Genomic DNA, 72,089 nt, shown 5'->3' with positions numbered 1-72,089 from the left:
CGGGTCATTAGAGAATACAAATGAGTCAAGTACTGAAATAAGAATTTCATACCCAATAAGAAATGAACCAAGGGTAAAATGGTCATTTCAATCTAAAATGGGTGCCACCATGCACACCATTGGAAAGATAACAAAAAATGAACGAAGTTAGACTCAAGAATCGCCTGATTCGGAGTCTGAACGAAAAAGATATGAAAAAAAGAACAAAGTGGCATTCTCTGTTTAAGGGATACCACGACCCTATCTCACTAAAACTATAATACATCTCACTATGGTTAAAGGTTTTGTGTGTTTTGACACCATTAGAAAGCTAACTTCAAGCTCTTGAATTTAGACTCAAGAATGACCTGATTTGGATTAAAAATGAGTGAGATATGACCCTCTGAAGTTGGTGCAAGAAAGCTGTCCAAGAAAAACTGAAAAGGGGAAGGCTTTAGGGAGGATCAGCAGGCTGACGGCAAGGATCAGCCTGCCAAAACTGCATCATCAGTCGGCCGATGGCAAGGATCAGCCGACCGAAACACCCTGTCCAAGCCACGAACTCACTAGAATTGACCATAAAAGGTTATCAGCCGGCTGATATCAGTTGTCATGCTTCTTAAACACCTATGCATATAAGCATAGAGACATGTTATAATATTAAACGTGTTACCAAGAAACACATAAACATGTTACAATGCCAAAACATGTTATCAAAGGCATGAGAAAATATCAAAGTAGATCAACAAAAGCATGATATACACCCAAAGCCCGTTGTCCTAAGCTATTCAAAACTAGGAGCTCTGATTCCACTTGTGACGGCCCAAGTTTTGTAAACCCGGTGCGTCAGTGATGACCAAAAGATGACCCGATAACGGATTCGAAATGCGAAAGCTATAGGTAGAGTTTTGATGAGTGGTTGGTACCATTGGAAATCTAACTTTAAGCTCTTGAATTTAAACTCAAGAACGACCTGATTTGGATTAAGAATGAAAGAGTTATAACCCTCTGAAGTTAGTGTAACAAGACTGTCCAAGAAAACTGAGAAGAAAAGGTTCCAGGGAGGATCGGTCGACCGACGGCAAGGACCAGCCAGCCAAACCTCAACCTTCGGTCGGCCGAACCCCAATCATCAGCCAGCCGAAACGATGAATTTCCGTAAAAGGCTACTGGAATGACTCATCGAGCATGTGTCAACCGACTGATGGCCCTCATCAGCCAACCGACAATGCAGACAACAGTAAAAAACTGCTACTGTAATGTGTGAAAGATGAACTCAGCCCAATCTTAATGCAATGCATGAATTCCATTTGATCCTAAACAAGTTTAAACACATTTCCTAGCCTCATTCAAGCACAATAAACATGCTAAACCAAAGAGAAACTTGAAACTCACTCCCACACATGAATTTTGCATAAAAATTCATAATTCATTCCAAAAATTGTTCAAAAGTTTCAACTTAAGAGTTTTATAAAATGTTAGCATGCCCGCAAACGTAAAATGATGTTTTAGACGCACTACAATGGCCTTCGGCCTCATTTCAATCTATTTACAAAATTTGACCTTTCAAACTTCCATTTTCATAAAATAGGTTTTTAAGGTAAAACTTGAGTTTTTAAAAGCATACACATGAACTTGAAGTTTAATGACCCTTGGCCTCATGTTATACATACAAAAAGAGTATAAAAAAGTGTACTTAAATATACATTACATAAAGGAAGCCATCCTAGCTTCTAAAATACCATACATCCATGGTAGACAAAACATAATATCCAAAAGGAAAACATACTAAACAAGTGCTTGCCATTATACAAAAATGCTCCAAATTGCTCATAAGCTACTACGGATGATAAGCATCCGAGAACATTGTCTCCTTACCTATAAAATAACCCACACTAATAGGGTGAGTAATCAAATTACTTGTAGGAAGAAGCATATGCGTATACCCTAAAGTTTCAATATCTTTGCAAGATCAATTAAGCATTGATTGTCAACTTGGAAATGAATGCGAAATCAAATAGTGGAATACTTGGACATCAAATCTCGGATAAAGCCAATACCTAAATGGTTATTCCGGGCACTAACCCGTTGGGGATACAACCCAAGTGCACACTATAAATGGGGAGAACTAATACCTGCCGCACTAGAGCCAAACTCTAGCCATGCCACTTGCAATAATGTCCCAAGATAATTCAATATAATATCAAGTTCAAAACATATCCACAATATTAAGGCATATATACCACCTTCCATGCATAAGTATTTTGAAACCACACAAACCATGTCTTAGGGTTCCAAGTCTAGAATGGTATAATAAATGGCATGTATTCATTATGATATAATGTACAAAACAATATCACCAATTTATCAATTTAAATCATGCCTCAACAGTAAGCTTTATATACTAATCCTTAACAACTTAGCAATAAGCTCCTAAAATAATTACAATTAGTTATCAACAAGAGTATAGAATTATCACCACCATGAATATATTAATTCAAGACAATAGCAATTGTATACAACATTGATAATTCTATAAGAGTTCTATATCACCACCACATGTGAAAATTTCTAGAATTTAGCATACTACTAAATCATATATTCATTCTACACAAGGTATATACATATTATACATGCTTAAATCAATAAACCCTAAGTCAATAATGAGGGTTTCTTATAATATGCAAGACTATCACATTAAAAGCATGTACACAATATATATTAAACCCTAAATGACTTAAAACACTTGAAGTATAAACATACTACCACCCCTACCTCAATAGAGAATTGAATCTCTATAATCCAAAGCAACCAAGCTCAAAATGGATAACTAGTCTAGGGTTTTGAAGAGGAGAGTGAGAGGAAACTTTTATCTCCCAAGGTTAATGGTCTAAGGTGAGTGAAAGGAATCTAAAATGAAACAATAAGCCCAAAGCTAAGCTTTTCATCAATGGTGGCTAGGTTAGGGTTTGGAGAACAAGTGAAATGAAAAAGATAAAGTTAAAATGGTGAGTGGAGGATCTAGTATTACTCCACTCACTATGTGCTCTTACACTACCTCTCACACACACAATGCAAGACTTAATTGTGAGTTTACACTGATCACAACTCCCAGGCTCCTTCCTAGGCTTAATCCTAAGCCTACACTTGTCAACCAACAAAGCCAACAACTGCACCAATCCTAGGCCAACAAGTGGGTGAATCTTCACCCTCCAAATGTCACAAGATTAAGCTTCCAAGTGACTCCTCCGAAATGCCAACAAGTGGCTCCATGAGAGTATGACACTTGTCACACTTTCCAAAAATTGCAAAAAAGTTATTTTCCAAAATATCTTCCAAATTAAATTGCAAAATGGTCCCCAAGATGAAAATAATTACTTTATAGAATTACACTAAAATCTCAAAAATCATGAATATTTCCAATAAAGTATGCATCCATGCCCTTTACGAAAAAGTAAACAACTAGAACGTATTTTCTACAAAAGTAAAAATACAATTATATTGGAATTTAAATATCATGGATGCATACAAAGCCGTAATCAAATCTGAGCACAAAAAGTGAGATTATGCAAAGAAAAATGATAAACGGGAAAAAGACGAAAAAAAGAAATTACTGAAAAAGAAAGGAAGGAAAATGACCGGGTCATTACAAGATGTGTCTTAGACACCTCCTCCTAAGCTTATGATCACCCTATTATTTTAACACTTTTCAAGTTTAGGGAAAGAAGGGGCGGGCGGCAACCCATCGCAAATTAAGACTGAACTAGAACTTTTATTTTGTTGTCTTTTGTATAGAAACATGATCATGTACCTTTTATAATTAAATAATAATAATAATAATAATAAATAATTAAATGTAACTTGTATAATGTTGTAATGGTAGAATTTATGTAAATAAATATATTTCATGGACTGTAACTTAATCTAATTAAAGTGATTCCTTGTTTGGAGGAGATGGAGAAATGGGACATTTTGTATGTATGTGTTGATTTTGGGGATGTTGTATATTATTGTATTGTGCGTTGGGACATAATAGATTAGTTTTGAGACTAAGTGAGACCATTGTATTTTATATGTATTTCAGCAGGTCATAGTAGGACTTTTTCTGTAGATGTTATGCCGAAATTTTTATTTTTATTTTTATTTATTTTATTTAGTATTATTATTAATTTTTTTGGTCGTGACAACCCGCAACTGGTATTGTTGTGCATGAGGATTTTTTTTTGGGACCTTTGCATTTCGTGCATTATTTTATGATGTACAATTGAGTGGTTGTGTATTTAAATGAATTTGGTTGTATTGTGTTTAGTGTGTGTGTGTGTATATATATAATGTTAAAAGTGATATTTTGTTTAAGACATGGGATCCTCTTGTGACTTGGTCATTATAATGACCAAAGGGTTATTACATGACCACTCCAGAACCGTTTCTCATGCCATTTCTCCTTTCCTTCGTATTTTCTTTTTCTTTTCTTTTTTCTTCTACCAAACAAGCTTAGATCTAGGCTTATTCCTTGGGATTTTGGTCTTGCCACTGAAGGCAATGTCGATGAGCGTAACAAGGGCTTCGTATTGATTGGACCCAAGCCCTATTTGGGCCACTTTCTGATTTTCGAATTTGGGGGTTTCTTTGGGATTTTCTGCACATTTGAGGTAAGGATGTTCTACTTGGTTATGTGACTAGGTGTTTATATGTTATGATATTAACGGACATGTTTACTTGCTAAATGTTCACATGCTTACATGTTTGGTTGCTAAAATGTGTGTTATATGGCCATGACGATAAAATGTATAAATAGTTGAAAACATGTTAATTGTGATAAGATGACAAGTATGAGGAGTATGGTAACGGCAAGTGGTAGGCACGGTTTATGTAGTTTTATTTATAAATGATAATGTGACAAGTAATGAGCATGGTATGCGCAAGCATGTTTCGCATGGTATTGTGACGGTTATTTAAGCATGGTTTATGCAAGTATTTTTTTTTTTTTAGGAAAGACTGGTTGCTTAGATTTTAACTGAAGGGACACAATTGTATCATGGTATAGGGTACGGTTATTATATATATATGTGTGTTCATGTGTGTATATACGGTTGGGTACGAGATGGTTGCTAGTACGGTAGAGTACTTGTTGCGGTATAGATGATTGTGTGGGTTTTGACCTGAGTAGGCGAGGAGCTTGGTTGCTCTAGAGTTGTTTGGGTGCCAGTTCTTATAGAACGAATGGCGTAGGTCTTTAGCTCGTGGATCGAGCTATTCGGTACATGGTTGCTTTAATTTTTTTTATTATTTTTAGGGTGTAGTGCTTGGGGCACGACTTTCAAACGATTGCGTATGGCACAATGCGATGTCCAGGGTGAAACATATGAGTTTCATGTGTTAGCGTGTGGGTTCCTATGATCATGGAGGTTAGGTGTACGATGTGAGGTTTTCGTGAGGCATGTAAGACTTTTAGGGGGTGGTGTTTGTGACTTAGGTCACTGTTTGGTACCGAGGTTCTCTTCAAACCAGCTTGTGGTGGGTATCATAGAGGTTACTTGAGTCACGAGTGTAGTCTACAGGTTGTAGACGTATATTTCGGGTATTCTGGTATGGTCTAAGGAAGCATGTTGGTTATGATTGTTGAGCGGATTTGTTAGACTCTGTAAGTCTAGGATAACATAGGTATTGACTGGAGTCATGCCAGTGCTGGGTAACCAACTGTTAGATGTGATTCATTACGTGATCTTGCAATAGTATGTTTTAGAGACTGGTTAGGTGAGGAGTGATTCCCATTTCGGATAACTACAGAAGTATGGCGGGCAATTAGCTCTCGGTGAGTTGATTGCATGGCTCGGTGGATGAATGGGGCTATAGGTTGTCACGGTTGTCGAGAGAGTCTCGAGGTGGTGTATTGTGATGAGTTTTAGCTGTGTAGTGTGTTGTGTGTCAGTTTATTACCACTCGCAATAACACGAATCTTTGTAGGATAGTACTGTATAGAGGGTGTCGATCCTACAGGGAGATGAGTTTTCTTTGCTTTGTTTTAACTAAAATTTTGGTTTACAGGTAACTGGTTGAATTAATTGATTGGTTGGTTGTCACGAACCTAAAATAAAATTAAATTAAAGTGATCAGAGAGAGAGAGATCTTAAGGCTTTGACTTCACCACAACTTTCATACTATGGTTAACTATTTCAACGCTGGGGATTTAACAAATTATATTTCAAATGAATTGAACTCAATAACATTCGTTCAATTTGAGTTTTAAAGAAAAATGTTTTATAAATTGCAGTTAACTATAACCTATCTGCGGTTAGCAAAGATTATCAACCTACCTACTATAACTACATTAACTAATTTTGTAAATAATCCATCTTTCCTAATCAGAGACTATGAAACCATTCATTTATAAAAAAACATTGGAACACCATTACATGATCTCCATTCTTATGTCCGACAGGGCTCCGCCAGATACCGTCCGATGAGAATGGGTTGAGTATAATTAATGAATAGTTATATCTAAAACAAGGTAATAATAATTCAAAAACTATTAAAACTTTAAAGAACCAATTGAGTTGTCTCAATTGCTCATAATCATGTAATCAAGAAATATAATATATATTAAAAATATCCCAGATTTAAAACAATCAAACCATAGTAATTAGATGGGTTACATCAGCACCCTAAGAGAGGAATTAGCTACGTATAACGATGCAGAATATCATCTGTGTTGTTGTCGTCTTCATCGTCACGGACGACACTTCTCTTCTCAGGATCTTCTCCTTCTAAGGTTATGGAAACCCTAAAAGCGCTACCATAATAATAACCTTTTGAATAATACGAGAATAAGGAACCTCTTCTATCAAGGCATGTGCCTTCTTTTATAGAAGAAAATAAAGGTCTAGTGGGCTTTTATGTCTTCTGGTCCATCTGGAGTGAAATACGACTTAGAAAAGAATAATCCCGTAACTTTAAATCTGATCTGTCCAAGAAGGCTCAAGCTTAAGAAGTGGAGCTCGAGCTTTGGGGCTCAGGCTCGAGCTTTAGGAGTAAAGCTCGAGCTTTCTTGAATTATTACTCGAGCTTTAAAATTTGGTGCTCTTTAATTCTGTACTTAGTCAAATTTCTTCAACTATTTTCTGAAGCGTCTTTTCCTTCAACACTTAGAATATTTTGGGGTTCTCTTCTTCTAACATTGCTCGATTTTAACTTCATAAGGCTCGAGCTTATGGTCTTAAGCTCGAGCTTATGGTCTTGAGCTTCAGCTTTTGGTACTCAAGGCTCAAGCTTTGAATGAAGGTGCTCGATCCTTGAGGTTTGGCACGAGACCCTGGAAGCTTGTTTCTTCTTTAAAATTAACTCTTTAAATTCCGACACCTCATGCTCGAGCTTGAGGGCCAAGGCTTGAGTACCCTAAAGTAAGGTGTGAGCACCATTAAATAGGGCTAAAGCTCTGAAGGTACAAGGCTCGAGCTTTAATGCCTTGTTAATTTTCTTCTTTTTCTTGCAAGGCTCGAGCCTCAAGACTTAGGCTCGAGCTTTGGGACTTGCATTCTTCCAAACTTTACCATTTAAGCTCTTGGCTTGCTTTGAATGACCAGTAATGACTCTGTAAGCTTTGATATAGGTCTTTTCATCATAAGGTCCTGATTTTAACCATTTCTCTGGGAAAGTACCTATTAACACACAATAAACATAAATCAGTCTAACAATGGATAGAAGTATCACTTTAGGCCTTAACATACGTATATTTAGGGGCTCGAATATGTAATATTTAACGCTTATCACACCCCCAAACTTACATATTGCTAGTCCCTTAGCAATACAGAACTAAAGAGCCGCTTTCGTGGGAATCACGGTTACATTTAGCTAATGCAACAAGCCTATAAACCCCTAGGTTACCCCTAGCAGACGAGTTATAGTCTCATAAGGGTTTCCCACAAACATCTCAAATAGTGCCTTAATTGCACAATAAGTACTTTAGATATTAAAATTTCTTGGACTTTAATTTTCACAAATTGGCCCATCAAATATGGGTTCATGTTTAATTAAATTGTTTAATTGGCTTAAACATGGTCCATTTAAATTATTTAATTAGCCCAGCCCAGATGATTAAATGGAAAGATAATTATTCCTAATAAAATATAGTTGGAATAATTACTTTTAAGGATAATTATCACAATATAACCGGCCCAGCCCAGTTATAATTTTATCCTTATTAGGAAATGACACGTGTCATCATCCTATGGATCCAAGAAGCCTATAAATAGAGGCCCGGAGGAAGGAGAAAAGGAACACAAATTCAGAATTCAGAAATTCAAAATTCTAGAGAGAAATACAGAAACTCTGCCCAAACATCTAAACCCAAAGACGAAGAGCACGCACCAACCACATCAAATCGTGCCGTTCTTTATCAAATTTCACAGTGATCAACAACAACCACATTCAAAGGCATGCCGTTCTTCATCCAAATTCCAAGGTGATTCAAGACCAAGCTCGTGCAGCCCTTGGATCTAACCAACCAAATAGGAGATCAAATCAGAGGACCTTATTTTATTCTTTATAAAGAATATTACAGAGGATTATACCCCATTTATCCAAATTAATAAAATATTATATTATTTGCTCCATATTTTGTTTCTATTGCAGATTTACAAAATTTGTGTGTACAAATTTGTGGCACGCCCGGTGGGACATCCTTTGCCTCTCATCTCTTTCTCCTACCATCAAGTTTCTTCTCTATAAGATTATATGGCTCCCTCTAAGACTCAAACAGACAAAAAAGCCCAAAAGAACATTGCTACTACAAAGGTCGATGCCAAAGCCACTATGAAAAGTCGCACAAAGGCCAAATCAAGTGATAGAAGTACCTTGGCGGGCCTTGTGACACGTAGCAAATCCCAGGCAATCGAGTCATCCAAACATCAACAAGACTTGGTGAAAACCAATCCTGCAAAGCCGGCGAATGTGAAAACTCAACATGTCAAGAACCCTGACGTTGTTCCAGAGGAGATTCCACCGCCAGATATACCTTATTCCATATATGATGCTCACTCTAGTGTCGGTTCACCCCCAGAGTCACCACGTCAGACTTCAGAACAATCAATCAATTCAAGGAACATTGACTCTCAAGGCCTATCATACTCAGATGTGGTCGCTGCTATGATGACTTGAGCTGCCACGATAGAGGAATAACTAGCAGCTATATCTCATGCCATTGAGAACCTCACAAAGACTGTTGAAGAGAAGGACTTGTAAATTACTACACTGATGAATAAATTGGAAGTTCAGACCTTCGGTGAATCACCAGTACAATCTGGGCATCCTACAACTTCCACAGCATTGCCAACTGGGAATCGTGCAACTTTCACACCACCACCGTTTGGGAATCCTAGATCTTTCACAGCAATGCCGACAGAGAATCCTAATTCTACCATACAAGGTACTCACATGAAGGACCCCAAACAGACGCCGGTGACAGAACAGGAGGCTAGTCAAAACCAGACGCCGGTGACAGAACAGGCAGCTAGTCAAACCAATCATGCTTCTTCAGTCTCTTCATTATCTGTCGAACAATTGCAAGATATGATAACGAATACAATCTGAGCCCAATACGGAGGCTTCTCATAGAGTACTCTCATGTACTTAAAGCCCTATATAAAGAGAATCGACAGTATAAGGATGCATGTAGGACACCAACCTCTGAAGATTCAGTAATTTGACAGAAAAGGAAACCCCAAGCAACACATTGCCTATTTTGTCGAGACTTGCAACAATGCGAGAACTGATGGGGACTTACTAGTTAAACAGTTTGTCCGCTCCCTTAAAGGAAACACGTTGGAATGGTACACCGACCTAAAGTCAGAATCGATTGATAATTATAACCAAATGGAATGAGAATTCTTGAACAGGTTCTATAGCACTCGTCATACTATTGGTATGATAGAATTGACAAACACGAAACAATGGAAGGATGAGCCTGTAATTGACTACATTAATCGATGGCGAGCACTCAGTCTTGACTATAAGGATGATTGTCAGAAATCTCTGCCGTAGAGATGTGTATACAGGGAATGCATTGGGGCTTTCTCTACATTCTTCAAGGCATAAAACCTCGTACATTTGAAGAATTGGCTAAACGTGCCCATAACATGGAAATCAATATGAAATCCCATGATGGCAAAGGTCCCCTGGCCATAGAACCACGCAAGGATAAGAAAGACTGAAAGAAGAGCAACAAGTCATCAAAGAACACTGCTACAGAATCCATGACTATCTCAACTACCCCAATCAAGATATCTATTAAAGATAACAAGAAAGATGATAAAAAGTCTCGCTAGTTTTAAGAGGGGGGAAAACAACGTCTTACACTAAAGGAATTAGAGAAGAAGGAATACCCATTTCCCGATTCCGATGTTCCTAACATATTGGAATGCTTACTCAAAAGTGAAATTATAGAACTCCCTGAAAGCAAATGCCCTCAAGAGATGGGACGTGTCAATGACCCAAAATACTGCAAATAACATCGTATTATCAGTCATCTAATTGAGAAGTGTTTTATCTTCAAGGAGGTGGTGATGAATCTGGCAAAACAAAGAAAAATCTTGTTGGACACAGACGAAGTTGTAACTTCAAATCATAATACTACTACTTTGACAACCTCTGTCATGGGGAGCGCTCATTCTCAACCTTCAACTTTTGAGGTATATTGTACAACCATCCAGTTTGGCTCATTGGAACCAATCCCCATCTATCTTGGCCAAGGAAGTGTACCAGATGTTTCAACATTTGGAAGGGTCTTTCCTTAGGATGATGAAGAAGGATGGACTCTGGTGACAAGAAAGAAACCACGGAAGCAACGAGCTGACATTTTTCAGACTAGTTATTCTAACAGGGGGCAAAGGAAGAAGAAACCTCAATATCATTATAAGCAGAAAATGGGTCAAGAAGACACTCTCATCTAAACACGCCTCTACGAGCAAAGGGCTCCAAAAGCCCATTACTTTGCAAGAGTTCTTTTTAGAAGGATATCTAGATGACGAAGTTGTGATAACTTATATGGTTTCAACTGAGAAAACAAGCCCTGATGATGAGAATAGCAGGGATCAAGATGAAACCCAGACTATAGAGAACCATGTAAAGGTTGTAACCATCATTGAAAAGTCCGATGATGATGAAGTAGTAGGAGGTACGCTTGATTCGTGTTATACACCAATTGTTTTCACTGACGAGGATCTTCAGTTGGGTTCGAAGCCGCATAATTTTCCTCTCTTCATTTTCGATTACATAAAAGAATAAAAAGTTACTCGAATGCTTGTTGATGGTGGATCAGCGGTGAATCTCATGCCAAAATTTACAATGAAAAATCTCAGCATCACAATCGACGAGTTATCGCGTAGCCGTTCAAGGTTTTAACCAAGGAGGACAGAAAGCTATTGGCATGATTCAGGCAAAACTAACTATTGGCGAGCTCCAAGCTGAAACCTCATTCTACGTTCTTGATGCAAAGATGTCCTACAATTTGTTGTTGGGAAGTCCTTAGATACATAGTAATGGTGTCATTCCATTCACTCTTCATCAGTGCTTCAAATTCTATAAGAATGGCGTACAAACGGTTGTGGCGGACCATAAACCATTTACAAAAGCAGAATCTCATTTTGCCGATGCCAAGTTCTATATCAATCCTGATACACCTTCGAAAATGCCCATCCTAAGCCATCCATCTACACAAGAGATTCAATCTATAAAAACAAAAGAAGCATTAAGTGATCCATTAGATGTTTGAGTGACAGACATTGTAAAGGTAGCTAAAACGTGAGGGGTCTCGATAAAAGCACATCGGATGAAACCTATTTTAAAGTATGTTCCAAAATCTCAACGACAAGAAGGGCAGTCACCTGTCATCGAGATAATTGAAACCAAGGAATTTAAATTGAAGATGTCAAAAACCAAGGAAAAAGAAGATATGCAAAAGCTTAAAGGAGAGTTAACTCTTCCTCTCACTAAGATTCAAAAGTCTTCGCCATCCAAGTCTCCGTTAAAAGGGTTCGTGTGGCTTTCTTAATCTCTGGTCGCACATGGATCACTTCTCAAATAAAGGACTGATGAATAATTCAATCCTAAGGCATACCAACTCTTGGCTAAATCGGGGTATGATTTTACTAATCCTATAAGCCTTGGAAAACATAATTCTGAGGTCACCAGTGAGAAAATACATGGCCTTAATGAGACACAGAAGAAGTTGAAAAATCAAGGGCATAAAATCATTCCACCCAAGTCTGGTATCGGTTTCGTAGCTTCTAAGCCACTTCGAATTCAAATCACAAAAAAAGATAAGAAGTCAAACACCTTATACATTGGGTTTGAAGAAGTTGAGGATGAACAAGATCATCAGACAATGCATCAAAGATCGGTCTTTGACCGTATAGGAGCTACATGTGATCGAATATCTGTATTCAACATCTTGTCGAGCCAAGAATCGAATGTCTCAAGTTCTCATGTCAACAGTTTTCCTCGTGCCTCTATTTTTTACAGAATGAACTTTTGTGACCAAGGAACAAAATCTCCACAACCTCAATCTCAAAAGTCAATATTTTCTCGAATTGGTACTGTCAATGATGTGCCGCTAAGAAGCAGCAAGAGTGGAAAGTCAAAGAAAGCTAACATCGATGTGATGAATAATAGTGAAGTTCAGAGCCTAGTGCCCTCGCGAATGAAATGTAAGATAGATATAGATGTCACCAATGATGTTACACTAAAAGCTCGAAGGCAAACCATTGTATTTACTAATCAATCAGAAGAAGTGGATAAAGCAGAAGACACTGGCAAGTCATCTTGTGTTACTTCGTACTACATCACTGCTGAAAAAGAACCTGACTCTGAATAACTAGATGACATCGAGAAAGCTCCACCAACACTAGAAAACAGGGGGCAGGCTACCGTTGATCAACTCAAAGAAATCAACTTAGGGACTGATGATCAACCCAGACCAGTTTTCGTTAGTGCATTCCTAAGCCCCTCAGAAGAAAATGATTACTTTTAATTATTATCTGAGTACAAAGATGTCTTTGCTTGGACATACAAAGAGATGCCCGATCTTGATCCTAAAATTGCAGTGCATAATCTCGCAATCAAACATGGGACACGTTCAATTAAGCAGTCTCAACGTTTCTTCTATCTAAGGCTAGTTCCGAGGATAAAGGAAGAACTCAACAAATTGATTGAAATAGGGTTCATTCGTGAGGTCAAATATCTAACATGGATTTCGAGCATGGTTCCAGTGAAGAAGAAAAATGGACAGATTCGAATTTGTGTGGACTTTCGTGATTTGAATGAGGCATGCCCAAAAGATGATTTTCCTCTTCCCATCCCCGAGCTCACTGTAGATGCAACCACGGGACATGAAGCTCTCTCATTTATGGATTGTTACTTCAGGTACAATCAGATAAGAATAACTCCAAAAGATGGAGGAGCTAACTGTTTTTTGCACTCCTAAAGGTATATATAACTACAAAGTTATGCCCTTCGGACTCAAAAATGTAGGAGCAACATACCAGCGTGCCATGCAAAGGATCTTCGACGACATACTCCACAAGATTGTTGAATGTTCTGTTGATGACTTTGTGGTAAAGATGAAAGAGCGAAGAAATCATTTACAGGATCTACGTACATTTTTTAATCACCTCCGAAAATATCAGCTCAAGATGAATCCCCTTAAATGTGCATTCGGTGTGACTTCAGGAAAATTCTTAGGATACGTCATACGTCATCGTGGTATTGAGATTGATCCTAATATAGTTAAGGGCATTCAAAAGATGCCGCCACTAAAGAATTTATGTGAGCTTCGAAGTTTACAAGGTCAACTTTCATTCATTCGTTGGTTCATCTCAAATTTAGCTGGTCGTTGTCAGCCTTTTAACCGACTCCTGAAGAAAGATGTTCCATTTAATTGAGACCAATTATGCCAAAATGCTTTCGATAGTATCAAAAAGTACCTTCTCAATTCTCCGGTATTGGGAGCACCTATACCTGGAAAACCACTCATACTTTACATTACTGTGTAGAAGAATTATTGGGTGCTTTACTTGCTCAGAATAATTAAGATAAAGAGAAGGCATTGTATTACTTAAGTCGCAGACTCACCCCGACGGAGTAAAATTATCCTCTAATTGAAAAAACATGCCTCGCACTTGTCTTCGCCTCTAAGAAATTGAGGCATTATTTCTTGGCTCATACGATACATCTTGTTGCAAGAGCTGATCCTCTTAAATATGTCATGTCTAAACCGGTCCTTTCCGGATGCTTGGTGAGGTGGTCAATTTTGTTTAATGAATTTGATTTTTTTTATGTACCATGAAAAGCAGTGAAAGGATAAGTCCTAGTAGATTTCTTAGCTGACCATCCTATTCCAGTCGATTGGGAAATTTCTGAAGATTTTTCTGATGAAGAAGTTTTTCTTATGGATATCCTCCCTCCATGGATGATGTTTTTTGATGGGGCAGCATGATCAGATGGGGCTGTAGCAGGCGTAGTTTTTGTTTCTCCAAATAGACATGTTATGCCATATTTTTTTGCACTCGCTAAAAACTGCTCAAATAATGTAGCTTAATATCAAGCCCTGATTATCGGCCTTCAAATGGCGAATGAGATGAAGATCGCGGATCTCAAAATATGTGGAGACTCTAAGTTGGTAATTAACCAACTTCTTAAAGAATATGAGGTTAAAAAGATGATCTAGTACCGTACCATCGTTATGCCTCTCATTTGTTGGAACGGTTTGATAGCGTCATGCTAGAGTACATTCCAAGGAAAGAAAATCGGATAGTTAATGCTTTGCAAATTTAGCTACAACATTAGTGTTAACTAATAAGGACCTAGTTGATGTTCTTATATGTCGATGATGGGTCTTGCCACAAGTCCTGGAAGATAAATTCGAAGAAAGTAATTTGGTTTCTTATTAGACACAAGAGGAAGAAGACTGGAGACTCTCTATCATTGATTATCTGGAACATGGAAAGCTTCCCGAAGACCCACACCACAAGACTGAAATAGGAAGACGAGCACCTCGTTTCATCTATTACAATGATACTTTGTATAGGCGTTCATATGAGGGTCTTTTCCTTCGCTGCCTTGGAAATGATGAAGCAACCCACGAAATGAAGAAGGCACACTCTGGGATTTGTGGAGCCCATCTGGTCCAAAATTTCACTTTCGCATCAAAAGAATGGGTTATTATTGGCCCACCATGGTCAAAGATTACTTAAAGTATGCAAAAAGGTGTCAAGCCTGTCAATTCTATGCTAACTTCATACACCAACCACCGGAGCCATTACACCCTACTATGACGTCATAGCCATTCGATGCATGGGGATTAGATGTAGTTGGTCCTCTGGAAAAGTCTTCAAAAGGTCACTTGTATATCTTGGCTGCTACTAATTATTTTTCCAAATAGGCGGAAGCTACACCCTATAAACATGTGAAAAAGGAAACAGTTATTGATTTTATCAAGTCTAACCTTATTTATGGTTATAGTGTCCCTCGATACATCATCACTAATAATGGGATGAATTTCAAAAATAGTTGGGTAACTGACCTTTGTGAGAAATTTGGCTTCAAACAACGTAAATCCTCCATGTACAATGCCCCTGCAAATGGTCTCACGAAAGCATTCAATAAAACTCTTTGTGAGTTATTGAAAAAAGTAGTCAACCAAATAAAGAGAGATTGGCATGAGTGAATGGAAGAAGCATTGTGCGCATACCGTACTACGCATCGTACTCCTACTCAAGCAACTCCGTATTCTCTTGTCTATGGCGTAGAAACGGTTCTTCCATTGGAACAATAGATCCCTTCATTAAGGATTACCATATAAGAAGGTCTTACAAGTGAAGAAAATGACATCTTATGTCTTCAAGAACTAGAAGCATTGGATGGGAAGAGATTAGAAGCTCAACAACTGCTAGAGTGTTATCAAGCTCGACTTTCTAAAGCGTTTAATAAGAAAGTTTGACCTTAGCTGTTCGTAGACCAATTGTCATGAATCATCGCAAGGGAAATAAATTTGTATCAAAATGGGATGGATCATATTTTGTTCACGAAGTTTATACTAACGGCACATATCTCATTATTGATGAAGATGGAGTAAGAATGGGACCCATTAATGGCAAGTTCTTGAAGCACTATTACCCATGAAGGTTATGCTTCTGATCGTATGAGCTTAAACTGCACTATGCTCCTAGCCCACATGAGTTAAAACTGTAATTGCCCAAAAATAAATAAATATAAATAAATAAAAATAAAAAAAAAAATATATATATATATATATAAAACTACGTGATGACTTGAACCCTCTTTTGAGGGTACGTAGGCAGCTTAGAATTTTATTATAAGTTCAGTATGACGAAAAAAAAACATAAACAAACAAACTCAAACTCCTGGACCGTAAGATTATAAACTGTAAATGGAAAACTAAATAAATTAAATTCATTACTTTGTCAAAATAAAATTTTATTGCAAGGTATGTGAACAAATATATCAAGGAAACAAAGGGAGATCCTCAATCTCATTTTGAGCACTTTGTAACAATTTCTCCAGTAAATTCAGGGCTCCTATATCTTCGCCAGTAATGATGGGGGTCTCTTTGAATTTTGTTCCTCCTTTAATATTGCAATGCTAGTTTTCCTTTGGAGTATCCGGTAATTAGCCTCTGCAATGGCGGCTTTATGTTGTTCAATACGAGCATGCAAAAGTTCGATTTTTTTCGTGTCTATATCATCTAAAATGAGAACTTCATTAAGGTAAGAATCAGCATCAGTTAAACGTTGAGTGCGTACTTCTTTAGGTAAGGCATGATCATGCTTGATTTAAACTTTGTTGTATTCTTCACCATTCTGAATGTATGCGTTAATTCTGTAGTGGAACTCCGGAAAATCTACACATTGTTTACAGATTTTGAGAAAGATCTCACCAAGTTTTGGTCTAAGAGATGGAATCTTCAAAAGTGGGATACTCTTTACTCTTGATGATATTCCCAAATGCTTTGGCTGCCGTTTGCTTAATCTCGGAAATAGCACTCCTCAAGTCTGGACATGCCCAAGGTGATGTCTCTTAGTCGATAATGTAATTTCTTCAACATCCGTACTCTTTTGTTGGCTTTGGACTTCTTTTTCAACCGGCAAGGCTTGGGGTTGTGACTGCTTTTCGAGAGACTCCACTTCTTGTATGAAACGGTTGTTCTCATATTGAGTAATTGCGCTGTTTTTTCTAACTGCTAAATCAAATGCATATGGTCCATAAGTAAATTCTCCACGGCATGTAGGATTTGTAACCATAACGACATCTTCTCCAAGAAAGCCTTCATTGCCTTTTGTCTGATTAAAAAAAAAAAAAAAAAAAAAAAAAAACCTTTACTTGGATAGATTTCGAACTACTATTAACTCCCTCAAACAAGCTATCTAGATTACGAGGAATAACAACCTGATCATATGGGAAGTTATTTTCTCCTACATGTTTCCAGTTATGGTCTTCATCGTCGGTTTCTTTATCTGAATGGACTAACAATTGAGAACGGTGTCGAGATTCTGCTGGTGATAGAAATTGCTCCGTTGGGGTGCCTGCAATGATGTTGTTGGTGTTGTGATTTGCAATAGCTTCTTATCTGCAAAGAGGATTTGACTTGGGTCCATTAATGATGACTTTTCTAACTTTGTTTGGCAGTTCTTTTGGAGAAATTGTACGTTTGGTCGACAGTGAGGTCGGTCTTTTATTTTTGAATGGATCAATATATACGCTGGACCACCATTTGGCATATGCTTTGGTAACTGTAAACTTCTGGTGGCTGGAGGTTAAGGGAAGCAACACATCACAACCAGAAGAATAATGGATGGATGAGTTCCAATGCTTTAAAAACTCTTCTAAGGTGCAACTATGAAAGTCATTCATTAATTTTCCGGGAATATCTTAGTGGTACCCAAATTATCGGTTAAATCTGTGTGAACTATACGGCTCCATGATAAGACGCTCATTTTGACGCAATGTAAAATAACATGATCAAAGACTAATTAGGGTGTCAGAGTCGGCCTCTATCATATTGCCATTATCCACAATGAGTCGCTGTTTCGAAGATCGTTTAGCCATACGAGTTAAATTTATTCCTTTACATGATCTGAATAAATTTAAGCTTCAAAATCATCAAAGTATCTTGCTCCTCCTTCGCCTGCATATAATGTCATTCTAGGCCAATAGTTGATATTAGGAATGAGAAATTAGTTCTGAAATATTCACTCAACCAACCGAATACATAGTGTATAGGAAATATCGCAGAGCAGCTTCCAGGATTTGGCGAGGAAATAATCTTGTTCAAGCCTCAATAAATACTAGCCAAAACCAAGATGGAAAGACAAATGTTGCAGCCATCTGCTAACATGCTTGCAACCTTGAAAGTCCCAGGACGAATCATGTTGCCAGGGTGTGCAGGCAAGGCAAATTTGAAAAGCCAACATGCTAAAAAAGCAACTAAATAAGTGGTGTCTCTCGATACTTCATCTACACCAAGGTTGATAAATATTTCCTTCTCTTTGGTGGACATCGGCTGGATAGGAGGGATCACACCAGACGGGTTTTGAGTCCTCATAGGACGTTGAACTTTACTTTTTGTTGATCTGTTTGAAGGTTTGACATGTCTTGATGCACCTTTAAACCAGAAATTAATCCAGTCAGATATCTTCACATTCTGATCTCCTTTATAATTCTTAGAAAGTCTGTGGAAGGCCAAAAATAGGTGTTGACAACTCAAGGGGAGAGAATATTTGTTGTTGCTAGCTCTCGAGAGTTCATCTACGCAAGGAATAACTTCATTACAAATTGTTCCTTGATGAGGGAGACCGCCTAGCATATATAAATCTCGAAGGGAAATTGACAGCTCACCAATGAAGCAATGAAGAGTATTAGTGGCTGGGCACCAACATTCAAAGAATACTTTGAATACATCTTCATGGTGATCATAGGAAAATAGGGAGGCGAATAGAGCACCATATAGTTGTTGTTTTGATAGAAAGTCCTGGAAACGCGCCAAGACATCTTCTAACCACTCCAATATAATTCGGTGTATTACAATTCAGCTGAAAGTTTACAGGGAATACTCCATGATATTTCCTTTGCCTGAACACTGAGACCCAAGAGTGAAAACCAGTTTTCCTAGACAACTCTCTCATGAAGTGAAGAATTTAGTATAAAGGCTTCAAAGATAATAGATTCTTCATTAATCTGATCAAGACCAAAGTAGGTGAGTTTGCATGTGGCCATGCATGTCCAATGAGATGAACAATGTTTGTTGCCAGGATCAGGCACTTGAATGGCATTGCGACCGAAAAGTGAGTCATATATACTTAATGTCGTTCCTTGGACTCGTTGACTATTTTCGCTCTCTAAGATAGTCATCTTTTGCTTTATAAAACACTTGACTACCACCATGATAGAACAATAAACAAATTTTGAAGCTCGATCGGTGTTGTCTAGAAGTAGATTTCAATTTTTGCTACAGCTGGCTACCCAATCAAGCCCTTCAAAAAAAAAAAAAAAAAAAAAAAAAAAAAAAAAAAAACATCATGAAAAAAAAAAAGTGAAAAAAATATCAGTTTGAAGAAAATAAAGTTGTTAATCTTTTATTTTTTGTTTCAAATGCATGGTAAGCACATGATGAGAAAAGGTGCCATTCTGTAAACTTATATGTATAGATATATATATATATATATATGTGTGTGTGTGTGTGTGTGTGTGTGTGTGTGTGTGTGAAGAAAGTCAACTTGGAAAAGTAAAAAAAAAAAAAAAAAAAAAAAAAAAAAAAAAAAAAAAAAAAAAAAGATGAAAAAATTGTAAACTGAGTTGTCATGTGATCTCTTTGTTTATATATACAAAAAATAAATAAATAAATAAATGAAGAAAGCTATCATGGGAATCGAGTGATTGAGGAAAAAAACAAAGTGATGGAAAGTATTTTGTGTGTGTATATGTATGTATGTATATATATATATATATTAAAGACGTACCTTTAGCTGAAAAACAAGAAAGAGACTTTTTAGTAATCAGATGTTGGGCAAGGCTGACTATCAGAATATTTGGTTGTGCACCAAGCTGATATACGTGACTCAGTACCTCAAGTATAATTCGATCTGAAGCTGAATTTCGAGCTTTAAAGTGATACTAATGAAAACACAGCATGGGATCATATTTATAGAAGAAAAAATAATCCTTTCTATAATAGGATCTTTGGACTTGTTATTCAAATAGGAAAATAAAATTCCAATCCAAAATGAGATAAAAAAAAATAAAAAATAAAAAAGAAAGCGAAAGAGTAAACCTTACAATCCTCTTTTACAATCCAAAGTTGGATAGAAAAGTGAAAGAGGAAACCTTACAATCCAAAATTGGATAGAAAAGTGAAAAGGAAATCTTCCACTTCAGAGTTGTTTACAAATTCAAAGACCAGGTTGGATACTTCAAGTCCCATTTGAAATTGGAGACAAGTCCGATCAAACTGGGAATCGAAGTGGGGGCAATTTGTTGAGACATTAAAATTTCTTGGACTTTTGTTTTCACAAATTAGCCCATCAAATATGAGTTCATGTTTGATTAAATTATTTAATTGGCCCAAACGTGGTCTATTTAAATTATTTAAGTAGCCCAGCCCAGATGATTAAATGGAAAGATAATTATTCCTAATAAAATATATTTGGAATAAGTATTTTTAAGGATAATTATCACAATATAACTGGCCCAGCCCAGTTATAATTTTATCCTTATCAGGAGATGATACGTGTCATCATCCTATGGATCCAAAAAGCCTGAAAATAGAGGCCTGGAGGAAGGAGAAAGGGGACACAAATTCAGAATTCAGAAATCTAGAATTTTAGAGAGAAATACAGAAACTCTGCCCTAACATCCAAACCTAAAGATGAAAAACATGCACCAAGCACATCAAATCTTGCCGTTCTTCATCAAATTTCATGATGATCAACAACAAGCACATCCAAAGATATGTCGTTCTTCATTCAAATTCCACGGTGATTCAAGATCAAGCTCGTGTAGCCCTTAGATCCAACCAACCAAATAGGAGATTGAATCAAAGGACCTTATTCTATTCTTTATAAAGAATATTACAGAGGATTGTACCACATTTATCCAAATTAATAAAATATTATATTATTTACTTCATATTTTGTTTCTATTGCAGACTTACAAAATTTGTGTGTACAAGCTCATTTAAGATTATTTTCAAATCATGATATCCCTGCAGTTCATCAATCAATTAAATATAGCAAGTACAGCAAATTATATTAATCAGAAAAACTTTCAACTTTCAATTTCAATTTAGCAGCCATGGTCTCCATATGTCAGTTAAATAATTTATTCAACAATCTTAATCTCCAAAACTCTTTAGCAGTGAAATTATAGTCAAACATGTGGTTTACTATTCATACTTGCATTTATTTCTTGCTATCCCTCAACTCACAGACAAAATTTTCAAATTCCAACTCCCAAGGCATTATTATTATTTTTTATTGGTATGCATTTTTCAAAAAGGATATTATGCAACGTTCAGGTCTATTAAGCTTTCTAAATCACCCATGTAATGAACTTTCGGCCAATTACTCCCAAACCAGACGGTTTTAGGGCATTATGTGATTAAGCACCCCTCCAAACCTAATTGTTCAAGTAATCTAGGCAACCTAAACCCCTTATGTAACAGCTTTCAGCCAATGACTCCTAAATCAGATGGTCTTAGGGCATTAGGTGTCAGAACACACCCCTAAGACTTAATTGCTTAAGCAATTGAGGTACAAACCTGAACTTAACCCTTTTCTACTTCTTTTCTTCACTTTTTTTTTTTTTTTTCTTTTCATTCACATTGGTGAAATTTTTTTTTTTTTCATTTATTGCTTGCATACATACTTTTTCTTTCCTTTTTTTATTTATTATTATTTTTTTTATGCCTTGGTTATCAAAATCATCAAATTCACCTGCTCATCTCAGTTTAACTCAAAACAAAGCAAGACTTCTAGTTTATACCCCACAGAAATCATGCAAGTGTGAATATGTGTAAAGTGGAGTATTTCAGAGATTAATTTCATTAAATAATAATCATCTTAACAAAGTGGACCACAGGCCACCAACTGATTTCAAAAAATTTCAAGAATTCCTTTTCAACATTATATTGGCATACAAACCATTTTTAACAAACATCAAACTACAAAAAGAATACCTGACAATCAACAGACTCAAAATCATGCTTGTAATATCAAATTTTCAGAACCTTGTGTTATTCCATTAAAAATTTTGAATTTCCCTTACCCCCAAATTTAGTGTGCGCATTGTCCTCAATGTGTGAAAATAGAAGAGAGTTAGAAAGATATTACCATAAAACCATACTGGCAAAGATATACCAAAATGAAGCACGATAAGGTAAAATAAAGAAAGCACCCTCAAACTTAGTCTGTAGTACCTGGCAAAATCAACAAACTCAAACACACATCAGAGTATCAAGTATATGGAGTAATAAAAGAAAAATATCATATGGAGCTCACATAGCAACACAAGTATAAGATAGGCAAAAAAACATGTATATAAATGATCAGAATCAATACAATGCTTTTTAAAGAACAGACTTATGGCATAAATACAGAATATAGAATGAAATACATCAAAAATACTGCCCTAATGAACAAAAGTGCCTCTCTATCAAAAGAAAATAAAGAAAAGCACTCGACAGCTAATTTATATGAGGTGAAGGAGTATTTATAGAAGTAGAAAGGGCAAATGGAGGGCGGCATAATAGCTCCTCAAGAATGCTCTGATGTGCAATCAGCATTTGTCTCAACATTGTCTATTCGTCTTGCAGCTCTGCCATCTGGGCCTGTAATACTCTAATCTCAGCCTGAGAAGAACTTTTAGGCTGTGCTGCAGGAACTGGCCTCCTTCTAGGTGGTGTCTTCCATTAGAGAGATCTATCTCATCCTCTGTGGCCTCATCATCATCCTCATCCTCCTCCTCCTCCTCTACTGCTACATCTGTATGGTCGGCTAAAAGAATAGTAAGTGGAGGTGGATAAGGTGGTCCATCTAGCACATATGGAACCTCTCTAGCCTCGAAATCCAATCGTCATCGATCCTCTCGGATCTCATCATCAACCCCCCACTCTCTGCATCTGGGCTTGGGCATATGCCCCCATACATTATTCCACTGAATGAAATGAGACTGTGTGAAGAGGGTCATTGTAGCCTCATTCAGGGGTAATGGAACCCCCAAGATCTCCATCAGGCAAATAACGAGCCTAGAAACTGTAAGTGGTGGGTGAGAGGGTGTCTAGCCTCTCCCATCTCATCGTAGAGCACATCGTAAAGAACAATTTCATTTCCCAAATTTCTTAGGTTATTGAGATGTTTTCTTAATAGTTAATGGTCCGTTAGGTGATACGTTTATAGACAACTCCCACTATAATGGCATTCATTAAACTGCTTATTTCCAAGTTTAGCTAACGATCATATGTATCTGGTTTTTTATTATCAAACTTAATAAATCACCGTAAATGCAATTTTGCAATAATCAAGATGAACTATCCATTCAATCCATAGAGGTGTAGCCCAGTTGTGAAATTTTTTTATGGCCGAGATCTTGTCTTAGAACAATTTAAATATTTTTTGCACTGTCCATTTTTTTAGCTGTAAGGATCAAGAAATATTAGAGATTTAGTAGATTAATCCTCCTATGGATTGTCACGCCCCAATTTCAATAAAGAGTTCCCTCACCTAAAACATTACATGGCATGACTAAAACTTAAATCTCATCATTTAACAAAATAAAAATAAATAACTGGCTTATTTACTAGAAATAAGTAACCGTACATATAAGCAAAAGATAAGGTGTTCCATATGAATAAGGAACAAAATCCAATAATTACATTATTCCACTAAAAAATGTCTTGCATACAATAGAAATAAACTATAAACTAAACATTTATTAAGTAAGCTTGTCACAGCAACATCAATTCTGCGCCATGGGCACCTTACCTGAAATGTTAAATAAAGGGTGAGCTCACAGCTCAACATGTAAACTCTACCATACCTTAGTAACAATTACACAATATATTATAAGCAAAAAAAATAAAAAAAAAATAAAAAAAAATGGTAATAGCCTTCTAGCTTTATTTGATAAGGTAACTTCAACCTTTCCATCAGAAATTCTTTAATCATTTAAATTCTCAATTACTTGCACCAATCCCAGTATTTTGGGGTAAAGAATGAAACCAACCCACAACCATAGGTAAGGAATGAATCCAAACTTCAATATATGGTAAGGAACGAATCCAACCACGACGGTTGTATATAATGGCGTGTATCGTGCTCGGTTGGAGAGACCTCCGCCAACGTGAGAGAAAAGCCTGTTTCTCACCTAATAATTCTAAATTTAAAAATAACTCTTATTTGCCCAACAACCTTATTATATATATATATATATATATATATAAACACTTAGTAATAAAAATAAATAATCTGTACTTAAAAGAAAAATTGGGGACGTTACATGGATTGACTGAGTTTGGCTTGCATGCCCTTCCACAGGTGAAGAAGATTGTGAAACCAAGTTGTTCACAAGAAATGCTGGAGGTGGCCTTGATTTCCGTGTCTTTAATTGTCAGAAAGGTCTCAGTCGTGTCCTCCAAACCAAAACCTCATTCCTCACTTTAAATCAATTTATCAATTGGTTGTACTATTACAGGGAGGAATGTACCTGTAATGATTTATTTAAGTATGAAATTTATGGTTTTCATTCTTTTTCTTTTCTTCCCTAAAAAGGGGAAAACAAGGTTGTGGTACTGGATAGACCAGTCAGTTGTTATATAGAGTAAGTTGAAATACCTTAAGAATGTTAATTAGATGTCATCCATCACTGTTCCACCCTTGTTTTATCAAATTAACCACACATTCTAATTCCGGTGTAAATTAAATTTGGGTGGTATTCTTGTGTTGCCCAATTGTGACTGCACATTTTTATTTGTTTGGTGTTTGACAGATATCATATGATGAATCTAGTTGATGTGAAAATATTGATGGATATTCTGAACGATTCCAGGACTCTTCAATTTAGGGAAACAGGTTTATATGAAAAGGTTGGTGGTTACCAGACCAGGATTACATCAGGAAGACAATGTCGTAGGTTCATCTTGTTACAAAAAAAGATCGAATAGGAGTTTATGAGAATAAGAGAAAAAAATAATGACAAGAAAAAATAAAATAGCGCACACACAAACGAGATAAGGATTTACGTGGTTCGGCAGTACCTACATCCACGGGGAAGAGACAAAACAACATTTCACTATAGAAATAAAGAGATACAAGGCTAAGTGGGTCACACCCAAAACCCAAATTACACCCAAACTCCCATACACTTTGCTTTGCTTGATATTAAGTAAACACTCAAATTTTTGGATGCTTTGAACCATAGAGATCAAGGCTATTTATAGCCAAAATGGGGTATCAAGAAAGCTTACTAAAACTGCTTCAAACTTGGTGTCCAAGAATTCTTGGTGACCAAGTATAATGCTTGGTGAATACATAACTTGGCTGCCAAGCATGATGATGTCATGAGTGATGTTTGAGCCACAATATTAAACAAATCTCCACCTTGGCGAAAAATTCAAATGAGCCACTATATCTCTGCAAAACAAACTGTCTTCTCCACTAAGACCCTAAGGGCAATTTCAACATTTGAGAATACCAACCAAGTCCAAGCAATGCTTGAACTAAAGAGTCGGAATGGACTTTTTCATCATATCCGCTGGATTTTCAGCTGTGCCAATTTTCTTTAAAGTAGTAATTCCTTCTTATATGACATCCCGAATAAAATGATATCCGACATCAATGTGTTTGGTTCATGATGAGCGCTGAAAAGTGCGTATTTAAACCCCTTAAACTTAAGCATTCTAGTACCTTTATCTATCTTACTTTATCGTTTTAGATTGATTTCGTATTATTTCCATTTTCAGGCACTTATCCCAAAAATAAGCTAACTCAGCCAAATAAGAGCTTAATTGAACCAATTCTGGGATTAAACAAAGAAAGGAGCAAAGTGGAGAAAGAAGGAAGCAAATGAAGCTAAAGGTGACAAGTAGCAATGTTCGATTGATCGAACAATGATCGATCTCAGTACTTCAAGATAGATCCAAGCCTTGACCTAAAAGCATAAAGTCCAAAAGTTCGATCGATCCAACATCACCCTTCGATCGATCGAACACTTTTGTCCTTACTCATATGATTGATCCTATCCACAGTTGTACCACCACCCACTAACCACTTTTGTCCTTACTCATATGATTGATCCTATCCACAGTTGTACCACCCACTAACCACTTTTGTCTTTTTCCCAAAAATATCTTCCAAAATATCTCAGATTTGTCTTTTCCCAAAAAGCTCAGCCATATGGATCAATCCAGCCTAAGTTCGATGGATCTCAGCCAGTTCGATCGATCCAAGTCCAAGGTTCGATCGATCGAACTTCCTCCAGTGCGAAAAAGTTAAATTTCCATCTCATTGAAAGTTGTCCTTTATCCAATCATTAGAGAATATTATGTGCAAACCCATTTTGACCTACCTCTATAAGGATAAGGATTGCTTTTTATAAAGGGAGCTAATAGAATTCTAGGGTTGATTCTCTAGGGAGCTAATATCATTTCCATATCATCTCTTGGAGAGCAAGCTTAGAGGAGGAGGAGGCTAGAGACACCATTGGAGACTCTTCATCAACCAAGGAGCAAATCTCTTCCATGGAGTTAGCCCTTGAGGGTTGGAGCAACATCACTATGAGTGGCTAAACATCCTATTGGGTCTAGAGTTAGCCCCAAACATGATTTCTATATCTTAATCTTGTGTATTATTGAGGGATTAGTGTTGTAATTAATGTTTTGACACTTTGATATATATAGATCTTGTTTATTCAATGATTTATGTGGTTTAATACTTCCAATTGATCATTTCATTCTATCAATATGTCTATGTATGCTAGAATAGATGTTCATGTGTTTATTTCTAGATTTTGTGTTATTGATGTATGTCTATGTGTATTGATGCTATAGATTTAGAGATTGTCAAAACATAGTGCTTAAAGGAATGCTCTTGTGATTCTCTTGATGGTTCATACTTATTCCTTGATGGATTGTGCCTTTCCCCTAGTTTATTTTCATGCTAGTAGTGTAGTTGTAGTGTAGTGTTAAATGAGAGGACAATCTATGCTTGTTGTTTGATGATCCAAGCTTTTGAATGCAAGTAGCATATGTCTCTATCCTTGTATTGTATTTGGATTGTGAGCTTAATGAAAGGATTAATGACTTGTTTTAATCTATTGTGCCTTTCACATGTTGTTTAGACAATATATGCTTCATTGCTTAGATATGTTGTACCTTTCACATGATATTTAGACAATACATGCTTAACTAGTCATCCTTGCTTGTTGAATCAACCAAATGCACACACACCAATATTGCAACACACCATTTGCCCTCATTAATCACTTGTCAATGATATCGAAATGCATTGCTTGGTGGTGATCTCTAAACCCCAAGATCTCTCTCTCTCTTACTTACTCTTAATTGCATTCTTTTGTTATCACTTAGTATAATTTAGTTGTTATCTAATCAACCAACCAACCAATTGTTTGATCACTCGACCTACTAGCCCTAATAGCGATTCCACGACCTTGCTCGATTCTCACAATCCCTTGGGATGATCCCTACTCGCCCTAGCTATATTTTTAGTGAAAGGTAGTAGTGGCTTTTATAAATGTAAAACTCTTGGCCCTTGCCTTAGAATCCACACACTCTCAAGCTTGATTGTGGTGCGATGACATACCGCGCATCAGTTTTTGGTGCCGTTGCCGGGGATTGATTGATTTTATTAGGCAATATCGGATTTGTGGAATCAATTAGGATTAGTACTCTTTTGATCATGTCTTTACTTTACTTCTATTTTTCTTTTTGGTTACTTATTGTGTTGTTCTTACTTAACTAGGTGCATTGTTGGAGAGGAAGCAAGCAAAGGAGCATTCAAGCAAGCAAAGAAAGTAAAAAGCTAAAAATTCTAAAAATTTGCTAAGCTAAGCTTTAAATTTGGAGTTAAAGTAATAAAGGACCTTTGTGAGACTTTCTTTACTCAATCCCTTAGTTAAATCGTCGGCCTGTGTGGAGGCTTATTTTTAATTGTTCTTGCATCATTGTTGTTAAAGCATGGGAGTATGAATTAAGTGTTTGTGGAAGAGGTCTAATTGCATTGTTGTGAAGGCATAGTGTTTGTCATTCTTTGTGTTTCTTTGTGTTTTGCATTATGCATGCATGGACGTCGTTCATTGAGACCAACTCTTGTCCCTCTTGATTTGCATCTTGAATCCATCATTAGAAATCCTAGGGGAAAAGGAAGTTCAAATAGGACCAATCTATCAATGGATGACTATAATAATGATCATGTTAAGGACCTTGGTCATATAGACCAACAAGGTATCCTTCATCCCAATGTGCACAATGAGAACATACAAGTACCATTAGGCATGCCTAGGCCATTCATTCACCAACCACCACAACAACAAGGCCAAGTTCCATATGGAATGCCAAGGCCAATGTATGCTCCATAACCTCCCATCATCAATTAAGGAATTCAAAACCAAGGTGTTCATGTTGCACCTCAAGTAGCTAATCCACCTCTTGCTTTAAGAGACCATTATGTGCCTAATGAGTATAATGCACCTACATGCATCTAATTGCCTCCATTTAGAGCACATCATTATGAAATTAAGCCACAAACCATTCAAATGCTTCCTAATTATCATGGACTTCCAAGTGAATAACCTTACAAGCATTTGGATGAGTTTCTTGAAGTATGTTCCACCATAAAATATACGGACATGCCGAAAGAGGTTTTAAGACTCAAACTTTTTCCATTCACCTTAAAAGACAAGGTAAAGTATTGGTTTAACAATCTTAGGCCTTTTTCATTCACTTCTTGGGCAGAAATGCAACAAGAGTTCTTGAAGAAGTACTATCCGGTTTCTAAGACCAATGCCATGAGAACCTCAATTCGAGAATTTTCACATGGGCATGGAGAAATGTTTCATGAGGCATGGGAATGCTTCAATGAACTGCTTAGGAAGTGTCCACATCATGACATGCCCAAATGGCAATTACTTCAATATTTCTTTGAGAGCTTACCGGACAACTATAAGGGTATGGTTGATGCTTCCATGGGTGGCTCATACATCGATAGGCATGAGGATGACGTGTGGCGTCTTTTTGAGAGCATGAGTGAAAATTCTTTGCATAGAACACTATCATCCAAGAATGGTAGAAATTCACAAGGTAGGAAGAGTGTTGGCTTACATCAAGTCGACAATTCAAATGAAATAGCCATTGAAATGAACTCTTTATCTCAAAGGTTTGATCAATTTTTGATTAACCAAAACTCGGCAAACCAAGTATCTTCCTTCCCTAACGATTCTTATCGTGCATCAAATGAAACATGTATGACTTGTTCTAGTGTTCTTCATTCTACTCCTCATTGTCCTCACGGACAAGTGCAAAATGAACCTAATGAACAAGTCAATGTAGCTTTTGTGAACCAGGGGAACAATCCTTATGGTACTCACTATAATCCAAGTTGAAGGAATCATCCGAATTTCTCTTGGAAAAACCAAGGAGAGGGCTCAAACCCTTCCCAAGGCGGTTTTCAAGGGAAGTACATTCCACATCCACTTCAAAACCAAGGATCCCAAGGTTATAGACCTTATCAATTACAAGGAAATCAATTTGCTAATTCTCATTTTCTCAACCAATCTTATTCCCAAGGAAATACTAGAAGTCCCACCTTTAAAGAAAAAGTTTTGAATGCTTTGGGCACTTTAGAGGCTAACACTCAATTGCTTCATTCTTACTCTCAATCTATTGCGAAGCTAGAAACCCAAGTAGGGCAAATAGCAAGCACTCTCAATGCACGAGAGAAGGGAAAGATGCCTATTAATGCCCCACCAAAGCTACAATGTGTCATAGAAACCCATTCCTCATCGGAAGGCCACACCATTGAACATGTTAATGCAGTGACTACCTTGCGGAGTGGTAGGATTGTGGACAATCAAGTTGGAATGTCCAATGAAGAGAGTGAACCGGTGCAACCTCAAGTTGTCACCCGTCCCATTTTATATCCTATTCCTCCTTCATTGCATATACATGATCTTGTAAATGATAAAGTCTTGAAAGATGTGTTTGAAAAAGAAGTTTTGAAAAATGATGTTGAAAAGATTTTGTTAAAAAATGATTTGAAAACTTCTTGTGTTGAAAAGAGTTCAAAAGAAAATTTTGAAAAAGTGTTTGAACCAAAAGTTCCATTTCCGAATGCCTTAAAAGGATCCATTTCAAAAGACAAGCAAAAGGCAAAAACCAATGAAATCATGGAAATGTTTAGGCAAGTGAAAGTTAATCTTCCACTATTGGATGCAATAAAGCAAATTCCGGCTTATGCCAAATTCTTGAAAAACTTGTGCACCCAAAAGCGGAAGAACAAGAGCCAAGCACCAAGGAAAGTGGTTTTGACCGAGCAAGTAAGCTCAATTTTACTATATAACACTCTTCCAAAGTTTAAGGACCCCGGTTCACCCACTACATCATGCATTATTGGTGATCATATCATTAATCGGGCGCTTCTTGACTTAGGAGCAAGCATTAACCTTCTTCCATACTCAGTTTATGTCAAATTGGGCCTAAGTGAATAGAAACCGACGTCGGTAGTTTTGCAACTTGCCAACCAATCCATTAAGAAGCCTAGAGGTATAATTGAGGATGTTTTGATTAAGATTGATAAATTCTTCTTCCCGGTTGATTTCGTTGTCATTGACACAGAACCGGTCCCCAATCCTAAGAGCTAAATTCCCGTTATCATTGACCGTCCTTTCTTAGCAACCGCTAATGCCAACATCAATTGTAGGACTGGGATAACGAAAATCTCATTTGGCCACATGAAGCTGAAGTTGAATATCTTTAATCCCACACCCAATTCATTTGACAAATATGAAGGAGAGGAATAAATGTCATGATCTTTAGTGTCAAGGAAATGAGCTTTTGTGTAAAACCAAAACTTCCAAAGGATCATCTTCAACCTTGCATTCTAAAAATCTTGTTTCAAATTCTTGCTTTGAAAGGGCATGGAAGCCCAAAGGTTGTGATTGCATAGACAAGGGACCAAAGGTTTCTTTTGAGCTTAATCCAACAAGTTCTTCAAAGAACCATTTGTTGGGTGGAGTTCAAAGCATCTATCACCCCAATAAGGAGGGGATGCATTATAAGATCTTTAATCCGGGCTAAAAGAGCCCAATGTCTTGCTAGAGACGTTAAAGACTAGCAAAGACATTTCGTAGGGTGTCAAAACCCTATTCCTCCCCCATTTCTATCTTTCATTTCATTTCTTGCGAAGTCTAGATACTTGTTTTTGGTTCTTATATGCATTGAAAGGAACTTTGGTAAAGATTGCATAAGCTTTCATGTCATTATTGAGCATTCTGCATAGTTCGATCGATCTCAAACCTGAGTTTGATCGATCAAACTCCATTCTGCATCCAACACTTAGAAAAAAATTTGACCTGTAGAAACCTGCATCCAAATCACCTCTCTGTCCCATTGTTCGAACCAATTCCTAGATCGATCAGGAGACCTTCGATCGATCTAACTTCTAAGTTCGATCGATCTCATGATTCAACACTTAGAAAAATTTTGAGCCTGCATCAACCTACATATTTCACTTCTCTGTATGATCGATCGAAACATTCCAAGATCGATCTGAAGTTCTTCGATTGATCCAATTTCCAAGTTCGATCAATCTTCAAGTTCCAACACTTAGCCAATTTTCTGAGCCAAAAACCTGCATATTTTTACTCTCTGTCTGATCGATCGAACTCTTGTTTCGATCAATCTCAGTTCTTCATTTCATTATTTTGACTTTTCAAATTTTCAAAAATCCAAAAATATTTTCACTTTTATTTTATTTTCATTTCATTTTATTTTATTTTTCAAAAAGTTTTCAAAAATTCAAAAATATTTTAATTTATTTAGCTTTTAATTATTATTGTTTATTTAATTTATAAAAAAAAAAAAAAACCAAAAATATTTTATTCTATTTTATTTTACTTTTTTTCTAATTTTTAATTCCAATTTTCAATTTTAATTTTGCAATTTTCAAAAATTTCAAAAATCCAAAAATACTTTGAAGAGAGTTCATCAAAGTTCGATCGATCTCAATTAAAGTTCGGTCGATCGAACTCTGTCGGGAATGTTTTTAAAAATAGAATCGAGGGTTTTCTAGATCGATACCTTAGATCGATCTCACCCTCTCTACAAACCCTAACCCCCCTTCATCGTCGCCATTGTGCCATCACCTCTCCCACCTCCGGTAAACTTTCCGGTGAGCATCTAAGCATCAATCTCTCTCTCCCTTCTCGGATTCATCTTCATTCTTCCACATCTCCACTTCTCTCATCGTTTAAGGTAAGATCCGAGAATGTCCCTCATGATTTAAGCTTCACTCTTGTGCATACATGCTTTATATGTTGAATACATGCTATATACATGACAAATCCTCCATTGTTGAATCTTGAAGCATTTGTGTATATATGTGTATATATTTTTGATGATTTGATTCGATTTGGGAGGATGGGCCATGATTGGGTGATGGAATTGATTGATTTGTTATAGTGATGGGCCCACGAACACGTTCGTGTGGGCCCCATGCGTCCAAAGTCACAGATCTGTGACCTTTGAGTTTTCATCGTCGCACAGTTCAATCGATCGAACTTGTATCTCAAATCAATCTTGAGAGATCGATTAAACTCATGTCACCGATCGATCGAAGTTGTGAAATCGATCTCACTTATTTTCAATCGATCCAACTTTTGTGATCGATCTCACTTCCTTTTATGATTGATCGAACTTCACAAATCTCACACACACACTTCATTCATCATATCTTATGATCATGCTATCTCATATATGCCCAATGCCTGTGATATTCCACATTGGATGCATTTCATACTCACATTGTTTAGCATATTTCATATCCTGCCGTTTGCATAGATTCATGTCATATTTGTTTTGTCTATTTTACTTGACATACATGTTTTTATATCATACTTAAAATTTCTTATTTTAGCACTAACTCCTATTGCAAGTTTTTCTTTTTCTTTTTGCAGGCCATGGTTAAGAGGAAGACCGTTGCCAACAGGCAACACGGGCCCCACCGACATATTAGGCCACAGACAGAGGAGCTAGCAGAGCCCTCTTATGCACAGGAAGAGCCAGCACAGGCTACCTAACCTCAGTCACCATCTCATGAGGCTGAGGATGACCATATACCATCCACCTCTGCAGCTTATCCTGCATTCACTCCATCACCAACTCCATCGCATACTGGAGCTAAGCATTCACCTATACCAACTCAGCCAGCTCATCTAGAGCGTGATAGGCCCACGCCTCGATATGCGCATATGACGATCGACCATGAGTTAGTGTTCGACATGGCCTTCTTCTCTAGATCGGTGCTGACCCGATCCGCCTACCATGATGTCATTCAGAGGGGCCTGGCCGCTATTCTTGCCCCCATCACAGAGCCGGTCTACCCGCGGCTAGTACGGTTGTTCTACCAGAACCTCCGGCCATCCCCGCGTACCACAGCCGAGCTGGTCACTTCTGTCGATGGCCATCCGATCACCATCACAGTGGACTCTCTAGCCCGCTCTTGCCGCTGTCCACACCGCTGTCCTCCGAAGCTTCAGGACACATATCCGAGGCTATACAGGCCTTCATATGCCGACATAGTAGTTTTTCTTACAGGTCACCAAGCCAGTGGCGAAACCTTCGCCACCCGAACATTCCTTCCCGACGACCTATGGTTCACCGATTCCGTTCTCTATCGGAACATATACATGACCGGGCACAAGATTCAGAGGAGGGACGATTATCTGACAACCCTCTACGCCTTTTACATCTGGCACTGGGTGTCCATTCCCGCACTCATCTGGAGCATGATGAGGAAGCTATATGACAAGTACATCAGCAAGGAGACGTCCGGATGGGCTAAGTCTCTTCCATTCAGCCACCTCATCACCCAGATTCTCATAGACCAGCGCTACCCTATTTACCCTCGGGAGCACCCCAAGAGAGGTTCATGTCACTTCCTGAAGAAGGATTGGGACAAGAGCTACCGATCCATCATTACTCGCCTGCAGGACCACGCAGTAGTGGCTGTAGTAGAGTTAGAGGAGGAGGCACAGGCACAGGCATAGGCCTAGGTAGAGGCACCGGTACCAGCAGCAGGGCCCGCAACAGACGACGCACCAGTCCATCCAGCTACAGATCATATAGATATTGACTTTGAGCGCCCTGCAGATGACACAGAGCAGTACTCTCCAGCCAGGTCGCCTATTCATGAGCAGGAGCAGACTCAGGAGCTTTCTTCTGATTCATCTATGCTTAAGGCTTCAAATCTGACCCCCGACTTTGGAGTACGTCTGCAAACGCTTGAGGATGCTGTTGTTGCCATCCGAGCTGATCTCACAGCCCACAGAGCTAATTTTGTTGCCTTCCACATGGATGTCACGACCATGTTCTGAGATCTATCCAGAGATATCCGCGGAGCCCGACCTGCCCGTCCTACCTTATCCTCCTGAGTCCCAGTTCCTTCTATCTCATGATCCCTCTCTCCTATTGATACTTTACTTTTGTCACTGTACATTATTATTTTTACAGCCGGTCTGTCGACTTTGATATTTTTATTTTACCTATACTTTATCTGTTTTATATATATCTGTTTTTATTGTGGATGTCATATGATTATATTCTCATATCTGTATGTTTGACTCCATCAGGTATATCACTGTGACTTCAGTGAGAGAGTGCTATCCAATTTTCAGGACCACCCTTATACCTCTCTCATTTATTTATCTGTTTATCCCATTTACACTTGTATGTCCACTGTGCACTGATTATCCCATTTTGTTATCTGATGAGTTTATCCAAATGCCAATTTTCAGGACCACAGTTCATCCCAAGTTTGGGGGGGCCATGCCACCCACTTCGGATACTTCAGTCCCGATCATTCTTGCTTAATTGCACTAGTATACTCTTTCCTTTGTTCTCTTGCACATTGAGGACATTGTGCCATTTAAGTTTGGGGGGAATGGTGTTTTGCAGTGTTAGTTTTAAATTCAAAATTTTGAGCATGACTTGTGTATTTGAGGGATATTTCTATGATTGGTCCATATTTAGCTATGATTTTGATCTTTTGAGGACTATATTGCTTAAAATTTAAAAATTGCTTGACTTGAGAGTCCAATACTCCTTGTATGCCTTGTGGATGCCATTTAGGAGTAAATTTTTCGAAAGATTGATATCTTGCTTGCACTTGTGGTCCACATCATCTTGATTTTATGATTGTTTTGAGATTCATTCTATGATTCTACACTAGCACCGGCGCACACTACCATTCATTTGTGGGGCACATGCTTTGTTAATTATTGAATTGGTTATATCCCAATTGAGCTAGTAGTGCATTGAAAGCTTTCATTCTTGATAAAGGTGGATAACAACCCCTTTTCACTAAGTAGCTGGGATTCTAGCCTCATCAAGCATTAAACTTCTTGCGCCAAAAGGTGGAGGCAGGTTAATAATTGAATTCAAAATATAAAAAAATAAAATAAAAAATAAAAAAGCAAAAGCAATAAAAAGTGAGGACTTCTCCCAAAAGGTGGGAAGTGGGAAATGATTAGATGGAGGTTGTCTTGATTTGTAGCCTAGTTGATTTGAGCTTATAAGTCCGTAGGGACATTTGAATGCCTAATGCCCTAAAGTCGTCTAGTTTGGGAGTCATTGACCTAACGCTCGATCTCATAAATCACTAGAAAGCTTAAGAGATCAACACATTGCACTATGCTTCCATCTTTGATCCTCAATAAATAAATAAATAAATCGAGTGAAAAGAATAAGCGCACCTAGAACAATAAAGCTTTAATAAAAGGTCCACTTTTTGTCTTGATGATCGGTACTAGATTTGTGTGCTAGTTTGAGGGTAAGGATGTGATTAATTCTTTAGTTGGCTAAGATAGCAACATATTTGATGCCGGTCCACTCAAAAAGGATTCTAGAGTTGTTTTGATTTGCATAATCATTTTCTTGATGTGTGGAGGACCATGTTTGTTTGCTTGATATTGAGATTTTAGGAGATTTCTCAGAAATGTTTGAAAAATTGCACACTTGAGGTAGTTTTCTCCCAATGCTTGTTTGCAATATTGGTGCCTCTTTTGAAAGAATGAGCTTAATGTTTATGGGTACCATTTCTGGAAACCCTCACGAGACTTCACTCGTCCACTAGGGGTAACCTAGGGGTTTAAAAGGCTTGTTGCATATGCTAAGTGCAATCGTGCTCCCTACGAAAGTGGCGTTATCTATTTATTGTTTTCTAGTTCATAATTATATAGTTGTTCATTTCATTCCTTTACTTTCTATTTCATTACTAGGGACTAGCAATATTTAAGTTTAGGGGTGTGATGAGCGCTGAAAAGAGCGTATTTAAACCCCATAAGCTTAGGCATTCTAGTATCTTTATTTATCTTACTTTATCATTTTAGATTGATTTCGTATTATTTCCATTTTCAGGCACTTATCCCGAAAATAAGCTAACTCAGCCAAATAAGAGCTTAATTAAAGCAATTCTGGGATTAAATAAAGAAAGGAGCAAAGTGGAGAAAGAAGGAAGCAAATGAAGCTAAAGGTGACAAGTAGCAAAGTTCGATCGATCTAAGTTCAAGGTTCGATCGATCGAACAATAATCGATCTCAGTACTTCAAGATAGATCCAAGCCTTGACCCAAAAGCATAAAGTCCAAAAGTTCGATCAATCCAACATCACCCTTCGATCGATCGAACACTTTTGTCCTTATTCATATAATTGATCCTATCCACAGCTATACCACCCACTAACCACTTTTGTCCTTTTCCCAAAAATTTCTCCCAAAATATCTCAGATTTGTCTTTTCCCAAAAAGCTCAGCCAATTGGATTGATCCAGCCTAAGTTCGATGGATCTCAGCCAGTTCGATCGATCCAAGTCCAAGGTTCGATCGATTAAACTTCCTCTAGTGCGAAAAAGTTAAATTTCCATCTCATTGAAAGTTGTCCTTCATCCAATCATTAGAGAATATTGTGTGCACGACCCCAGCTCATTTTGGGTGTCATTTTGACCTACCTATATAAGGATAAGGATTGCTTTTTACAAAGGGAGCTAATAGAATTCTAGGGTTAATTCTCTAGGGAACCAATATCATTTTCATATCATCTCTTGGAGAGTAAGCTTAGAGGAGGAGGAGGTTAGAAACACCATTGGAGACTCTTCATCAACCAAGGAGCAAATCTCTTCCATGGAATTAGCCCTTGAGGGTTGGAACAACATCACTATGAGTGGCTAGACATCCTCTTGGGGCTAGAGTTAGCCCCAAACATGCTTTCTATATCTTAATCTTGTGTATTATTGAGGGATTAGTGTTGTAATTAATGTTTTGACACTTTGATATATATAAATCTTGTTTATTCAATGATTTATGTGGTTTAATGCTTCCAATTGATCATTTCATTCTATCCATATGTCTATGTATGCTAGAATAGATGTTCATATGCTTGTCTCTAGATTTTGTGTTATTGATGCATGTCTATTTGTATTGATGCTATAGATTTAGAGATTGTCAAAACATAGTGCTTAAAGGAATGCTCTTGTGATTCTCTTGCTGGTTCATACTTATTCCTTGATGGATTGTACCTCTCCCCTAGTTTATTTTCATGCTAGTAGTGTAGTTGTAATGTAGTGTTAAATGGGAGGACAATCTATGCTTGTTGTTTGATGATCCAAGCTTTTGAATACAAGTAGCATATGTCTCTATCCTTGTGTTGTATTTGGATTGTGAGCTTAATGAAATGATTAATGACTTGTTTTGATCTATTGTGCCTTTCACATGTTGTTTAGACAATATATACTTCATTGCTTAGATATATTATGCCTTCCACATGATTTTTAGACAATACATGCTTAACTAGTCATCCTTGCTTGTTGAATCAACCAAACACACACACCAATATTGCAACACACCATTTGCCCTCATTAATCACTTGTCAATGATATAGAAATGCATTGCTTGGTGGTGATCTCTTAAACCCCAAGATCTCTCTCTCTCTCTTACTTACTCTTAATTGTATTCTTTTGTTATCACTTAGTTTAATTTAGTTGTTATCTAATCAACCAACCAACCAATTGTTTGATCACTTGACCTACTAGCCCTAATAGCGATTCCACGACCTTGCTCGATCCTCACAATCCCTTGGGACGATCCCTACTCGCCCTAGCTATATTTTTAAAGTAGTAGTGGCTTTTATAAATGTAAAACTCTTGGCCCTCACCTTAGAATCCACACACTCTCAAGCTTTATTATGGTGCAGCGACACAACCGCAATCAGTTCTCTCGTGATACATTTGATTTTTGGTCAAATATACCGCACTCTGACTGTCACAATAAATAACAGTTGAGCTCTACTGCAAACACAAAACACCAACCAAACCTCTCAACTAAATGGCTTCCTACACTGTTTCAGTGGCCGCCATATATTCTGCTTCTGTAGTAGAGAGAGCAGCTGTGGATTGCAAAGTTGCTTTCCAACTAACTGCACAACCTGAGAGAGTAAAGACGTATCTTGTTGGAGATCTTCTTCTGTCTAAATCACCAGCATAGTCAGAGTCCACAAAACCAACAACACTGCCAAAATCATCACTGCTCTTCTGATAAACTAAGCCAATATATGCAGTACCTTTCAAATACCGAAGAATCCACTTCACAGCTAGCCAATGCTCTTTTCCTGGATTATCCATATATCTGCTAACTACACTGACTACATGTGAAATATCCGGGCGAGTGCAAACCATTGCATACATCTAGCTACCAACTGCACTAGCATAAGGAACACGTGACATGTGCTCCTTTTCCTCTTCGGACTGCGGTGATAAAGCTGCAGAAAGACGAAAATGAGCAGTAAATGGTGTGCTCACAGGCTTGGAATTCTGCATGTTGAACCGCTCAAGCACTTTCGCAATATAACTCTTCTGTGACAAACTCAATCTGCCAACTTGACGATCCCTCTAAATTTCCATGCCCAAAATCTTCTTCATTGCACCAAGATCTTTCATCTCAAATTCAGTATTCAACTGAGATTTTAACTTATTGATTTCTGACATGTCTTTTGCAGTAATAAGCATATCGTCAACATATAACAACAAGTATACAAAAGAACCATCTGAGAGCTTTTGATAGTAAACACAATTGTCATAGCTACTTCTCAAATAGCCATGTCCAACAATAAAAGTGTCGTACCTCTTGTACCACTGCCTTGGAGATTGCTTCAACCCATACAAGGATTTCTTCAACAAATAAACGTGGTCTTCCTTTCCCTGAACAACGAACCCCTCTGGCTGATGCATATAAATTTCTTCTTCAAGCTCACCATGTAGAAAAGCTTTTTTTGACATGAAGTTGCTCAAGCTCTAAGTTAAATAGAGCAACCATGGCAAGTAACACGCGAATAGAGGTGTGTTTCACAACTGGTGAGAATACTTCATTGAAATCCACACCTTCTCTCTAACTATAACCCTTTGGCACCAAACGTGCTTTATACCTTTCATCTTCAACACCTGGAGTTCCTTCCCTTTTCCTGAAGACCCATTTGCACCCAACAATCTTCTAGCCTTTAGGAGGTTTCACTAACTCCCATGTCTGATTCTTGTGAAAAGATTCAATCTCCTCATTCATAGCAACATCCACTTGGCAGATTCATTTCCTGTAACAGCTTCTTAGTAGGTGGAAGGCTCTTTATCTTCAATATTTTTTGCCACAGACAAAGCATAAGCAATTAAATCTGCATAAGCATACCTCTTAGGAGGTTTAATCTGCCTTTTCTATCTCCTTGTAGCAATACTGTACTGTTGCTCATCTGGTACTTGATCATCCTGCACCTCTTCAACATCAGGCTGAACTGGAATGTTGACTTGTTTCTCTGGAGCTTCAAAGTCATACTCCACCTGCTGCTTAACACCTTGAGATTCACCTATAACAAAAGACTCCTTTCTCGGGTGAAGTAAAGCAAACTCATCAAAAGTAACATCTCTGCTGGTAATAAACTTAGGTGACTTAGGATCAGGACACCACAACATGTATCCCTTCACCTCGGATGTATAGCCAATAAAAATACATTTTTTGCCTCTAGGCTCAAGTTTTCCTTCATTAACATTAGCATAAGCAAGACATCTAAAAACTCTTAAATTAGAATAATCAGCAGGAGTACCAGACCATACCTCTTCAAGTGTTTTGCAGTCAATAGCAATCGATGGTGACCTGTTCACCAAATAGCAAGCTGTGTCGACTGCTTCAGCTCGAAATCCCTTGGACAACCCAGCATTGAAAATCATACAACAAGCTCTTTCCAAGAGAGTTCTATTCATGCGTTCTGCTACACAATTCTGTTGTGGAATCTTTCGAATTGTATGGTGTCTGACAATGCCTTCATTACTGCCAAACTCGTCAAACTCTCCTGAGTAAAATTCTAAACAATTATCTGTTCTGAGATGCTTGATCTTCTTTCCGGTCTGCTTTTCAATCATGGTCTTCCACTTGTTAAACTTAAGGAACACTTCATGTTTTTGCTTCAAGATATAGATCTAAACTTTCTTGGATAAGTCATCAATGAAAGTCAACATATATCGAGAACCACCAAGAGAGGGAACTCTGGACGGACCCCAAAGATCTGAATGAATGTAATCAACAGTGCCCTTGCTCCTGTGAACAGCTGTACTGAACTTGAGTCTTTTCTGCTTACCAAAGACACAATGCTCGCAAAAGTCTAGCTTTCCCGTCTTCTGTCCACCTAGAAAACCTCGTTTGCTCAATTCTGTCAAACCCCTCTCACTCATATGCCCTAAACGTATATGCCATAGATGGGTAGTTTCTGAATCATGATCAACTGAAGAAGATACTAAAACAGCGCCTGTCACAGTACTGCCCTCCAAAAAATAGAGGCCTTTTCTCTATTTTCCCCTTAAGCATAGTAAGAGCACTTTTAGAAACTCTCAAAACTCTACCTTCAGCTGAAAACTTGTAACCATTAGAATCAAGAGTACCAAGAGAAATTAAATTATTTTTCAAATCTGGAACATGCCGAACATCAGTTAAAGTTCTAAAATAGCATCATGCATCTTAATTTGGATTGTGCCTATTCCAACAGTCTTACAAGGAATGTCGTTCCCCATTAAAATAGTACCACCATCAACAGAACGGTAAGTAGAAAACCAGTCCCTATTGGGACACATAGATAGCAACAACCAAAATCAAGAACCCATTCAATACTGGAGTGATAATCATTGACAGAAACTGAAAGAACATTTTCGACATTCGAGGAACTTTCCTCAGCAACCCTAACAATATCAGAAGAATTACTAGTGGATTTATCCTAAGACTCCTTTTTATCTTTCCTTTTATTTTTCAATTTTGGACAATTCCACTTAATGTGCCCTTTTTGGTGACAATAATAACATTCAGTATCTTTATGAGACCTAGATTTAGATCTCGATTTGCTTCTACTACCAGAACCGTTTTTCTCACTACTTCCCCTCGCAACTAAACCCTCGGCCTGTTCATCTCCATTATTTCCAGACACATTTTTTCTCAACTCTTGAGAGTTCAGTGAGGATTTAACATCCTCCATACTAATGGAAATCCATAATAATAGAATTAAAATTATCAACATATTCCTTAAAAGGCATACCTTCCTTCATACGAAGGGTGTAGAGTCTCTGTTTCAGGTAAAGTCTGTTGGTAAGAGACTTCGTGATGTACAAACTCTCCAATTTCAGCCACAACTTTGCCGTCGTGTCTTCATCAATAACTTCACGCAGCACCTCATCGGCTAAATTCAGGAGAATTGCACTACGCGCCTTTTCATCGACCTCATCTTTGTCTTCATTGGACATAGTTTCTAACTACTTGTCCTTTCCGAATAGCACCTTCTTTGGACCTTGCGGGGTTAGCAGGGCCTGCATCTTGATACGCCAAAGACTGAAGCTAATCTTGCCATCAAATTTCTCAATTTCGTATCTGGCCGACATCTCAAAAAAAACTCCCCAAAAAATTTCTCGGTGAATAGTACCGTATTTGTGAACAGTATCCGAATAGTATATGTGAACAGTATCTGTACACAATACACGAACAGAGCTCTGATACCAGTATGTTACGAAAAAAGGATCAAATAAAAGTTTATGAGAATAAGAGAAAAAAATAATGACAAGAAAAAATAAAATAGCGCACACACAAACGAGACAAAGATTTACGTAGTTCAGCTGTGACTACATCCACGGGGAGAAGACAAAACAATATTTCACTATAGAAATAAAGAGATATAAGGTTAAGTGGCTCACATCCAAAACCCAAATTACACCCAAACTCCCACACACTTTGCTTTGCTTGATATTAAGTAAACACTCAAATTTTTGGATGCTTCGAACTATGGAGATCAAGGCTATTTATAGCCAAAATGGGGTATCAAGAAAGCTTACTGAAACTGCTTCAAACTTGGTGTCCAAGAATTCTTGATGACCAAGTATAATGATTGGTGAATACACAACTTGGCGGCCAAGCATGATGATGTCATGGGTGATGCTTGAGCCACAATATTCAACACATCTTAACAAGGTATGGTTTAATTACTAAGTTCTTGTTTCTTCACCTCATTTTCTTCAAATGCTGTTTTAAATTTTAGGAACTATGCTGCTGTTTATCATGTTGTATAGCTGACTCAGGTATGATTCTTATTTTGGAGCTGATAAAAGGCCCAGTGCCCTAATTTCATTGCACCATAGATGTCACTCTAGAAATTGTAATTTATTATCCATTGATTGCACCATAGATGTCATATTATTACAAGAAAGTTGGTAACTAATTAGTTGTTATTTTGGGTTTAAATTAGGCATAGTGGCCTACTACAGCATTATAACCCCACGTCATGTGCAGCAATGGTGAGGAACTAAACTAGTCATAACTTTGCCCTTGTTCAAATCATATCCAAATTCAAATCCATACGCACACGACAGATTACAAAATTTCTCCCTTGACTGGATAAATTATCTACCTGATACTTGGGTATCAAGTACTTGACTTTATAGAGGTAGCAAAATTCATGAAATGAAATATGATTATATATAGCTTATTTTTGCATCATAGAACGAAGGCAGATCATTTTTCAACAAGCAAACACTGGAAAACGCCAGGCTTCATCACCTGCCCTTTCAGATAAACTATAGGTGTCGTAGACTTAGTTTTTGACACTATTTAAAGTTTGTATTCATCAACTATCAAGTACTGCTAAAATATATATATTTCTTATTTTTATTTTTTTGTATCGTAGATTTGGTAACACATATTGTTAAATACTGATACATCGATCATCTTATATCATATTGGGGCATAGCATATGCCTGTTGTAATTGTGCCTAAAGAACTTCAATAAAATGTTAATATTGCAACTTTTTGAATCGTAATTTGCAACATTTGCCCTTTGCGAATGGTCACTTCTTTGTTAACGAAATGACTATGTTGAAATACTTTGTTTTCTCCATGGGCAGATGCTCAGCCACATGTTGTGCAAACCTTGGAAACAGTTTGTCAATGACAGTGTCTCCGAAATGATTAGCCAACATTGGCTCCATAACAGCTCTTATACAATTTGCCACATTTTTCCCACTCCTATGTTTGTCAAAAACTAAATGTTTGCCACCATCTTTGTCGCTGGCGTCCCAATTGACTTCAAAATCTTCTAGTCTGTCAAGAGTAAAGGATCCTTCCTTCTGAATTAGACCCGTCACTTCATCCTTGTAGGGTGTATAAAAGGGCATATTGAATGAATCAACTTCAGCTTCTTCAAGATGGTCCTAAAACCAAATGTATTAATTACAGACCAAATAAATAATTAGATTGTGACGATAATTTTTTTTTTTTTTTTTTTTTTTTTTTTGCTATTTTTTTTTTTTTTTTTTACCATAACAAGTAACTCACACCCATATTTGTCCCTAACGGGACTCGAACCCTCGACATTTCGAGAAACCATCAAGGTGTGTTCTAGTGGTATCCCATCATTCTCATGTCTCTCCAAGAGTATTGTGGGAGTTCTTTGCTAAGAAAAAATAAATAAAAAATACCACTAGACTACAACTCTTGGTATAATGAGCACTGATTATTTGTGTTTTTTTTTTAAGTGGAAATGAGCTACACCTCAGCCACCATGTCAAGAAGTAATTCTGCCAGGAGTTCCCATGAATGTTAGAACCATACGCCCTCCGGGTATTACTTCTGAACGTAAGCTTAGAAATGTTGAGAAATCGCTTTGAAATTGCGTCAGGTATGCTTCAAACACATGGGAAGGACTCGTCTTAATTTGCAATGTATATGCCCTTGTTATTATCCAGTCTTTCAGGAACCTGTCTTTTAGTTACATGGTAGGGCAATAATTATTTATACAGAACATAATTGACATTAATGCATGCTTATGGGCAGGATTTTCCTTTGTATTGTTCTTTGAATGAAGATGCTAACCTTGGAGAGCCAATGGACACTGCAAGAAGAATGAACAAAGCTCCTGCTTGGGAAAAGCCTGCCATAGAAAGAACCTGGTGGTCCTGATACAAAACATGGACTGAAATTCTCTTCTTTCTCTTTCTTGAGCTTCTCAAGGAATATTGGTAGCGATTTGAAAATGGTGTTGAAGTCATTGTGTGGAAGATCATTTAGATACACTTGAAATTCAGGTGCTTTGCATTTATTGTGCTGGCACAGACCATGAATTATGTCGATGGTTTCAGAGATAACCAAGATGGTATTTGGACTTGAAGAGCAACCCAAGTCTACTATTTTAAAGCACCTGGGAAAGTTTTCATTATACATGTCATAGAGGGTGTCTTCTAGTGCGGGCCGCGCCTTTAGTAACACTGATTTCTGAAAAAAATAATGGACATGCATGTACCAGCATTCATGTGAAGAATGTTTACCACTGCCAACTTATCCTTGGGTTGTGCTCTTACTTTTTGATCATTATATATATAGACACACATATACAAGTCCCCTACTCAACCATAGTTTACATGGACAATGAATTTGGAATCTTCTTCAAGGAATTGTGATTTGTCCTTGCCGAACTCTAAATGCCAGACTGGTGGGCTCCCACAGCCCTCCAACCGTCTTTCTTCTTCGGTATTCCAGTTTGGTTTGTCTATCACTGCTCATATTAAATAATGCACTATGTATTTGGCTAGGTTTTTGAAAATCTCTGACAAGGTATGGTCTAACTACTGAGTTCTTATTTGTTTGGTATTTGACAATAATATGATGAATCCAGTGTTGGGATTTATATGCCCTGACATAGCGAATTCCTAATTGGATTAAAATGACATATGTTCCTAAAATATTTATACTCTATACAATTGGTGAATTCAATGTATTATGTTTCGATTCATTATGGAATTGATAGTGTCCACTTGATTACAAAAGATATTTATATATGTATGTAATGGCGATCAATACATGAATATAATAGTAATCATAAATAGTTCATAGTCAGTAATTATGGATAGACTCATTATTAACAATGACTTGAACTGGATCCGCGTTAGGTTGAGATATATTGCGAGAGCAGTCGTATGCAATTGCTCCCTATCACCGTCATGGCATTTGACTCTTAAGTATGAGATAAGTATAGACTCTTTTATTAATTAGTAATTACTTTGATTTGTTCGGCGGAATCTTCGGAATCCTTAAACCGGCACTTTGGGTAATTATGTAATTAATAGTTAGAGGGTTATATTTTCAATATTAGCATCATTGCTACTTGTATTTATTTTGTATTGATTATGGTTGATCACAAAGTAAATTCGAAGGCCTTCGTGTGTTTTTAGACAAAATGATTTATTATATATTTATTTATTTAAATTATTGTTTTTGTCAAACAAATGTTTTATTGTGATCAAGCCGGAAATAATCAAATGTACCAAAATAAATATATTAATTAATCAAATGTACCAAAATAAATATATTAATTACGTAGTCAAATTGATGGCTTTATTTATCCGATAACTAATTATGTATAGAGGGGTCTGTGACGGCCCTGATTTTTCAAGCCAATGCGTCCTGTGATAAACCGAAGATTGACCAGATAACGAATCCGAAAACAGAAAATAAGACTCTAAGAAGTCAAAGTGACCTTCAATGAGGTCGTGGAACTCAATGAGAACTGATGTGGAAGTAAAAGATCAAAAATATGACAAATAATCCCCCAGGGGTAAAATGATAATTTTCTAAAAATATGAACTCGGGTGCCACCAAGTACACTGCTGGGAAGGAGTCCAGACTCAAGATGGACTCAAGAATCGCATGATTCGGAGTCTAGACGAAGGAGAAACGGCATGACGAAGAAAAACGAGCACTTAAGGCAAAAAAGGTAAACTGATAATTATCTAGGAAGATCTGGGTGCAACTAAGTACACCGTTGGAAAGATAGTGAAAAAATAGTCGAGTTCAAAAAAAAGTTCACTAGATTTGGAGTCCGGACGAGGAAGAAACGAGGGTTTGAAGTTAAGACATTGCGGCAGCCCGACGAAGGCCATGCGCGAGCCCACCGGCGCCCCATGCGGCGCCCAATGGCATGCACATGCTGATAGAGAGAGAGAGAGAAGGAAAAAAAAAAATGTGAGTTTCCAGAATTGAGGCTTGAAACGGAGGTCGAGACGAGTTTTTCTGGAAAAACACAAAGAAGAAACCCACCTAAAATCGAGTTTTCTACCCGATAACGTGGAAGCAAACCAAAAAAAACTCACTGCGATCTCCCCAAAACGTCCCTAGATCAAAACTGGATAAGAGGGCAAAAAGCTGCTATAGTAACTGTCCACATCTGAGATCAAAAAGGAGCTACCAAATGAATTTTTTTAGAAAAACACGAAAAAGAAACCCCTACCAAAATCAAATTTTCTATCTAGTAGTATGAGAGTGAGGATGCGGCAAGTGGCATGGACCGGATATAGTTCGCGGGAACGGGATCGGGTCGAATGATTGAAGTAAGATCCATGCCAAAGCACCTTGGAATGGGCCGAACCTGGGGGATCCACCGAGGAAGGTCAAGCCCATTGGAAGATCGAGCCCAGAAGGAAGAGAGCTTTTGGATATAGGCCCAATGTAATCGGTTAATAGCAAAAAGGGTAATGGCTTAGAAATAGACCATTACAGGTGGAAAGTAAGAGAAAGAATTCTAGAGAGAGAGAGAGATAGGAAAAGAGAGAGGAAATGAAATCTTGTATCTTCAATTGGCGCCGTCTGTGGGAACCGAGAACGAAGATCAATTCGAGCCCGATCAGTACCATATTAGTTCAATCGAGTTTGTCAATACGCAGTGTGATTTCTGGAAGTTGAATCCAGATCAGTGAGATTGTAGTTTGTTCAAAGAGAATTCTTGCTTATTGTGGAATCTGAGGCATTTGCTTCGGAGTGACGCAATTGTGATTTGCTTAGTTGCAGTCAGATCCGATGAGTTTGAAGCTAGAAAAGTCCAAATCTAGCAAACAGTGATCACGATTCGGTGAAGTTAAGCCCAGATCTAACGGAGTTTGCATCGGTAACGCTTAGATCTGTTTCGGAGTTCGTAATTCATGCCTTTGCTTCGATCCGGAATCGTGATAGGGGGTGACAACTCTAATACAGCTGAGAACGTCCAGCAAGTGAAACTTGATGAGTTGATGAACATGATCGAAGCTCTTCGGAGAGAAAATGCGGATCTAAGGACTGAAATGCAGCGTCAAGAAGCTCCAGTAATTCCACGACCACTCCTGGTAGGAGAAGAAGGTGCACGTACCGATGCAGCACATCACGGTGAAGAGGTTGGAAACAATCTAGTAGATCCTCACCGCGAGGAAATCCGGCGAGACAGTTTGCCACGAAATCTTCGTCGTATAGATGATCGTGAAGGATCGACTCACATAGATCCACGGCATGAGCAGATCAGGCGAAACAAAGCAATGACTTTTGATCCACATCAAGAAACGCTCAGCCGAGGTGAAGCAACAGAGTTGATTCGTCAGAAAGCTATGCTTCCATGGCGCAAAGACTTTGTTGAGGACAGATCATTCGATTCGACCTATCGGCCTTCCATGATGACATTTGACTATCACAGCTTAAAGAGGAGATCAGTAGACCAGAGAGCAGCCGCGGGGTTCCAGAGGGAAAATGAAGCACTCCGTTCAGCAGCTCGAACAGTTGATTCATCGTTCACCGATGAGATTCTGAATGCTCCGAGTCCGAGGAAATTTTCTATGCCCGTTTTCATTCTGTTCGACGGAACGACTGATCCGATCGATCATGTGTATCACATCCAGCTGAAAATGGCTCTAAAAACTGAGAATGACTCTTTGATGTGCAAGTGCTTTCCTACGAGTCTGGCCGAACCAGCTCTGAATTGGTTCAAGAACCTGCCGAAGGGTTCAGTGGATAGTTTCCGAAGCCTGTGTGATCGGTTCATAAGCCAATACTATGGAAACAAACGTCCAGCGAAAGATATTTCGAGCCTATTCACAATGAAGCAACACGCTGAAGAGCGTCTCCAGGCTTTCCTAACCAGGTTTAACCTTACCAAGAGCATGGTTATTAAATGTCACCCTTCAACGGCAGTTCAAGCATTCATACTGGCCATGAACCGTGGCACCCCGTTCCACACAAGCTTGGTGGTCAACACGCCGAGGACTATGGATGAACTTAACGAAAGAGCCGATGGATTTGTGCGCTTGGAAGAAGAAGAGGCGGCAAACACTCGGAAGACATCCGTTATATCCACGGAAGAAAAGACCGAAGCAAAGATCAGGCAAAAATAGGTTCAGCCACAACGCTCCTAGTGGAAATCTGAGAAGAGGCCCAGAGAGGAAGAGCTGGTTACTCCATTGAAAGTTACCCTAGCGAGACTGTACCAAGAAAATAAAGATAAGTTCTGACCTCCTTTACCAATCAGACAACCTCTCGAACAGAGGGATCAGTCTAAGCACTATGCATTTTATTCTTATTTTGGCCACCAGACTTACGAATGCAGGAACCTAAGGAGACAGGTAGATATGCTGATAGCCAGAGGGGAGTTCACAAGTTATATTCAAGGACCAGTGGTGGAGCAGAACCGACCAATGGAGCACGTGAAGAAGAATCAGAAGTCAAATTCTCACAACACGCAACCAGTTCGAGTAATTAATGCAATTCACGGTCCGCCAGAACCTGCCGAGGAATCAGATGAACTGCTTCGAACACGCCTTCGCCAGGCACGGATGAAGAGAAGGATAGGCAGTGTAAACACTCTGCACCAACAGAGCGCATCAACGCAGATAAAGTTTGACGCAATAGACTTGTTGCGTGTTCAGATCCCTCATGAGGACCCGCTGGTCATAAGTTTGACAGTGGCCAAATGCTTGGTGCGCAGAGTTCTAATTAACCCTGGAAGTAGTGTGAACATCATGCCAAGAGATACATTCGATCGACTCGAGATCAAACAGGATCGGCTGAAATCCACCGGGAATCCACTATTAGGGTTTGATGGAAAGCGAGTGGAGCCCGTCGGCACGGTGGAGGTAGCGGTACGTGCTGTCGAGAGGGTTTTAATGGAAACCTTTGTGGTTGTTGAAATTCATCCCTCTTACAATCTTCTGATGGGCAGAGGGTGGATCCACAGAGTTCAAGGTGTTCCTTCCACTCTGCATCAGGTAATGAGCAGCCTGGGACCGGACGGAACCAAAGTGATTGACATTCATGGAGACCAAGTTACAGCTAAAGAATATTACTCTATAACGCTGAAACATGCAGGAAAGGGGAAAGCTCCCATTCGTTCAATAAGTCCAAGATAGCAATTACAGGAGCCTCCCTCCAAGCAGAATAGAGAGGAGGAACCAGTAGGCTTGACTGAAGAACCCTTGTTTGATGTGCAGATCGATCAGTTCCGATCGGAATGGACAACCAGAGTAGGAGGAAAAGCAGGAATTAGTTGATTTTTTGTCTCAAAATGCAGATATGTTCGCATGGAGTCACCTAGACATGCCAGGGATCGATCCTTCGGTATCCTGTCACTCCTTGAATGTTAACCCCAATGCAAAACCTGTAAAGCAGAAGCAGTGACAGTTTGCCCCCGAGCGCAACCGAATTATTGCCGAGGAGGTTGATAAGCTGCTTAATGCAGGGTTTGTAAGAGAAGTGTACTACCTCGACTGGCTATCAAATGTGGTCGTTGTGCAAAAGAAAAATGGGAAATGGCACGTATGCATTGATTTTACCAATTTAAACAAAGCTTGTCCGAAGGATAGCTTCCCGCTGCCAAAGATTGATCAGATGGTGGATGCAACTACTGGATATGAACGCTTGACCTTTTTAGATGCTTATTCAGGTTATAATCAGATCTCCATGGACACCGCTGATGAAGAAAAAACTTCTTTCGTTACCGAACGCAGGACGTATTGCTACAAAGTTATGCCATTCGGACTGAAGAACGTCGGGGCAACTTACCAAAGACTTATTAGCAAGATTTTTAAGGAACAAATAGGGAAGACAATGGAGGCTTACATTGATGATATGGTGGTCAAAAGTAAGAAGAAAGCTGATCATGTGCAGCATCTTCGAGACGTGTTTGATGTGTTACGGCGATATGGAATGAAGCTCAATTCGACCAAGTGCTCATTCGATGTAAGTTCAGGCCAATTCCTAGGGCACGTGGTTAATCTCAGAGGCATCGAGGCAAGCCCTGCCCAAGTAGATGCTCTAACTAAGAATACCGAGCCGACGACAATCAAAGAAGTGCAAACACTTACGAGACGGATTGCTGCACTGAGCCGTTTCATTTCCAAATTGTCAGATCGATGAAAACCACGTGCAAACACTTACCAAAGACTTATTAGCAAGATTTTTAAGGAACAAATAGGGAAGACAATGGAGGCTTACATTGATGATATGGTGGTCAAAAGTAAGAAGAAAGCTGATCATGTGCAGCATCTTCGAGACGTGTTTGATGTGTTACGGCGATATGGAATGAAGCTCAATTCGACCAAGTGCTCATTCGGTGTAAGTTCAGGCCAATTCCTAGGGCACGTGGTTAATCTCAGAGGCATCGAGGCAAGCCCTGCCCAAGCAGATGCTCTAACTAAGAATGCCGAGCCGACGACAATCAAAGAAGTGCAAACACTTACGAGACGGATTGCTGCACTGAGCCGTTTCATTTCCAAATTGTCAGATCGATGCAAACCATTTTTTGACACAATACGTAACCACGGTAGGCGGGTTTGGGGAAATGAACAACGCCTAGCGTTAACTGCTCTGAAAAAATATATGTAGAACCTTCCGGTACTGTCAGCCCCAGAATCAGGCGAAAAGCTGTTTTTGTATCTTGGAGTATCCAGCATTGTGACAAGTGGCGTTCTGATCCACTACGCAGAAGGGAAGCAATATCCAGTGTTCTATGTTAGTAAGACAATGACTGAGGCCGAAAGACGTTATTCAAAGGCAGAGCGGGTGATACTCTCGCTAGTGCATGCGAAAAGAAAGCTCAGGCATTATTTTGAATCCCATCCTATTATCGTTCTAACCACTTTCCCTATCAGAATAATCCTGCACAAACCAGATCTCTCCGGAAGAATGACGAAGTGGGCCATAGAGTTAAGCTCATTTGATATCACATACGAACCTAGAACAACAGTCAAAGGGCAAGCGGTGGCAGATTTTTTACTAGAATGTGATTTAGAGGACGTGGAGGAGGATCTTTGTAAGTGCTTATGGAAACTCTTCGTCGATGGATCCTCAAATCAGATGGGTACAGGTATTGGAATCAAACTATAGACGCCAGAAGGTACAGCCTTAAGCCAAGCGCTTCGGCTTGAATTCGCAGCCACGAACAATGAGGCAGAGTATGAAGCGTTGCTGACAGGAATAAAGCTTGCCAAAGAACTTAAGGTCAGGAATTTGAATGTTTTCAGTGACTCACAGTTAATCATTCGGCAAGTGAGGGGTGAGTATGAAACCAAGGATGAAACGATGGAAGCATATCGTTCTGCTGTTATGCGGGAGGCGAAGAACTTTGAAAAAATTGAATTCATTCAAATTCCGAGGGAGTATAACGAAGATGCCGACAGGCTAGCATGTAGTGCCTCGGGTTCTGGAGAAACATTGGCAAGGGTGATTCCAGTGGGAATATTAAACCAACCATCCATTTTCGAAGAACCTTCAGGCTCGGACACTTGGCAAGTGAATGTTATTCCATATGAGCCAAGTTGGATTGATCCGATCATAACTTACATCCGAGATGGTACTCTGCCTGAACAAAGAGATGAGGCTAGGAAAATCAAAGCGAATGCTGTAAAGTACACCGTAGTGTATAACCAGTTATACAGAAGATCTTTTTCCGGACCGTACTTAAAGTGTGTTACCCTCACAGAGGCTCGGCAAATATTACGAGCTATTCATGAAGGCGTATGTGGAAACCACTCAGGGGGGAGATCATTAGCACACAAAGCAATGGCTCAAGGGTACTTCTGGCCAAACATGTCACGAGATTCGGAAGAATTGTCCAGAAGGTGCGATAAGTGCCAAAGGTTCGAACCACTGATTCACCAACCGCTTAAAGACTTGCATGTAATGGTCATATCATGGCCTTTCGCACAATGGGGGATGGATGTAGTTGGTCCTCTACCAACTGCCAGAGCTCAAACAAGTATGTGTTACTGGTACAGACTACTAGACTAAGTGGGTGGAAGCAGAGCCATATCCGAGCGTTACTCAAACTCATGTGAGACGATTCATTTGGAGTAATATTATTTGCCGGTTTGGTGTTCCGAGGTCAATCGTCATAGATAATGGTACCAATCTTGACAGTAAGCAAGTAAGAGAGCTGTTGGAGGAATATGGAATTAATCAAAAGCTAGCAGCAGTAAGTCACCCACAGGCCAATGGACAAGCGGAAATTACAAATAGAACAATCTTTACTTGTATCAAGAAGAAACTAGAGGAAAGGAAAGGAAGGTGGTTAGATGAACTGCCGAACGTCCTATAGGCCTACAGAACGACCCCTAGACGACCGATCGGAGAAAGCCCATTCACGAAGGCGTATGGAACCGAGGCAGTTATACCAGTCGAGCACTTAGTTCTGATTGTTCGAAGCTTGGCATGGAACCGTGAGCATAATGACAGTATGCTAAGGTTTAACCTCGATTTGCTGGAAGAAAAAAGAGACGCAGCAATGGTAAGGCTCGCATCTTACTAGCAGATGCTTGTGAACAGCCATAACAGGAAAGTAAAGCACAGAGACTTTAGGCCAGGTGACCTGGTTCTGAAAAAGAAGGTGGGGATAGTCAAAAAGATGATGCCACCATAGGAAAGCTCATACAGAATTGCAGAGGCCATAGGAAAAGGGGCATATACCTTAGAAACCATGGCCGGAAGGCTGGTTAACAAGCCTTGGAATGCTACTTCTCTGAAGAGGTATTATCAATAAAAAGTTGAGATTCAATACTGAATTTTGTTTATTTTAAATTGAAAACAGTCGAATGTATAAGTTTCTGAGATTTATAAAGATTGCACTCCTCTTTAAAAGGCTAAGCAAAGTAAATGGCAGCTGGCACTATGAGCCGAACGCCAAACACTTGCTAAGAAAAATAGAGGGCCAAGTGGCAAGTGGCATTCTAGCCGAATGCCAGGCGCCTGAGCAAAGTAAGTGGCAGTTGGCACTATGAGCCGAACACCAAACACTTACCAAAAAAAAAAAAAAGAAGAAGAAGAAGAAGAAGAAGGAAGTTTACATAAAAAGTTTGATCAAAAATCGGCCATCTCATTAATAAGGTTCAGAGGGTTACAAAAAAATGAGGTGTAAAGATGGTGAATAAGGGCCATCTCTTGATGATGTTAGGCTGCTTCCTCATTATTGGTGGTGTCGCCGTCCTCACGAGGTGAAGAGTCGAGGTGAATGACAGAATTGTTTTGTTGAGTCCTACCCTCAACAGCGTTGGAAGAATCATTCTGCTGAGGGTTATCTTCAGCAGTAATAGCAGATGGAGTCAAGGTGGACAGAGGAAGAATGTCCAAAGTCAGAGCAGCAGGAGAAGTAGGAGTGATCCGAGAAGACGCAATCTCCTGACATTCATCAAATATGCCCTCAACAGCGGTGGAGTCTGGATCGGTATAAACACCAGGAGGGTCAATATCCAGTTCTTTATCAACATTATCAGGGGTAGAACCAGTCTGACCTTCATTCGGAACGCGATCGGCGTAACCCTCTCGGAACCCCTGAGCATATCTGAGGGCTCCAACTCTAGAAAATCGAGTATACAGAGCTAGCATACCACCATTTACCCTGCTGATGGTATCAAGTAAAGCGTTGCGCTCGTCCAAGGCCCTTTTCTCAAAGGCCATCCGAGCGGATTGCTCATCACTCAGAAGGCGTAGTAGTTCTTCCTTCTCGGCTTTAAGGGATTCCCGCTCGGTCTGCCAGATGCTCTTTTCAAGCTGCAGAGCATTCCTCTCATCCTGAAGAGAGTCAGTTTCCTTCCTCAGCGAATCCCTCTCTTTTTCAATTTTACCAAGCTGAACCATCAACCCGGTCTTCTGAGCAGCCAAATCATCGTTCTCCTTGTTCACTGCATTAAGGTTGTCAGAAAGCGCGCGGACCTTGGCATTCACATGCTCAACTTGTTTCTGCATAGCCATCATCCCGTACAAGGTCTGTAGAGATATACAGGACAACTGGTTAAGCCGAGCAGATAGTTAGAAGAAAATAAGTGTCAAGAGTGTGTAAAGATTTATTGACTAAGAGGCAGAAGTTACCTCCATGGCGGACAAGGGAAATCGGCTGAACACCTCCCTCTGAGACAGACCTTTGGCTACCTCGATGTCCTTAGGAGTCCACATACTCCTGTAGTAAGCCATTGCGGTCTGACCATCTTTGAACATGGTCTCGGTCGGTTTTACAGACGATCCGTCTGTTCGAATGAAGCGAGGGCTCCATGGCGCCGTTCCTAAAGCGGAGGCGTGCCCAGAAGGGGTAGGGGGCCTAGTTTGAGGAGGTCTCGCCAAGGATATCACATTCGGCCCAGATGGCCTAACCCTCTGAGACAAGGGAACGTCATCTATGCTGAGGGCACTGTCAGGTTGATGCCTTTTTCCTCTGGCCTTTTCCCGTGCGAAAGCAGTAGTAGAACCAGGAGGATTATTGACAGAGGGGGTAACATTCGGACTGGCAATCGCCGTGTTAGCGACCGGGTCAGCAGCCGTCACGGATGGATTGGTGGAAGGAGTGGTGTCAGAAAGGGTAGCGGAGGAAGATGCTGAAGCCGGTAAGGAATTTGATTCGGAGGTGATAGCAGACCTGGGGGCAGTTTTCTTCCTGCCGAAGGAAGGGATCTGGAGTTGGCTCATTGTCTTACCGAGGACTGAGATATCGAGGAGATTATCTGAGGTGAGAAGGTCCGAACAGGAGGGAACGTTGGTCAGAACGTACCGCTTCAGGTAGTTATCCCTATCCCTGCACACACTGTAACTCAAATCATCACAAGGAATGCCTAAGGAATGGCACAAGAAAATATAAAAACGAGGAATGCAATTCTCGCAAGGACAGTCACTCTTATGGTTTTTATATTTCTTGTAAAAAGAGACAAAGCATTCTCCAAAAGCGCTCGAGATAGGGAAATCCTCCGCAGCTGGAGAGAACCAGGCTCCCCTAACCCCAATAATGTTTTTCCTCCAGCCCTTCTCGGATTTGATTTTATCCGTGCAGGTGGACCTCTTCTCAATGGGGAAAAAGTGGTAAAATGGTTCGTCAGTCCTGATCTTGCTGACCTTGTAACAAAGGAGAAGATCTACGAGGTCCAGATCCAGACCTCTGTCACGAATCAGGAGTAGCATAACGGATAAAATCCTAAGGAAATTGGGGTTTACTTGTAAAGGGGAAAGATTTAGCTTGTTGAAAACATAGCAAAAGAAAGGATGTAAAGGAAACCTAAGGAGATTGAGATAGAGGAGTGAAAACAGGACCTCGCCGGGAAGAAGGCCAGCACCGGTTCTAATATTCACTTCTCGGGGGCAGTTTCTAATTTCTACATCATCAGGGAGGTGAAGTTTCATGCGAAGAACGTCTAGATCTACTGTCATGGTGAGAGTGAATGAAGATTCCGGGGAGGAGAAAGAAGTCTTCCAAAAGAAAAATGCAAATGAAACTAACCTTAGAGAGTGAAAACGGCAGAAAGTATTGCAAAGCCATTAGAAGGAGGATCTTTCGCAAGAGATCGCCGGAGAGGATTCAAACAGCAAAAGGTGAGATGGAGACGGTAAAGAGGATCGATGGAGAATCAATGAAGCTTATAAACACAAGGTGAGCCCAAGGGCCGAGGAGTCAGGAAAGCGATGGGTTGTCTTTTTGAATCTCGAAATGCCGACCCCTAGATCTAACCGTCCATTCGCCCACACGATCTTCTCGAGCCATTAGGTCATCATTAGCAGCCTCTAATAATTACCCCCTAATCAATAAGGGTAATTATGGGGGCAGTTGAGGATGCGGCAAGTGGCATGGGCAGGATATAGTTCGCGGGAACGGGATCGGGTCAAATGATTGAAGTAGGATCCATGCCAAAGCACCCTGGAATGGGCCGAACCTGGGGGATCCACCGAGGAAGGTCAAGCCCATTGGAAGATCGAGCCCAGAAGGAAGAGAGCTTTTGGATATAGGCCCAATATAATCGGTTAACAGCAAGAAGGGTAATGGCCTATAAATAGACCATTACAGGTGGAAAGTAAGAGAAAGAATTCTAGAGAGAGGAGAGATAGGAAAGGAGAGAGGAAATGAAATCTTGTATCTTCAGAGAGAAAATGGAAAAAGACTCACTGTAAAATGCCCAAAATGCCCCTTCATGAAATCAGGTCATGAGGATTAAAAAGCTGCTAAAATGCAAAACAGAAAGCTGAACTTTACGAGGGATTTCCGATACCAAGATAACATTTTCTGGAAAAACACAAAGAAGAAATAGCCCCTAAAATCACGTTTTCTAAATGACCATGTGAAGACCGGAATTTATTTCTTGAATGAAAATCCAAAAATGCCCTAAAATCATATTATGCAATAAAAATATAAAATGAGTCCATAGGAGGCTCAAATCACCAAGGATGTTGTAGCTAAGTCAGTAGGAATATTACATCTGAAATTAGAGAGTATGAGGATATTAGTATTAAAGAATTATCTTTATGCACAGATGATTAGATGCAATCTCATTCTTGTTTCACTTTTGGTTTATAAAAACTATGTTATTATTTTTTGTAAAACTGCTTTTATAAAATTGAATAGATATGTAATTGCTTCTAGTGCGAAGAAGATAGTTAATTTACTATAACCACTAGCTCTTAATATTTGCAGGATGTAGAACCTAATGTTGCATCTTTTAGATTGAATGTTAAAAGAAAATTTGTTATTCCTAACTCATTGTATTTTTGGTTTCTACTATTGGGTTATAATCAGTCAAAATGAGATTTAAAGATTGGTCAAAGAAGGTTAATTACCTAGTGAGGTAGAGGAGCCTAAACCAACTTGTGAATCTTGTATTGAATGATAGATTACTCTAAGGGTTTTAATTAGCCAAATCAAATAGACATAAAGAATAATTGGAGTAGGTACACACTGACATGTGTGGTCTTATGAACATCCAAGTAAGACTACTCAGTTTTAGATATATTTACCTGATGTGACACAGGTCTTAAACTTTTAGTATATTCTGAGAGTGCCAAGACTAATGTGGAGCACAAATTAGGTAAACTTATCAAAACACTTCGATCTAATCGTGGATATGAGTATTTCTTGTGATAGTGCAAAGACTATATGGTCAATGAGGGTGTTGTGTACCAATTTTCCACAATTGACACTCAATGAATTGAGGTGTCAAATAGGAATAACATAATTCTGCTTAACATGGTTAGATCTATAATCAGTAATGCTACATTATTTCTTTCATTTTAGAGTTTAGCCTAGACAATATCAATGTACATTATGAACTGCATTCCATCTTAGTTTGTCTCAAGGATACCTTTTGAGCTGTGGTTTTTTACTAAATCTCAGTTTGAATCACATGTACATATGGGGTAGTCTTGCACATGTACGCTTGATATAGATAAGTAAGTTGGAAGCAGGTCATAGACATGCTTGATTTAATGACTACTCTAAAGGCACTAGGATGGATTATTTTATGATCTCAATGATAAAAATTGATTGTTTTCACTCACTGTTTATCTATAGAAGGAACATATTATGAATCATATACCTAGTAGCATAATGTTAAAGAATATTGTATGAGTACCACATATACTACAAATGAACATACTTATTATAGAGATAAAAAATTATATATGAATTTCTTATTGATGCGTCGGCATCATCAAGTACACAGATTCCTGCATCGGTACATTGATGTAGTGGGAGGATTATCATCTAATTCGACAAAATCATGTTTTTAGGTGAGACCGTTATGGACATCCCTGTTAAACATGAGTTAGACCCAGTAAGCTACACGGAAGCGTGAACCAATATGGATATAGATCATTTTGACAAGTTGCTGTGAAATCAGAGTTGGAATCAATGTATTCTAATAAAATCTGGGATCTTGTAGAACTTTCTAGTAGGGTGATACCTATGGAAGGCAAGTTAATCTCCAAAAGGATACCAGAAGATTTCTTAGTGAATGAACCATGTATGTGCAAGGTAATGTCATTATTTTTCCTAAATTTTATATATTCATGACATCCTACTCATTTATAATGACATGGAAGTTTAGTCATTAGTAAAGAGGTAGTTGTTCAAATACTTTGAAATGAAGGATCTTCAAGATGTAAGCTATATTCCTAAGATCAAACTTTTGCAAGATCAGGTTAAAAGGAAAATAGGCTTATCTTAACAACCCTACATTGATAAAGTTTTTACCAGGCTTGGTATGCAAAACTCAAAGAATGAGTTCTTGCTTTATTGATATGGATTGCTCTTTCTAGTAAGTAGTTTTCCAAAACTAGCATAGGAGATTGAGCAAATGAGAGTGAAATAATATGCTTCGGCATGTGGGATTCTCATATATGCCATGGTCTATACCAAACAGGACATCTGTTACATTGTAGGGATAGTCAGTAAATACCAGTCTAATGTCAAACTTGATAACTGGTTTGTTGTAAAAAATATCATAAAGTACCTTAGGAGAACCAATAATCTCATACTCGTTTATGAATGTGATGATGAGGTTCCAGTCGGGTATGCTAGTTCTAATTTTAAATCAGATGTAGATATTATAAGGTTCATGACTTAGTGTATGTTCACTCAATGGAAGGGAAATCAGTTGGTAGATTGTTAAGCAGATTTCAACTGCTAACTCAAACCTGAAGGTGGAGTACATTGCAGCCTTAAAGGCAGCAAAGAAATCCTTTTGGTTTGATCTCACTGATTTAGAGGTTGTGGAGCATACTAGCCTGCCTATTAAGCTATATTGTGACAATAGTGCAGAAGTAGCCCAAACCAAATATCCAAAGCTCTATAGAGGAACAAGATACATTAATAGGAAGTATCATGTCTTACATGAGATTATCCGGTAAGAAAATGTACCCGTGGCTAGAACATTGCATTGGAACACAACTTTGTTGATCCATTAACAAAGGTGTCATCGATCAATAGTTTTGATCGCCACCTGGATAACATTGGAGTTAAATGCAATTAGAATTGGCTATAAGGGTAAGTGAGAGCTGTTGGGATTTATATGCCTTGGCATAGCAAATTCCTAATTGGAGATTAAAGTGACATATTGTCACGCCCCGAAAATTCTATTAAAATCCTCGATTTTATACAAATTAAATACATCAAAATACACCCAGGATCATTTTAAAAAATCCCTCTTTTTATACAAAGTCAATTTCCTCAAATATACAAAACTCTCCAGATAAATAAATAACATAAATCCTCAACGCCAACTCTTTAGCCTAAGCCCGAATCTAGCGATCCCCGTCTATCTTCGGTACCTGAAACTGGAGGGTGGTGAGACTGAAAGTCCCAGTAGGAAAAACCATAACAAAAATTTCATGGAGGTTTAATAAAAACAGCTTCACAAAAAATATACATATTTATGTGAGTATAAATAAAATAAATATGCATTTATTCAAAAAATTTAATCAAAACCACTCCAAGCCATTCAAGATATAGAGAACCCTACTCTGAAAAAGAATTTTCTCACTAGATCATCAAGTCTTCAAGCTTCCGCTGCGCCCTCTGCAACTCTCGACTCACTCACTGTCTACGCAAACTCTCTCTATTTTCAAACTCACTGTCCATCTCGGCTCACACTCTGTCTACAAGCTCCCTATGATTTTCTATGTTATTTTTTAGCATCACTTATCACCCTCAATTTATAAGCCAAGCCCACCGACACAAAACAAATATTTAGCCAACAAAAAAAATTAATTTAAAAGGACAATCATCACAAGTGAGGGCCCGCCACCACTACATTATCTCCACTTTTCATTCTATACACATCACTCAACCACTACAACATCAGCCCATTACCACCCCACGTGAAGGAAATCAAAGCAAGTAGAAAATTTTACCCAAAAAAAATCTTTAGTGGGCCCGTCATTCAGCTGTTCCATTGCACCACACAATATTAACCAAACCCATTTTTCTCCACTTGGCAACCCACCACTCCTCATTTCCATCAAACAAAACAAATATATACATATATATATATATATATATACAAAGATGCAACAAAACTCTTTCTCAAGTGACAGTAACACTTCCATTCATTAATTTCCATAAAACAAACAATATCAATCTCAAAACAAATCAAACCATAACCCACGTGAAAAACTAAGTCCAAGGAAATTGTGGTCAAAAAGTCTTTAAGTGGGTCCCCGCCCAAAAAGCTATCATTACAAAAAAATCAAATCTCTCTTCTCACAAATTACGGCAACCAACCTATCGAACCATCAAATGAACTATATATATATCAACTGCAAAACCAAATCAAACCAAATCTCTCTTTTCATGGATTCTCCTTCCCCACTAATTTAACTTTAAGTCTTCAATTAAAACTAAATAATCAATCTTAATAACTAAAAATCATAAATTAAAATCCTAAAAATCCAGGTTATCACACATATATTCCTAAGATATCTAAAATATTTATGTTTTATACAATTGGTGAATTCAATGTATTTTGTTTCGATTCATTATGGAATTGATAGTGTCCACTTGATTACAAAAGATATTTATATATGTATGTGATGGCGATCAATACATGAATATAATAGTAATCATAAATAGTTCATAGTCAATAATTATGGAGAGACTCATTATTAACAATAACTTGAACTGGATCCGCGTTAGGTTGAGATATATTGTGAGAGCAGTCGTATGCAATTGCTCCCTATCACCGTCATGGCATTTGACTCTTAAGTATGAGATAAGTATAGACTCTTTTATTAATTAGTAATTACTTTGATTTGTTCGGCGGAATCTTTGGAATCCTTAGACCGGCATTTTGGGTAATTATGTAATTAATAATTAGAGAGTTATATTTTTAATATTTGCATCATTACTACTTGTATTTATTTTGTATTGATTATGGTTGATCACAAAGTAAATTCGAAGGCCTTCGTGTATTTTTAGACAAAATAATTTATTATATATTTATTTATTTAAATTATTATATTTGTCAAACAAATGTTTTATTGTGATCAAGCTGGAAATAATCAAATGTACCAAAATAAATATATTAATTAAGTAGTCGGATTGATGGCTTTATTTATCTGATAACTAATTATGCATAGAGGGGTCAAAGTGCAACATTGACTTAAAGGTTATTGAATATTTAATTGGAGTTCAATTAATTTCTTTTAGTGGAGTAGAAATTACTTAATGAATTAATTTAATTGAGTCCATGGACCGAGTCAATTATTAATTCATTGTAGCCAATAAAATAATAAGCCCAAAGGATTCTCACTCATAGCTCAACTTGATATTGGAATCCTATTAGATTTGAGATATGTGAATTAGAGATAGAAAATGATTTATTATTTACTTTCCTTATCTTTATTTTTGCCCATATATATATATGAGTTCATGTATATTTGAGAGGAGATTGTTTTAAGGAAAAAGGAATATATTTTATCTCTCTAGTTTTTAGGATTTGTGTTCTCATCTAATGGAGGCTCCCACAAGCCTAGTTTTCCAAGGTCATTCATTGAGGCTTATGGGTGAGTCCTAAGGCAAAACCATTACCAAGAAGATAAAGATCCAATGAGAAGACATTTATCAAAGGGATTTACAATAAGTGAGAACATTCATTTTAGAGGAGAGATTTAAGGTTTACTCAAACTTTTGATATAAGTATCCAATCCCTAATTTGAATGATACATCATATTTTATTTATGCATAAAACTTGTCTCTATATTATAAATCAAGATCTATGTATGTAAATCTCTTAAAAAGTTTTTAAATCTTGCACGTTTCCGAACATCCAGATGATGAAAATATTGATGGAATATTGATGGATATTCTCAACCTGTGCAGGAATCCCTAGTTTAGGGAAACAGGTTTACATGAAAGGGCCATTGGTGATTCCTGGACCAGGATTACACTGGGAAGATATTAATGTGACTGGTTCATCTCGACAAGGGATGGGTTAACTACTGAGTTCTTGTTTCTTCACCTCCTTTTCTTCAATTGTTGTTTTAAATGATATGGAACTATGCGGATAAAACACATGTTGGATAGCTGATCAGGGGATAATTCTTATTTTGGTGTTGATAAAAAGTTCAATGCTATTTGCAATATTGGACCATAGATGCCACTCTAAAAACTGTAAGTTATCCATTGATTCCACCATAGATGTCGTATTATTACATGATAGTTGATAGCTAGTTAGTTGTTAGTTGGGGTTTAAATTGGGAACAGGGGCCTGCTACAACACTATAACCTACGTTTCGTGTGCAGCAATGGTGAGGAACCAAACTAGCCAAAAATTTGTCCTTGTTCAAGTCATATCCAAATCCTGATCCATATGCACATAACAGATAGAAAATTTTCTCTCTTGATTGGATAAATTATCTACCTGAATTTTAGGTAAACATTACCTGATTTTTAGAAAAGTAGAAAAATGGATGAAATGAAATATGATTAATATAGAGCATTTTTTGCATCATAGAGTTAAGGCAGATCATTTTGCTACAATGCAGTTTTCTCTTGGATACAAAGCAAAAACTGGTAATAATTGTATAATAATTGTATTCATCAAAGTATCATGCACTGCTAAAATAACTGATTTTTTATATCATAGATTTGCATACCACATGCACAACAATCTTAATACATCATATTAAATCATAGTGGGGCATGCCATATGCCTATTGTAATTGTGCCATAATAATAACTTCATATAACATGTTAATATTGCAAATTTCTGAATCGAAATTTACGACACCTTTATTTGCCCTTTGTGAATGGTCACTTCTTTGTTAACGAAATGATCACATGCTGTGCAAATCTGGAAAACAGTTTGTCAATGACAGTGTCTCCAAAATGATTCGCCAACATGGGCTTCGTAACAACTCTTAACACAACTTTGACACATTTTTCCCACTCTTATGTTTGTCGAAAACAAAATGTTTGTCATCAACTTTGTGGTTGGCGCCCCAATCGACTTCAAAAGCTTCTAGCTTGTCAAGAGTAAAGGATCCTTCTTTGTGAGTCATAGCCTTCAGCTTCTTCAATGAGCCCCTAAAACCACAAGTGATGATTAATTGATTTTAGAGGACCAAAGAAAAATTAATAATAATAATAAATTATAAAATGATGACAAGCACTGGTTTAGTTGTGTTTTTATTCAGAGGAAATGAGCTACACCTCGGCCACCATGGCGAGAAGTGAAGAGTTCCCCGAGAGTGGGACAGTCTTTGCTTATAGGATCTGCAATGCTCCTACCGATGAGTGTCAAAACCATGCGCTCTCCAAGTATTATTTCTTCCGAGCGTAATGTCACGGGCCTAGAGATTTGGCGCAGCGGCACGGCCCGTGCGGCACCAAGGCGTTACTTCAGCTCGCGCAAGCGCCCTGGTCAGCCACCACGACCTGCCCTCCAAAGGATACATGCTGACTGGTTTCGGCCTGCCATGGCCTCGTCAGGGGAATGGCTCCAACTCCCGACCAGTTTGTGCAGGGATGGCCAACTCCCTTCTTCATAGTCAAGTCCACGACTAGCGACAAGCACCTCGAACTGAACCGAGTCGACCTGCCTGAACTCTGAAGAGGTACCATCCTGTGGTCCTGCACGCCCCTTCCCTGGAACCATTCCCAGTCAATGAATGTTCTTAGCCAACTAGCATGCGTATCTTCTATGCTCATAGCGTCGTTAGGAATCGGATCGTGACATTCTCCCCCACCCAAATCCTGCGACGCCCTCGTCACAGTGCGGCGCTGACTCCACTGTGTCCAACATTCCAAAGTCTCTCTCCTCCAAGTGGTATGCTCGCCTGCCCACCATCGCTTCCTTGTACAACCCCTGGCTGCACTCGCCCAATGATAGGGTTTCGGGCTAAAGGGACGCCCACTTCTTCGGGACGCAACCCCACGTTATGCCGCCTCCGCGACACCCCGAGCAAACAAGCGCCCTCCGGCTGACTTGATACCCGCCCTTCACAACGGTTTGCACACCTCTTGAACTTGCAAGAACTTTGGTGCGCGTGGCCATCCGGCCATCCGATGCGCGCGGCCCTCCGGCCTAAAGGACGCGTCTTCATGGGGAGATGGAGGCTCTCCTCTAACAGTATTGATTACCCACGGACGCTTTTGTGCACCGTCTTCATTCTCAAGACCCCCGGATCGACAAGGGGGCACACTTCTGTGCTTTTTCCCCAAGTCCTGCTCTGATACCATTTGTCACGGGCCTAGAGATTTGGCGCAGCGGCACGGCCCGTGCGGCACCAAGGCGTTGCTTCAGCTCGCGCAAGCGCCCTGGTCAGCCACCACGACCTGCCCTCCCAAGGATACATGCTAACTGGTTTCGGCCTGCCATGGCCTCGTCAGGGGAACGGCTCCAGCTCCCGACCAGTTTGTGCAGGGATGACCAACTCCCTTCTTCATAGTCAAGTCCACGACTAGCGACAAGCACCTCGAACTGAACCGAGTCGACCTGCCTGAACTTTGAAGAGGTACCATCCTGTGGTCCTGCACGCCCCTTCCCTGGAACCATTCCCAGTCAATGAATGTTCTTAACCAACCAGCATGCGTATCTTCTATGCTCATGGTGTCGTTAGGAATCGGATCGTGACAGTAAGCTTAGAAATGTTGAGAAATCGCTTTGAAATTGCTTCAAGAATGCTTAAAACACATGGAAAGGACTTGTCTTTGCAATGTATATGTTGCCCTTAGTTATCATCCAGCCCTTCGGGAACCTGTCTTTTAGTTACATGGTAAGGCAATAATTAGGTATACAGAACATAATTACATAAATGCATGTTTATGGACAGGATTTTCCTTCGAATTGTGCTCTGAATGAAGATGCTGACCTTGGAGAGCCAATGAACACCGTAAGAAGAATGAACAAAGTGTAAGCTTCCGCTCGGGAAAAGCCTACCGTAGAAAGAACCCGGTGATCCTGATACAAAGCAAGGACCAACTCTTCTCCTCTCTGTTTGTTGAGCTTCTTCGTAGAATATCGGTAATGCTTTGAAAATTGTGTTGAAGTCATTGTTTGGAAGATCATTTAGAAACACTTGGAATTCAGGTGCTCTGCAATTATTTTGCTGGCACAAACCTTTAATTGTGTCGATGATTTCGGAGATGACCAGAAGGGTATTTGGACGTGAAGCACAACCCAAGTCTGCTATTTTAAAGCACTTTGGGAAGTTCTCATTATACATGTCATTGAGGGTGTCTTATAGTACTTGCTGCGACTTTAGTATCACTGTTTTCTGAAAAATAAACATGTGCTCTGATTTTTCAGTGAATCTTTTCATACATTATGTCTATTTGCATGTGTGTGTGTGAGAGAGAGAGAGAGAGACAGAGACCTGAAGGATTGAATTATTGGCGTAGCTAGTTTCTTCATTGCCAGCATTCATGTGAAGAATGTTTTTGACTACCATCTTGTCTTTGCGTTTTGCTCTTGCTTTATGGTCATTGTGTTTATATAGACACGCATGCGCGCACACAAGTCCTCTGCTCAACCACAGTTCACATGGTATCATTTGTCAAACCCAGGGTAGCAATTGGTGGGTTTGGGCTGGTCATGAATTTAGCAATGAGTCAATAACCCATTAGGACTCCATTTATAACGAGTCATAAACGAGATTGAGTGGGCTCGAATATTTTTAAACACAAATTGTCAAGTTATGTTGATTATTTAATATCACCAATCCTATGAGACCACGAATTATGTAAAATAATAACTCTTATATTTTTAAACACGTCACACTCTACCTATCTAAAATGATAATTCGTGTGGCATGTGTTCTTTTGGCTTGGAATTATTGGCATCAATGATGAGGATGGGAAGTCATTAGACTCATTATCGTGTCTGAAACATTAAATTATCATTGGCATGTCTCCTTCTTGTCCAACTCTTTGTCTGAAGACATGAAGTGTTAAGATATGAATGATCCTGTCAATTTTTCAAAGATTTAAGGGTCGAACCTTTAAAAGTTATGTTAGTAATATTTACCAACTCATCTATGTATAAGAAGGCACAATGGTCGGTAGAATGAAGCCTTAATTTTTTCACTTTTATTTTATAAATTCAACATATCGGTTGTGAGAATGAAATTGATTGTATGATTTCTATCTCCCAAATTATAAGGAATTGAAAATAAATCGAATTAAAGTCACCATTGTAGCATTCATAGAACTATAAAAGACCTGCAAGATAAATAAATTGAGTCGCGAAGATTATAACTCACATGTATAAAACATTCTCGTTCACTTCTTTGAAATTTTAACTGAAATTAATCTCTACCGAAAAATAAATAAAAAAAATAAAAAGGGAAAGAAAAAAAGAAAAGAATGAATCCGAAAAAAGAAAAGGCAAACAGCATTTACATCCACATGAGATTTAATGAAAATTTACATTAGTTTACATTGTGTTATACGATTTCATTGCAGTATACGATAAAATACATACTAAATTTCTCTATTCTACTAAATTCGGTGAAGATAAGCTCAAAAACATAATCCGAAAAATAAACAAAACGTACAATAATTAGAGAGACAGATAATATGAAAAACAAATAAAAAGTACAATATTTAGAGAGACCCACCCGCCCATTATTCGTTAAGATCGGATATTAGACATTTTAAGAGTAAAAACAAATTAACTAATATATATATATATACAAATAAATTTTTCTTTTCTTTTTTTACTTTGAAGTGTTTTAAAATGAAGAATTAGGATGTTCCAATTATATAAAAATAAATCAATAATCACTTTATCTTGAGAGTAAAAATTCCATCAACCTTTTAATAGCTGGGTGTCAAGTGATCTTGTGTTTTTCAAGTTTTGTTTTCACATAATTGATCAATTTAAAAGGTACTTTACCAATTGTTTACCGGCTAGCATTCCATTGTACATACATTTTTTTTTCCTTTTGGAAGTTCAAATAAACACACAATATATGCCCATTGAAATACTCTAAACTTTGAAAAAAAAAAACTCTAAACAACTTTTTTTAAAGAGAAGAGATTATACCATCAGAATTAATTTGCATTGATTAGTAATTCACGTCACATGGTATTTATTCAATTTGGATAGTTTCCCATCTTCTTGCTTATTCATTCATTAGGTTTTAGTTTCTGGTCGATTCTAAACGTTTACTCAATTGAGTGACATAAGCAATGCGTTAAATTATTTGTGAACAACCTAATATATAAGTACAAATCGCAAGGCATGTTGAAATTATTTGCAATGCGTTAAATTAATTATTCAAGTTTTTTTGACATTTTTATTGCAATAAAATACCATAAATATATAAGTACAAAAACATAATTATAAATTGGACAAGTCTAATAGAGGAGGTCAGTATAATTTCACAAACAAAAGAGGGGTTAGTGTATTTTGACAAAATCTCATAGGGGGTTAGTATAATTTTTTTTAAATGTAAAGTATTTACAGAGTGGGCCAAAGGGAGAAGGCCCAAATCAGGAAAAGCCAATTGAACAGAAGCTACGTCCAGGACCAACAATGAATCCAACTGCAGCCTATTTAACTAAGCCCATCAGTTAACTCTTGGGATAGCCATGATAACTGATCATTTTAACCATCAGTAATGGATGTTCAAATTAACTCCGGTGACCTAGCATCGCCGTTGGGAGCACGCTACGGCGGTCTTGGTGGCGGACGGGATCGGATGGGAAGGCTCCATTCACTCACTCGGCTGATTCTTCATTAGCAGGAAGTGCGCTGGAATAGTGGAGCTTCTCAACAATGGATGGGATCGATCTGTCTCATGACTGTATTTTGGGAAGATGGTGATTGCCGAAAGATTCTTGCATTCCTTTCGCGCCATTTTTGATGCACTGTAGCGGAGAGAGCAATCTTACTGGTCGTGTTCTGAGTTACTCTTCCAATGTTCACTGGCCGAAGTGAGAAAAAAGTTCCCAATTGTTGCTGTGTGTGTAGAATCGACACTTACTCTATATGAAGCTCCAAATTGGTGAAACAAATGGGCAAGAAATGATGATTGATCAGTTTGGAATGATGACATGATTGACCTTGGTATCAATTGCTGTATCAGAAATTCTACCCAACATTGTGCAGCCATTAATCACTCCAGAATCGAGTGTGGGATCCATCACCCATTTTGTGCATGATCAGTCTTCTTGCTAGTGGTCTCAGCTGGAGGATCTTACGCCAACTCCAAGAGCTGGTGATGAAACCTTGTACACTTTCTTTATATGTGAATGTGCGATTGAATTATTGGCATAGCTAGTTTCTTCCATACCAGCATTTGTGGGAAGAATGTTTACCACTGCCATCTTATCCTTGCGTTGTGTTCTTGCTTTCTGATCATTGTATATATGGACACACACACACACATACAAGTCCCCTACCTCAACCACAGTTAATTATGATTTCTCCTCACCCGCACTCTGAATGCTGACTGCTGAACCTCCACATCCCATCAACCATTTTTCTTGTTCGGCATTCGAGTTTGGTGAATCTATCACAGCTCATTTTAACCAATGCATTACACATAGACAAGCTCATGAGATCCGGTTTCATTTACCTCCTCCCGTTTATGTTATAAAATTACTCTTCATTACATAAACTCTAAAGAAATCTTAAGGCTGCGATTGGTACTCAGAAATGATATAGAAATACCATTCCATTTTTCTTGTATTTCTTTTTGTAACTTAGGTGAGTGGTATTAAAGTTGGAATACGCATTCCAGCAAAAACTTAGAATAAGAATTCCTTTTCTTATCTTACTCTAAGAAATGTCTATTCCATTTCCACCTAGAATTAAATTAAATAACTCGGGACTTTTATTTTTCACTTTTTGGGGAGAAGATCAATTGGAAGAAAAGCTACAATCAGATAGAATCTCCATCCTCACAGCCGAGGGGAGGTTCTCTATGCCACCATCGCTAAGGTCATGAGAGAAAACGTAAGAGACAAAAGCATGACTAGCTTTGTTAGCTTCATGAGGGGAGAACACCAAGGACCAACTCCTATTCAAGTATGAAATTTATGGTTTTTCATTCTTTTTCTTTTCTTCCATAAAGAGAGGAAAACAAGGTTGTGGTACTGGAAATGACCATTCAGTTGTTACATAGAGTCACTTTGAAATATCTAGCAATGTTTGGGAGCACCATATTGGTGGCTTGAATATGGAATTGCAGGATATTTAGTTCAAGATTGATTCACACTTATTTTATCATATTAACCACACGTTCTAATTCAGGCGTAAATTAAATTTGGCTGGTATTATTGTGTTGCCCTATTGTGACTGCACATTTTTATTTATTTGGTGTTTGACAGCAATATGGTGATGGATATTCTCAACCAGTCCAAGACTCCCTAGTTAAGGGAAACAGGTTTATATGAAAGGGCCATTGGTGATTACTGGACCAGGATTACATTGGGAAGATAATGTTGCAGGTTCATCCTGACAAAGTATGGTTCAACTACCAAGCTCTTGTTTCTTCACCTTCTGTTCTTCAATTGCTATTTCAAATTATTATATGGAACTATGCAGCTGTTTCTCATGTTGGATAGCTAACCAGGGGATAAAAATTGTTATTTTGGGGCTGAAAATGAGGAGGATGAGATTAAAATTCTCTTAATGAGTCCATAACCGGTATTCGATTGGAGTGTGCAAGGTCACTCTTGATGGACACACTGATCTGAATGTGGAAGTAGGGTCATTTCTAAAGGATCTAGACAAACTTGATCCTTAACGACACTCAAAAGTATGGATTCTAGACACATGGTAGAAACGTGTCATGCTTCAGTACTTTATCTCCGTACAGAATTGTGTGTCTAGTATTTCTTTTTCATCAACGTGGTTCTTGGTTCAAGACATCGTTCACCAAGTTTCTAGATAAAATCAAGGATACTTATACTAGGTGATGGTTCAAGTCCAAAAGACACCATTATTGATGCACAAGACCACACCAATCAACAAAAGAAATTTGAAACAAGTGGGAGATTGTTAGAGTTATGTGTTTCAAATTAATTAATTATTAATTTACTAAAACTCCAACTGATGTCTTAATGAAGTTTTAGTAAACTATAAATAAAGTTTTCTTCATCTGATGTATTAACTTACTCTAACTTATATATTATCTGTTAATTACATCCCCACTTCTACTAGCATAAATAGTAGGTTTACGAAGCTTACAAGATACACACTCTCAATACAAGTAAGAGAGAAAAAAGAGATTTGAAAAAGTATTTTCAAATTATTGAGTTTGAGTGTGTGAGTTTCATACTTTCAATTGAATCGGATAGAGATAAATACACAAGTTCATGATAAGAAGTGCAACATTCATAAACATACAGATTTGATATTTGGGCTTAGTTGAATCCCGGAGATAGTGCTGCCATTTGGCTTCCGTTGCACGTGGGAGAGACTTCAACTATCTTCAAGAAGCAATGACGCGCCTCTAAACCTCAATATTTCCCATTTCAATAGATTGGTTCCAACTTACTCCTAACGAATGACTTTTCAACTTATTCCTAATGAATGAATTTATTTGGTGCGCTTCTGTGAAAGTAACCCAGAATTTGAGTGATTGTCTATTTTCCTTTGTGATTGTTTTGCGTGATTTACTGCTATGTGGAATCCGTCCGGACCCGGGGCTTTTTTCGGGTAAAAACTGAGCACAACCTTCTCGATTTCATCTGCCGTGACCTATCGAATTAATCCTAGCTACTAAACCTTTGAACTCTCTCAAGAGTCTAATTAGTTTAGCCCAGAATTTGGGTGATTGTCTATTTTCTTTTGTGATTGTTTTGTGTGATTTACTGTTCTGTGGAATCGGTCCTGACCCAGGGCTTTATTCAGGTTAAAACTCAGCACAAGCTTCTTTATTTCATCCGCCCCGACCTATCGAATTAATCCTAGATACTAAATCTTTGAACTCACTCAGGATTCAAGAAGCTCATGAGATCCGGTTTTATTTACCTCCTCCCGTTTATGTTATAAAATTACTCTTCATTACATAAACACTAAAGAAATCTTAAGGCTGCGATTGGTACTCAGAAATGATATAGAAAGACCATACCATTTTTCTTGTATTCCTTTTTGTAATTTAGGTGAGTGGTATTAAAGTTAGAATACGCATTCCAGCAAAAACTTAGAATGAGAATTCCTTTTCTTATCTTAATCTAAGAAATGTCTATTCCATTTCCACCTAGAATTAAATTAAATAACTC

The 72,089-nt window shown here is 38.3% G+C and overlaps 1 protein-coding gene and 3 pseudogenes across 1 annotated transcript; 1 reads left to right on the top strand and 3 right to left on the bottom strand.

The window, feature by feature from the left end:
* Window positions 1–29,066: 29,066 nt before the first annotated feature.
* On the bottom strand, window positions 29,067–29,165 carry LOC132315293 (small nucleolar RNA R71; annotated as a pseudogene).
* Window positions 29,166–43,677: 14,512 nt separating this feature from the next.
* Window positions 43,678–45,124, bottom strand: LOC132313804 (probable methyltransferase TCM_000331; annotated as a pseudogene).
* A 5,973-nt stretch (window positions 45,125–51,097) lies between these two features.
* On the top strand, window positions 51,098–52,903 carry LOC132313803 (uncharacterized). The gene is made up of 4 exons (XM_059812747.1): window positions 51,098–51,340; window positions 51,500–51,676; window positions 52,001–52,169; window positions 52,596–52,903. The coding sequence occupies exons 1-4, from the start codon at window positions 51,098–51,100 to the stop codon at window positions 52,901–52,903; spliced, it is 897 nt and encodes a 298-aa protein (XP_059668730.1).
* Window positions 52,904–64,044: 11,141 nt separating this feature from the next.
* LOC132313802 (S-adenosyl-L-methionine:benzoic acid/salicylic acid carboxyl methyltransferase 3-like) lies at window positions 64,045–66,304 on the bottom strand (annotated as a pseudogene).
* Between the last annotated feature and the right edge of the window lie 5,785 nt (window positions 66,305–72,089).

The sequence above is a fragment of the Cornus florida genome, unplaced genomic scaffold, assembly GCF_030987335.1.
Source record: "Cornus florida cultivar Cherokee Brave unplaced genomic scaffold, ASM3098733v1 CherokeeBrave_3.0.0_Hap2_Chr06, whole genome shotgun sequence".
Taxonomy (NCBI): domain Eukaryota; kingdom Viridiplantae; phylum Streptophyta; class Magnoliopsida; order Cornales; family Cornaceae; genus Cornus; species Cornus florida.
This window is presented reverse-complemented; position numbering and strand designations above follow the sequence as displayed.

Excerpts from the sequence above, each read along its gene's own strand:
- LOC132313803 (XM_059812747.1), top strand. The coding sequence starts at position 51,098 with ATGGAGGCTTACATTGATGATATGGTGGTCAAAAGTAAGAAGAAAGCT. Across the intron at positions 51,677-52,000 it reads GTTATTCAAAGGCAGAGCGG|ACGCCAGAAGGTACAGCCTT; the intron begins GTGATACTCTCG and ends ATCAAACTATAG. Across the intron at positions 52,170-52,595 it reads AATCATTCGGCAAGTGAGGG|AGGCTCGGCAAATATTACGA; the intron begins GTGAGTATGAAA and ends TTACCCTCACAG.